Genomic DNA, 72,089 nt, shown 5'->3' with positions numbered 1-72,089 from the left:
TTTCCAAATTCTAAATGGTTTTAGTTTAATTTCAGAAATACATAAAAGTGATAACGCCGACACAAGAACATTTCGAAATTGGCTCATCTAGATTGATTAGGTGTGGCATTGCGATATGTTGTAGTATTAGTAGAGTTATATTAGTCCTAATTGTACGTTGAATTGGTCGATTTGCGCAATCGGTGGTCGTACGGACGATTGCTAATATAGAAGTGAACTTCCTTTATATCTGTTAGTGAACTTCCGATCGCGATATAAAAGTTTCAGGCATGTAATAAAATTATACTTCACAGGGCCGATGTCTGTCTGCATGTATAATTTCCACGTCCTACGCATGCGCTACCTTTCGAATACACGCGAGCGAACTTTGCCCGGACCAAAAGTGAACTTCGTGAAGACACCATTTTTCTCTGTTTTTTCAAGTATAACGTGAACTTCCAAAAAAAAAAAAATTCGAAAATTATGACCTTCCTAGTACATATGAGTGAATTTCGCTACATTAGCAAGTGAACTTTCAACGGACAAGCAATGGACACAAGTTTCTCAAGTATCCCGATCGTTGCATGGGTTCCGGGCTGGTTTGATTGGCTCGGTGGGGGCACTTATTCCTGTCAGTGCATTGAAGTATTGTAACCCACCTGCACCAACTTTAACCTGGCTCATACATTAACTCTCATACATTAACTTCTACTCGGTAGAACTAGAACGTAGCTAGTACATGGCTTGGCAGTAGAGCGCTGCCAAGTGAAGAGATCATACAACTACCAAAGTGAAATTTTATACCGAAATAAAAATACTAAACCCACGATGGACAAATAAAGTCAAACTTCACATTTTCATTTTCAAGTGCATTTTTTATCTTCTAATTTAACTCAAACAGTATCATAAACATAGTGAACTGCTCCAAAATTAAAACTGAACTTTCTCTGTTTAAAAATTCAACATATAAATGAAGAATGAACTCCTGGGTTAGAAAAAAATAAATTTCCATTTTTGTTGTCTATACAGAGCAAAAAAAGGAAAATATAAATGAAAGGGAAAAAACTTGCCAAACAACCCACGCCAGTTCTCCTGAACCGCAATTTCATGCCCCATGTCTACTAGATACAATACTCATTCAATATCCACTTGCATATATGATCAAACAATGATGCATGTGCCTACGCCCTGCATATGCACATGATTTCTTGTCTTGTTGACCGGGACAGATCATGCCTCCCTCCCTGCATTGACCTGATCAACCGACCTCTGTCGACTCTACATTGTATCACCTGGGAATCAATCCGGCAATAGTAACATACATGCACCTGGTGGCCAAGTGAGTACACTCACGTATCCATCACAAAGTCTACACCTGCAAAAGAACAACACAACCAAGTTAAAACAGCCAAAGTTGGATTCTTGTTCATGCCAAAATACATACTGTAGCTAGCTTAACTACGTCTGGATCGAGTAGTGCTAAGCACCTTTTGACTTGCCAATTTGAAACCAGAAGCTAGATAGGTACTCAAACTACTAGTTTTCTTAAGAAAAAGGAAATACCCAGGGCAAGTCCAGCTAGTACTCCTAGTTAGATGAATTGGACCAAGATAAAACAAAAGTTAGAAGTGGATCAAGATAACAAAAATGGTGGTGGGTTTCGCTTGACCTAGATCAGGTCGTGTCCCCGTCGAGTAACTTTTCGCCTTAGCTCTGCTTGACGAGAGACCCATGACGCTGGGCTAGAGCATGGTGATGCAGAGGCGCACATTAACCAAAGTTCAGAAATGCGATGAATCACAAAGACATTTGAAATTTTGAATCAATCAATTTGAGAGAGAGAGAGGGAGAGAGATTTAGCAAGGAACATACATTGTTACCTTATCAGTATCTCTCCTAGTTTTCCAGAAAATTTCCGATCGATGTACACCTCCATATTAGGAAGCTGCAAGTAGTAGTAAAGGTAGTGAGAAAATGAAATATGTAGACCCATCACAATATAACAACTTCACTTATGCAGATTCATGTAGGAGTATAATGGGGCAGGAGCAAATCGTTTTGTATAAGATAACTTAAGCATGATGAATTGATACTTTTATCGACAAAAGTGAACCCCCTTTGCTGTACCAAATGAACTTATCAGAGCAATTACAGTGAACTCCAGATTTTTTTTGAACTGCTCTTTTTACAGTGTGTTTTTAACTGAAACTATCAGACAAACTAAATGAACCCCTGAAAAATACAAAGTGAACCGCCCTTATGAATAATGTGAGCTTACATTGGTCACCTTACTTATATACAGTGAATTTCCTATTTTCACCAATGTGCACTTCCAGACAAATACATCCTATTAGTTTCTCTGCAAAATAGAATACAATTAACATCAGTTGGCAATCAACTAAGCATCACCAAGAAATTAGTACCATTACTCCAGAGATTAGCATGGTTAATAATAGCAGTAAGAAGCTACAGCATCTCCGCCACATGCACAACAAGTATAGGAAAACTGAAAGAAGTTATTGGAGGCCGCTTACCAGATTGTACTCATGTCCAATCGGTCCTGTAGCATACTTCAAGATGATAAAAGCATAGCACTCAAAATGAACTTCACTTATTTCTGTCAGAACTACAAAAAAGATGTGAGTGAACTGCTATCGGGTGAACTTCCTGTTTTAAGCATGGTTCACACAAAATTGCAGTGAAGCAATTTTTATATTTCGAGATACTAGAGAAATTAACATGGCGATCGAAGTGCGCGGATAGAAAAAAAAGTGATTTTAATCATGCTTATATGTGTAAAGCGAACATTCGAAAAAGTTATCTAAAGTGGATAGTACTGAACAAACAAGGCAATGAAACAAACACGTACCACACATTTAAATTAACACACGGAAGTAGTCGTTTGTTTCCCCTGACAAACACATGTATAACCCACTAAATAAACATGTGCGCTTTTAACTGTAAATGTCACAGGCTATGCAAATTACCGAAATATGGACAGTGAACTACCCATGCTAATAATGTTGAAACAATAGCGATATAGTATGTTCATGGGTATTGAAGCAAACTTTAGTAGTGCAAAATTCTAAATACCTGTACTGTCAACCCAGAAAAGAAAACAATTAAACTTCTGGGATTTTTAAAAGTGAACTTTGTGACAAGGAATAGTGAACTGCCACTGTACATACGGAAAAAAAAAATCTTGCTATTTTTTGCCTATAAAGAAGTGAGTGTCTTCCTCAGATGATTCGAATATTCAGATCTTAAACAGAAAAGTGAACCGTTCTGGAAGAGCGAACTGCCTAAAATGAACAAGATGAACTTCGCGACAAAACAAGATGAAGTCCCTGAGTTGGACATGTGAACTTGCATTTTAAATAGAAGCGAACTTCCCGACAAAACAAAAATTTGTGACTAAAAGAAAAGGAGAATTCCTTAAGTTGGACAAGCGGACTTGCATTTTAAATAAAAGCGAACCTCACAGTCTTGTGCTTATGTGTTTAACTGAAATCAATCTATGAAGTGATTTTTTCCAAAATAAAAATGAGTAAACTTCATATGTGAACTAGGTGAAATTGTTTCTTATGTCCTGCAATCGTCCAACATTTGCTCAAATACAAAGCTAGCAACAATCTTTATGAATAAAATCACAAAAGGCAGTAGTTAAGCAAGCAACAATCTTTATGAATAAAATCACAAAATGCGAACTTCAATGCGAGGAAGATGTGAACTTGCGAACAAAATTAAAAAGACAAACTCCCCAATAAAAAGAGGCAAACTTCAGGTATATGAAGTGAACTCCTTGATTTAAAAATACTTCAGTTCACAAATTATGGTTAAAGTGAACTTATTGTAGTTCACTTATTGAACTTCTGTTTCCAACATTTTAAAAGTGAACTTCATGACACAGAATAGTGAACTGCTAATTTAACTCTCAATAGAAAAAGGTTTAACTTCGCCTGTTGCACACCACTAAACCACCCCTGCACAACAAGGAACTGCTGACCATGCGTGGCAACGGAAGAACTTCTCAAACAGGAGGAAGTTAATTTCTACGATTAACATAGGTTTTTTTTATTTTTCTATGTATTGTTATCATACCAGAGGCCCATTAAACTGGACACGATTTGTTTTCCAGTGGCATTTTCAGCAACTAGGTCGCCGTGCACCACTACAGGTTGCAGCTAACTAAAAATAAAATGCGAACAAGTTTTCAATATGCTTTGTACATCTTGCCGAGAGACTGGAACATGAGCGGTGATGCATCTGAACTAGGAATAGCTACTGAAGCAATAGTTCACCTCAGCGGTTAGCAGCAGTACTGAACTTCTGATGCATTCGAAGTTAATTTCCAAGCTAAGTGCACTTCTTGAAAACAAAAAACCGAACTTCCCAAATATTGTTTATAGATTGTTGACTACGTATAGAAAGTTGAATTCACAATAACACAAAGTGAACTTTCCTATCTGTGTTTTTTTCACATCATCATTTTCATTAATACAGCAAGACATCACTTTTTTCTAGCTTTTTAATCTATGTTTCTGGTGTCAATGTAATGAACCAAACATAAAACAGATGCATTCCATATACCAATTTTTCAAACGAAATTCTCACTCAACTAGATTGCTCCATAATTGAAGTTGTGCCTCTAGTTTTGCTACATATGCACTTCGTGCAGCATATATAACAACCAGAAGTGAATCATTTGTGCGGGCGAAGACAAAAGAAATTTGTACAATACAAACTGAACTGCAACTTATTGACAAAAACATAGAGAAGTAAACTTCACTTTAACACCAACTCACTGTGATCCTTTAATTTGTTTCATAGGAGACTTGACTAACCTGCTTCACATCGCGGCACTGCCTTTAGCTGAGGACTCGACTGCCCGCCCGTATACTGCAGCTCTCCCGGCCACGAGCTTTTGTGCATAGCAAAGGAAAAAATAATTGCACACACCAGGTGCATCCAGAACAAGGCGATTAGACTCCGCTGACAATAAAACAAAGTGAACTTCCCAGTTAGGTACAGTAATTCTGAACCAGCATCGTTTGCGCGGGGCGGGAGGTTTCAGATAAAAATAAAACGAACTTCCACATATTACTGCTTTGAATTCCCAAGGTGTTCAAAATGAACTACCAACCCGTTCGAAGTGAACTTCAGGGGGCATTTTTAATTCCCAAGGTGTTTAGCTTTGCTCACAGAAGCTAAACAAGCAAACTTCTCAATATAGACAAGTGTACATACCGCGGACATTTGAAAACTGAACTGCTCAATATACACATGTGTATAGCAAACATTCGAAAATTTTAACTTCCGCCAGAAAAAAGAATCACGAGAAGAGCAAACTTATGTCGCGACAAGAGCAAACTTATGCCGCAGAACATTCAAAAACTGAACTGCTCAATATACACATGTGTATAGCGAACATTCGAAAAAGTTATCTAAAGCAAAGTTATATCGCGACATGACCATATGAACCAAACTTCAAGTGCGAAGATCTGAACTGTGTCCGAAAATAAACTGAACTACAGCCAGATAAGCACAAAAAATATAAAACATGCATAGCTATTGATGTCCAGGGCCATCAATGGTTCTTTTAAATTTTAATATATATGTATTAAGTGCATTGCCTCTAATAAGCATGCTAAATTCCTGTTCCTGAATATGTTGACTGCTTGTTCTGACAAAACCACATAGAAGTAAACTTCCAGGGAGCTAGAAGGAACTTCTCACATCGGTGAACCTCTGTAGTTAAAGAAGTGGACTTCTAATTTTCAAACCTTTTCCACGCTTTTATCAGGAAAGTACAGAAAGGCATGGTACGGATTGTAGAACATAATAGAAATTAACTCGGAAATAAACTTCTCTGTGTACATGTAGTGAACTTCTCTCAATGTTTCTTTGTCCAAGATCTTGATCGGTCTATATTTCACCAGTTTAGACAGATTGATAACACTGAAGCATCATGGTTTGCACAGTGCACTTCATTTTTTAGGATGAAATTAACTTGGAATGATCTTTGCCGATAATATGGGCCAGAACTTTGATTAAAAATTGAATGTTAAGATGGAAACAAATAACTTGTGCACTATCTAAACCAAACGAGTAACGATGGACATCCGCACGACAAGTGGTGAACTTCCACACGACAAGCGACATATAGAAGTTTTGAATATGAAAAATTAAGTAGGTTGTTATCGAGATGAGCAGGCCGACTTGGGTCTCAATTACCTTTTGAAGATTGGGTTCCTATATCTGAACTTCCTCACGAATTCTACCGGCCGGACAACAAAGACAGAGAAAGCTTAGTCTATGATACAAAAAGAGTATGTCAAGGAACTGCCATTACCTATTAACCATAATACTAGAATACAACTGCAATGTTTCATTCTTGTGTTTTATTCAAACTCCTCTGCTTTTCCAATCTTTTTTCAGAGTGGGCTGCAATGTTTCACATAGTGAACTTAAGGATTTTCCTTAGTGAACTTCCAAGTGTAAACAAAAAAAGCAACCGACAAATATGTGAACAAGCAAGGGCTTAAATTATTAGGCCCTAAGTCCAGTTGAATGAGACCTGCGCATCATGAAAGCATTTACGATCCAAAACACCCTAGACTCTCTGGTGCTCCATCACATTTTCTTGGAGGCTTTGGCTTTCAACATTTTCTGCGCCAAAAAGATTTTTCTCCCCTTAAGTTTAAGTTCAACGCCGTAGTTCCTATCAATCTAGGCTGCAAGTAGCTTTCGAAAAGCACTGAACTATTTGTCTTGTCAGGTATTATAGCTATAGTTGAAAGGCTTTTACTTGGATGTAACAGTAAAGTGTCCCTTGACTAACAAAATTCTGCAGGCAGCATAGCACAGTCCAACAGCAGCAAACCAAGACCTAGTCCACTAGCATTAGCCCTAAAGGAATCGATCTTGCTGTTTGCTAAGACTCACTAGCTGAACTCTGAAATGTAGTACCAGTATGTAAAAATAACAACAACAAAAAAAGACCACGCACAAGTAAATCACGCAGATCGTACAGCCCCATCCTAAATGAGAGGCGTGCACCCAACAGAGAAAAACTATACAGACTACAGAGGAACACGTCTTGCTGCTACTAGCCCTGCAGCACCTCCTCCGGAGACGAACTCCATTAGCAGAGCAGCAGATCACCGTAAATCAGCGGGGTAAAACGAAGAAGGCACGTTCCTCCAATCCATTTTGCACAGACACAACCCAGAGACTAGTAACCAACGGGACAAAAACAACACAAAAAACTATGGGTGTAGCAAAAGAGCAGGTGCGAGGCACGACAGAGGGATACGGGACCTTGGGAGAGGAGTCGGATGACGGCCTCGTCGGGGTCCATGCCGCAGTCCCGCAGCGCCGCGTAGATCTCCGCGTCGGGGCGGCTGACGATCTCCTTGAGCCCCTGCACTAGCTTCCGCGTGGTCGCCGGCACCGGCCCCGCCGCCACGGACGGGCCCCGCCCTCCCCCTCCGCCCCCGCCGCTCATCCTCAGCGCCCGCGGAACCGCCGCCAAATTAAGAAGTAGCTCCCTCCCACGAGGGGCGTGCGCAAGAGCTGTCGTGGGCCGCCTGGAATCTGGTCTTCCGTCGTGGGCGAGGGAAGCGGGGCGCCGACGGTCGCCGGAATCGGTTGGAGAGGGCAGCAGGGCGCCGCCGGTCTACGGGATTGGAGTCGAGGGCAACAGAGTGAGGGATCTGGATGTGGGCTTGACCGGTTCAGGGCGGGGGCGTGGACTGCCCAGGTGGAGTGGCCGGTTCGAGAGTAGAAAGCAAAGCGGGAATAGGGTCCGGTTCGGTAGTAGAAGCTAAGCGGGAATAGGGGGTTCGAGAATAGCTATTCTAGAACCTCTCTTAAGGGGGGTTCGAGAATAGTTGGGCTCTCTCTCTCTCTCTCTCTCTCTCTCTCTCTCTACCGGTGCTCAGAATATTATTCTGAGCACCGGCCGACCCTATAAGGAACGATCCAGAGAAAAGAAAATACCGCCCGATCCCACCAACCACCTACCGCCCGATCCCATCGTCCCTATCCTCTATCCTCATAGGCACTGCCCACCCCCGATCCCACCAACCACCTACCGCCGGCGTGCCCCTGCCCCCACCCCTCCCTCTGCCGGCGTTCGTGGTCTCTGCCGTGACCGCCGCCGCCAGAAGTAGCTTGCGCGCCGCCGCCGCAGGGAAGCCCGCAGCCCGCCGGAGAGACCGCGCCCCGTCGCTAGAACCTGCGCAGATAGCGCCGCCGCCGATCCCCCTCCTTGCTCCCTGGTCCCCGCCTCCAACGCCGCATCAGCGACCCCCCGCCTCCAGCTCGAAACGCCAAGGCCGGCCCCGCTCTCCACCTGAGCCAGCGCCGCCCCGGTGACTCTGCCACCAGCCCCGCGACTCCGATGGAATCCCGCCTCCAACGCTACACCGCGCGCTAGCCGGCCCCTGACCCCTCTGCGACAGCACCACTTTCTCCACCGACGCAACTGCCGTTGCCATTCTCCCCAGCTGGTCGGGGTGTGTGTGAATCGGGGGGATTCTGGCGAGCTCGCTGCACTGGCACGAGGCGAAGGAGGCCGCCCCGTTCATCCCCGACCTCACCCGATCCCCCTTCCCAATCTCCCGTCGCCGGACACACGCCGCCGCAGTCCGCACGCCGGCAGACACTCGTCGCCAGCCCCAGTCGACCACGGGAACACCGTCCCTCCGTGCCACAGATTCCGCGCCTCCCTCCAGCACCGCCGCCTTCAGCGAGAAACCGTCTCTCTCCACCCGCCTCTCTCCCAGAGTCCAACACCACTGGACTGTCGTGCTGCAGCCACTGATCTTCCTCACCGAGGCGCATGTACTTTGTCCTAGCATTTCTTATTTTTCGTGTTGCATAACGCAGATGCTTCTTAGTTGTGCGTTTTTCTTGGCTTTTGCTTGTGCGGATTTTGGAAATGAGTAGCATGGTAAACAGCGATGAATGAAAGTTGAACCAGGTAATCTTTGGTTGTGTTCTGTTTACATGTAATTGTAACTATTTGAACGGCCTATTTTTTTGTATATTCATCTTTTCCGTTTGTTCTTGGATTATCACTGATGAAGTCCTTAGAAGAAAAGGGGCTCCGGTGAGAGGCATTGGGCTATGTCCTACTTTTTCTTTATCTTTTCGCTTACAACAAGTTTTTCGATAGAATGTTAAAACACATCACATGGATTTTGGAAGTACACGTCGGACAGTAGACATTGTTGAAAACTGATTAAACAAATGTTTTTCAGCGTATTACTAAGGGCAGAACACATGTGAAGGTTTTAGAAATGTCGCAAAATAAAGGAAATAAATATGCGGGAAGTTCAACCAGCAAAGTTTGAGAACTACATACAAATAATTATTGGAAGAACAAATAAACATCGAGGCAGCTCATGGTAATATTTTGTGATGTATAGCTAGTTAATCCTTATAAAGTACTACCTCTGACCTGATTTAATCGACGCGGCCACTACGCTCTCTACGTACATATCTAAAACTAATCCCGCGTCGATTAAAGACGATCGGAGGGAGTACATGTTAGTAAATGAAAGCAAGTATAATAACCACAGTCCGAGAAGTACACACGCCGGACGACCATCCCCAACCCCAACTCCGCCTGGACGCCCCCTGCAACGCTGGTTGGAGGGCCACTGCACGACCACCGCCTCGAGGATCCGCACGCCGTCGCCTGGATGGTCCCCGCGCCGCCACCATGAGGGTCGCCGCGCCGCTGCCTGCAGGTCTCGCGTTCCGCCGCCTCCCGCCCTTCTTCCTCATGGTTGTCGGCCTCTCTTCTCCCCGTGGCCGGAGACCCTCCTGGTTCCTCCGTCGCCAGCAGGGACCCAGCCCGGTGCTCCGACCACCGGCGACCCTGCCCGGTGACCTCTCAGGTGTTCTCCGCCGCCAGCAGGGATGCGACCTTCCCAGGTCCCCTCCATCGCCGGGAGGGCTGCGACCTCCCCAGGTCTCCTCCACGTCGGCAAGAGTAGAAAAAACAAAATGAAGAAAAAACAAAAAATAAATATCGTCATCTGCAAGGAAGTACAAATAGTTGAGGCTGAGAAGTACAACCATTTGGTGCGAGCAGTGCACCCACTTTATATTGGAAGTAATAGAAAACCAATGGAGAAAAAAACAAAATAATCTAGTCATCCGGAGTGAAGGTCAAATACTTGTGGTTGAGAAGTACAACTATTTAGCGCGAGCAGTGCACCTACTTCATATTTGAAGTACTAGAAAACCAATGTAGAAAAAACAAAATAATCTTGGTATCCACGAGGAAGTTCAACTACTTGACGCTGAGAAGTACAAGTATTCGACACGAGCAGTACACCTGCTTAATATATGAAGTACAAGAAAACCGAGAAAATCCAAATGAATAAAAAAATATAATCCGGTCATCTGTGAGGAAGTTCAAATGCTAGACACAGATAAGTACAACCATTTAACACGAGCAGTACAAGCAGTCATTATAGGAAGTAAAAGAAAACCAACAAAATCCAAATCTAGAAAAAACATAAAAAATCCCGTCATCCGTGAGGAAGTTCAAATAGTTGATGCGGAGAAGTGCAACCATTCAACACGAGCAGTACACCCGCTTAATATAGGAAGTACAAGGAAACCGAAAAAATCCAAATGTACAAAAAACAAAAATAATCCCGTCACCCGCAAGGTAGTTCATATACTTGAAAACGAGAAGCACAACCATTCGGCACGAGCAGTACACCCACTTAATACAGAAAAGTACAAGAAACCCGACAAAGTCCAAATGTAGAAAAAACAAAATAATCCCGTCATCTGCAAGGAAGTACGTGTAGTGATTCCGAGAAGTACAGGTGGAGACAACAGGAAGTACAAACGGTAATTACACGAATTAAAAGTGTTCAAAGAAAAATACTCCCACCTAAGTTCACATAGGAAAAAACAATAATAATCCCATCACCCATAAAGAAGTTCATATACTTGACAATGAGAAGTACAACCATTCAACACGAGCAATACACCCACTTAATATAGGAAGTATAAGAAACCCGACAAAGTCCAAATGTAGAAAAAACAAAATAATCCCGTCATCAGCAAGGAAGTACGAGCAGTGATTCTGAGAAGTACAGGCGGAGACAACAGTAAGTACAAGCGGTAATTACATGAAGAAAATACCCCCACATAAGTTCACATAGCAACATCGTGAAGTTCAAATATTAATATCCGGGAAGTGCAGAATCTCTTAAAATAGAATATAGGGACAATCTACCATAATCATTTTGAAGCACACATGCTAGTTTTTGTAAAACACACTAGTATCAAAACATTTTCAGGAAGTACAACCACGAAGGCCAAGCAGTACAAGGACATGTCGTGGGAAGTTCAGATGCGCGTGGTTGTGCTGAGCATTTTGTGTGGCCATGGACCTCAAACGAACACCGTATGAGAAAATTATAGTCATTTTACTGAACACTTCCGTGAAACAACGCCGAGAAGTACAACCGCATTTCCCTAGAAGTGCAAGTTCGTGTCGAAGGAAGTTCAATGCTCTGTTTTTATGGGGTGGAAATCTATTGTTCAAATCTCATCGATTTGATCACCAACCACTTCAATCATTGTCACCAAAAGCTTTATATGGCAGAGTATATGTCTAATTTCATTACCTACGACATTTTACAACAAATAAATGGATCTAATCCACCAAATTCAAATTGGTATCCCACAAAATATACCGGAAACATGATTTCAAAACTTCTAAAATTACTTTCATACCGTTTGGATTTGGAAAAATGGTAGATACGAAAAAGATGCGCCATTTTGGCACCTTTCCAACCGTATATCATTTGCATTGTTTAAATATACCGCATGGAAATCGCGGGGAAAACCATTCGGTGCCCGTCACATAAAACGGGCGGACAGTAATTCAAGTTAATATCTCAAACTGTAAGGAATTAGAGAAAATAATTGGAATAAAAAAGTTGCGCCTAGTCCATAGCTTTCCAACGCCATATCATTTGCATCATTCCGATAAACGGTTGAAACAAATCATCCAAATTACCGTTCGCTCGTTTTTAAGTACGTTCGAATTTCGGTATTTTCAAAATTGTTCAAAAACTGTGAGGATTTTGAAAAAACGTGAAACATGAAAAAGTTGCGCAATTTCATTATCTATCCAACGGTATATCATTTGTACATTTTCGATAAGCGATTCGAAAATCAAACTAAAAGTTCGTTTTCTGGCCATATAGAAGCGTTTTCGTATTTTCAAAATTAAATTTAAACCGTGCATAATCTGTGAAAGTTGTGAACATGGAAAAGTTGCGGTTTTTCATTATCTATCTAACGGGATATCATTTGTACATTTACGCACAATGGTTGAGAAAATGGTAGTGTAATCAGTAGTTTTGAAGAAAATGGGAAGTTCAGGTAAGTTCCGACAGAAAGGTCAACCCTCTTTCCTAGGAAGTTCAACCTTGTGTCCAGAGAAGTTCAAGTCGGTGCTCAGAATATTATTCTGCAACCGGTTATATATATATATATATAGAGCCCAACTATTCTCGAACCCCCCTTAAGAGGGGTTCTAGAATAGTTATTCTCGAACCCCCTATTCCCGCTTACCTTCTTATCCCGACCCGCCCGAAACCCACCCGAACGAACCGACCGACCCAGCCAAAAAAACTACCTAGCCGAACTTCCTGCCTTATCCACCACCACGCTCGCCCCCCGCCCTTCCCCGCCTCCTGCTTCCTGCCCCAGCCACCCACCTAGCGAGCCGCCGGGAGGCCCCCCACCTCCTCCGCGCGCCGCCGGGAGAGCCTCCTCCGCGCCGCCGGGAGGTCCCCCACCTTCTCCGCGCGCCGCCGGGAGGGCCCCCACCTCCTCCACGCGCCGCCGGGAGGGCCCCGGCCTCCTCCTCGCGCCGCCGGGAGGGCCCCCACCTCCTCCTCGCGCCGCCGGGAGGGCCCCGGCCTCCTCCGCGCGCCGCCGGGAGGACTCCCACCTCCTCCACGCGCCGCCGGGAGGGCCCCGACCTCCTCCTCGCGCCGCCGGGAGGCCCCCCACCTCCTCCGCGCGCCACCGGGAGGGCACCCACCTCCTCCTCGCGCCGCCCCGCCCCCGCCCCATCTTCTTCCTTGGCCGGTGCCGCACCTCCCCGCCCCACCTTCTTCTTTCCCCGGCGCTGGGAAGCCCCGCCCCACCTTCTTCCTTCTTCGGCGCCCCGTCTCCCCGCCTCACCTTCTTCCTGTGCGAGTGCGTCATGGACGGTCGGCGGCGCTCTGCAGCTCGACCTCCAACCCGGACGATGGCGCATCGCCCCAGCACAACAACTCTTTCTCTCCCTAAAGCTCTCAGGTATATGACCAAGTTATCATGATCTTGCAGGGATGTGGTGTTTGATTTTTCCCTTGTATTGCATGGATAAAGACGTGTCGGTTCTTCTTGTATAAGTGTTCAGTAATACAAATAAAAATAGACGCTGATGCTTTGGAATCGTAGGAAAAAGTGGTACAGATTATTCTTATGGGCAAGTTCATTTTTATTTCCCGGGAATTTGTTTCGTCCAATTGGCGGTTTCAGCTAAAAATCACAAATTAAAAATTTGCAAGTTCACTTTTATAAATGTGGAGAAGTTCAGTTAGTCCAACACGGAGTATCACATCATTCTCATGTGGAAATGCATCTTTGTGTTTGTGAAATTTCAATTCTGTATAAGAAAGGATGTTCACTATTTCTGTGTAAATGGTTTTTTGTCGTAACAATTTGATTTGCAAAAAAGGATTCTGATTGTAAGCATAGTTTAATTTAGGCAGATTACTCGTTTGGCACTGGGAGCACACTTTTTTATTCTAGGTAGTTCACTCGCTCATGCAAAAAAAAAAGTTCGGATTGTTTACATGGCAAGTTCACTTTATATATTTTTCGGGAGTTCATTTGATTCAACTTTGTATGTATGTTTCTGAACTAAGGATTGATTAGTTTACTGTATTTTCCTAGGAAGTATACCTGCCATGGATTGATAATCTGCCATCCTTATGTGAGTATATTAATGTTTTTGTTAGACTTTGCCAAATCTTATTGGAGGATGGCATCCCTTTTAGAATGCAGACATTAGATTGTAAGAAAATTCCTGTCGAAATGGAGACCATATATTTTCAGACCTCCATCGAGCAGGCCAAGTTCACATATATTTTCAGGTAAAGTTCACTATCAAGGGAAAGGAGTTCAGTAGCAAAATACAGTAGCTTGCATTTTTTTCAAAAACTAAATATTAGATTCAATGGCATTTTAACTGTGCGGTTGTGTAATGTTTATTTATTCTATATTATGGAGGATTTAACTCTAAAGTTATTGCAGGCAGTGCACTTATCTAAAATCTGGTAGTTCATTGTATGAGAAAATAGAGGGAGGAAATATCCCTGAGAAGCCCATTTGATTGGAGAATCATTTCAAACTAGAAACAACTTTACGGTCATTCAAACTAGAAATATCCTTGTCCGCTTGTTCTTATATTTGGATACCTTTTCCGTTGAATTTATACTGCTGCTTGTCCCATACGACTGTGTGATTAATTTCTTCACTTTGTCTACTTTTCTTATATTTGGATCCACTTTTCTGTATAATTTATGCTGGTTGCATGCTATTCTACAGAGAACTAAATAGAAAGTATATGTATGGAAGTGCTGAAGTGCACATAGGAGAAAATAGGCAGTGCTCTTCATTTTGTAACTTTACCTTGTTCTATCAAAAAAGTTCATCATTTTGGTAGTTCGTTTGGTATTCACGGGGAGTTCATTCATTAGAGGAAGTTCAGTTTGGATTGAAAAAGACAGTTCGGTCAGGCGCACTTTGGCTGCCGCATTAGGGTGATTCATTTCTGAGCAAAATTGAAAAACATGGATGGTATACTATGTAGATTATTCACTATTTTATCTTCTGAAATTCACTATTTTATCGAGTAAAAGTTCACTTCGCCTATGAGGGGAAGTTCACCTATTTTTAATTATGCCATCATAGTCTTCTGTATATTATCAATTGTGTATTGCAAAATAATTAGCTTTCAGAGATGCAACTTATCTATGCCTTCATAGTTCACAAAAATAAAGTTCCGGTTGTACACTTATGTATTTAGGGCAGGTCAAAAGTCTGAACGATGTGCCAGTACTTGCTGATTGATCTTGCTGTTGTTTAACCCTTAGTTTTTTGGTTGATGTGCTGGTACTTCACAATTTCTAGTTAGGACGTTCAGATATTACACATGTGAAGTTCACTTTTATCCATTTCTAGTAATACTTTTATTCTTAATTATCAGGACTGTACTTCGTTTGTCGTAGAAGTTCGTTTTCTATTTTTCGTGTAGTTCAGTTTTTGCTTCTCCAAAAGTACTGTAGCTTCAGTTTGTTGATGTTTGTCACTAGTATGCTGTCTCTTCTGAACTCCGATATCGTTGCAACAATTTTTTCTACGAAACCAAGTGCAGCACTTCAATGATTCTCACTTACATATCTATGATGTATGTGTCACAGTGAAATTTAGTTTTACTTTTATTTTCAGGGGAGTTCACTTGGTACGAAGGCAAAGTTCAGTTTTTGTAGCGGAACAATTCATTTCATAAACAGCAAGCTATTTAGTAATGAGCTAGTTATTCATTTATCTGAACAGAAGATGCATGCAGCCAAGGTAATTTCAAACCACTTCCAGGGGCTAGTTTGACAGTCATAATCATCTAGCTTCTCTCTCTTGTGTCTATTATTTTCTGTATGCACTACCAACTTTTTTAATGTGCTTGAATGGCTTGATAATGTGGTACTTACCTTACTTGCATTTGTGCACTCGATTTATTCTGCTGTTGTGTGCACTCAATTTATTCTGCTGCTCTCTGTACAAACATCAATTTATGCCTTATATAAACATTGGAAGATTAGTTTTTTATGTTCTCTCTGTACAAAACGTGAACCCATTTATTATGCTACTGTGTGCACTCAATTTATTATATCAAACAAGTTCAATTTGTCCACAAGGAATTTGCATATGTTGGAAGTTAACTTTTCTTTGTTGGGGAATCCACTTGGGTGCGGGTAGTACACTTCTTACCTCCTATTTATGTTGTTATGAAAATGATATTGTGAACTGCCCGTGCTATGATGCTTCCTTCATGTATTATGTGGAGAAAGATAAGTGGAAGCTTTCTCCGTATGTAATGAAGTTGATGCTTACAGTGTGGTGCACGGTAAAGTTTTATCCGTACTAGGCTCAAAAGTAGCATACTGGAAGAGATTGGTAACTGCAGTCGAGAAGAAGTTGATGTGGTTTTATGCAGTTTCATCTTCCTGATTGTTTCATGCGGCAAGTAGTTCAATATTTTCTTGTCTGAAGTTCAGTTCAACGAGTTCTTTTTGTCTGCTTTGAGGTTTAAACAAACGAAGAAGGCGTGGAAGTTAACCTTTATTTTCCTGAGAAGTTCAGTTTGTCTCTTATGCTTGTGAATTTGAGTAGATATTGCACTCCAATGATATGATCGGTAAACATAAACTCTCAATGATATGCCAAAATCTGCATTTGGAGGTTTACTCAGTGTCCTTGAGAAGTTCATTATTGGCGTATTGGTAGTCATGTGTGTCGCTCTATCTAGGAACTTGATTGCAGTCTTGATTTGGTCGGGGAGAAGTTCGGATATTTACTAGAGGGAGTGCATCTACTCGCAGTTCACTTCGTGTAAAAATGTAAGTTCACTTTTATTTTTATTAAGGGGAGTTTGTTTTGTGCGTGTTGCTGTTATTAATGTGATTATAGGAAAAAATAGAAGTTCACTTTAACGATTGACAAGCTCACTTTTATATTTCAAGGAGTTTGGGAAGAACCAAACCGTTCTCTATTTGTTGTCCGGATGGTGGTGTCCATGAGAAGTTCAGATGCAGCAGCCCAGCATCCACGGTAATTGAGACCCAGGTTGGCCTGGTCCTATCAATAATAGGCTAGTTATTTTCTCATATTCAAAACTGCTCTAGGAAGTTCCCTGCATTTCCTTCTTGATGAGAAGAGATAGTACTGATGTGAATATGTAGATGTCCTCAAGCTAAATATTTACAAGGAAATTCATTGGTATTTCTACTTTAAAATGTCTTTTTTTTTCGGAAGTCCAATGTTCTTTTACAAGGAATTTCACTTCATCCTGCACCAGTGCCCTCGTCTCACACTAATGCGGGTGAGTGGGTAGATGTTCACACATAAATTTTGTGTAGTTCAGACATGGGAGCTAGGCAGCTCACTGTACAGATACGTCTGTTCAGGTGCTGCCTCAAAACACAATCACAAATGGATAGATGTATGTTTCGTGCTGCCCCAGGAAGTTCAGTTTTCCACCGTGCGCGGTTCACCAATGGAGCACTTTCTGTAGCAGTTAAGTTTCATTTTTTTTGGTGTGGTTCACTTGTTCCTTCAATCAATTTTGTTTTGCATATCTGATGAAGTTTCATTTGTTCGTTTGACATACATTCTTTTTCTAAGTTCTGATGTTGCCAACTTCTGAAGATGTTAGCTGTGAACTGCTTTGTGTTGTTGTCACCCGATCTCAACAATAAAATTGGTAAGATTCATACCATTACCTTTCCGATTAGTGACAACAACGAGATCCACTAGGATTATATTAATCTAACCTATGCTATGCTTGTGAGCATTAACCAGAATGGAAAACATACAGACCAGCAGGGGAGCCTAGTGCACTGCTTGATGAGTATGAACTGCTACCGAAGATGCATCTGAACTGCGCGCCTTGTGCTGATGTTTCTGACCTGATTGTTGTTGTGGTGAAAGCTCACCTTTCTTCTCAGAGAAATTCAGTATGTCCGAGCTAGATGTTCAGTAAAAAAATGACATGCATTTAAAACAATCATAGACTATACTGGTGGGAGTTCTCTTCTTTTTGTAGTGCATGTATCGGAATTTGGTGATGTGTATGTTGTAATCATGTCTGAAGTTCACCTCTTTTTTACTGGGAGCTATGTCCTACATTTTCTTGCTTGGTAGTTCACTTTACAACCGGTTCATGCTGGGGCAGAAAGGCTGCAGTTGCAGCAAGCACACGTCAGATTTGAGGAACGCCAGTGTGCTCGACGCCTGCCAGTGTTGTGTTATCTGCACTTCAGAAAGAGAGCACCAGTTTAGGAAGTTACTACTATTTGAAGTTTAGAGACAAAAACTATAGCTCATGATGCACTATATTTATTAATTGATTATGTGTGTTATTCTTCTCATAAATTTTGTCTTTTAGCTTTGTATTTTAGCGAAGTTTGGATGGTTGCAGGGCATGTATAAAATATAAAGAAGTTCACCTAGCTATTTCACGAAGCTTACTTATATTAGTTTGGAAGTTGGTTCATCTGATTTCAGTTGAAGCATATAAACAGAGAACTGTAAGAGTTCGCTTCTATTTAAAATAATGCAAGTCCGCTTGTCCAACTTGGGGATTTCATTTTTTTTTCGCAAAAACTTTTCTTTTGGCTGGAAGTTCGCGCCGCCTATACCTAAAGTTCACATTATCGGGGTAGCACACTTCTTTGAATAGCCAGCCGAAGTAAAGTACACGACCAAGAGGAGATTTGTGTTCTGGTCACCCTGAGCTCACCCAATACCATAAATAAATTTGCAAATTGAAAAAAATAGCTATTCAAGTAAAGGACGGAGAAAGTTCACCATGAACATAGGAGAAAGTTCACGATGAACATATTGGAAATTCGCTTTTGTTAAACTTCACTTTGTAGTGGCGTGAAAGTTCACTTTGAACATGTAGGAAGCACATTTTGAGCATGCATGAAACTTTTTTTATCCGCGATCGGAAGTTCACTAACAGATATAAGGGAAGTTCACTTCTATATCCGAGCACCTCATACACTCTGTTTTTCTGGACGGAAATCATACGCATAGAAATCGTCCGTACAACTACAGATTGCGCAAATCGACCAACTCAACGTACAATTAGCACTAATATAACTCTACTAATACTCCAACATATCGCAATGCCACACCTAATCAATCTAGATGAGCCAATTTCGAAATGTTCTTGTGTCGGCGTTATCTTCACTTTTATGTATTTCTGAAATTAAACTAAAACCATTTAGAATTTGAAAAAACATTTAACATGAAAAAGATTCTCCTAATCAATATCTTTTCAACGCAATATCATTTGGAACATTCCGATAAGTGGTTCGGAAATAAGCCCCAAAAACAGTTCGAAAAACCGAGAAGTTCGAAAAACGTAATCACGTATTTTCAAATCTGCTCTTAAACTATAACGAATTTAGAAAAGTGTTCTTCATGAAAAAGGTGCGCCTAGTCAGCACCTTTCTAACGGCATATCATACGCATCATTTCGATAAACGGTTTGAAAACTGGAACCCCAAAACTGTACAAAAATAGAGAAATCCGCGAAAACGTTGTTTTGTATATTTCAAATTAGTTTTAATAAATATAGAATTTGGGAAAACAATGAACACGAAAAAGTTGCGAAATTTCCGTGCGAATCCAACGGTATATTATACGCATCAATCCGGTAAGCGGTTTGAAAATCATCAGGAAAATACTGTCCGCACGAACATGCAATTCTGGTATTCCGTCGAGAAGTTCACTAGGAAACAAGTCGGAAGTTCGTAAAGGGTTCGAGAATAGTTATTCTCGAACCGGTTCGAGAATAGCAGACCTATATATATATATATATATATATATATATATATATATATATATATAGGATAAATACTTCCTACTCCCGGGTGTAACTACACCCACGTCTCATATACTACCATACGGAAGTATATAACATACTTTATTGGTTTGAGTATGTTCGTACACTATATCTCGAGATACTTCATACCAACTTTGGTGAAAAAAATTAAATACACCCATAGTTTGCACTATATATACAAAATACATGCACATTTATACGTAAATAAATAGTGTACGTAAAAAAATATACATACTACCTACAAAGTAGTATGTATACTACCAAAATATTCTTATATACTTCATACTACAAGTATATACTCTTCGGTATGATAGATACTACCTAGATTGTGTGAAACACACGTGGGAGTAACTACACCCGGGTGTAGTATGAATATGTCCTATATATATATATATATATATATATATATATATATATATATATATATATATATATATAGGACATATTCATACTACACCCGGTGTAGTTACACCCACGCGTAATTCTCACAATCTAGAGAGTATCTATCATACCGGAGAGTATGTACATTTAGTATGAAGTATATAAGATTATTTTGGAAATTATATATACTACTTTGTAGTCAGTATGTATATTTTTTACGTAGAATCATTTTTTATGTATACATATGCATGTATTTCGGATATATAGTGTAAACTATGGGTTCCCTTGTATTTTTTTCATTAAACTTGGTTTAGAGTATCTTAGATATAGTGTACGAACATACTCAAACCAATAAAATATGTTATATACTTCCGTATGGTAGTATATGAGACGTGGGTGTAGTTACACCCAGGAGTAGGAAGTATTTATCCTATATATATATATATATATATATATATATATATATATATATATATATATATGACATATTCATACTACACCCGGGTGTAGTTACACCCACGCGTGTTTCTCATAATCTAGAGAGTATCTATCATACCGGATAGTATGTACATGTAGTATGAAGTATATAAAATTATTTTGGAAGTATATATACTACTTTATGGCAGTATGTACATTTTTTTACGTAGACGCATTTTATACGTACTAGATGACCCGTTGCGCTATCGCGCAATGACGGAGGCTAACCATAGGGTTTCTCTTATTTTAGTACCGAAGGTTGGAGCAGAGCTCTTCCATCAAGTACAATAGTATCCGACGTGCGTGTTATCGCATTGCTCGACGACCCTTGTACTTTCATGTGGGTAATGCTCTCGATATCTCTTCCACTTTCCTTTGCGTAATCCACTTGCTATCACGGGAATATTATGGTTAAGTGGCTGCGATTTCTTATTTGATCACTTGCACATTTGTCTTTCATCGCAATGTTTAAGTGTACCTATGCACGGCGTTTTAATAACTTTCCAATAATACCCGTTGCGCTATCGCGCAAATGGCGGAGGCTAACCATAGGGTTTGACTTATTTTTGGTACCGAGGGTTGGAGCAGAGCTCTTGCATCGAGTACAATAGTATCCGACGGGGTGTGTTACCGCGTTGCTCATCGTAACCGTTGGTTTATTTCAATATCGGAGGCTCGGGAGCTTGTAGCTCTTTCGATGGCCGTCCCACGGTGAGCTATAGTAGTATTCAGAGTGTTTCGTTGGAGGAAACGCCTCGACGGCCCTTGTACTCTCATTTGGGTAATGCTCTCGATGTCTCTTCCACTTTCCTTTGGGAAATGCAGTTGCCATCACCGGAAGTGGCTGCGATTTCTTATTTCGTTACTTGCACATCTGTGTCTCATCGCAATGTTTAAGTGTACCTATGCACGGCGTTTTAATAAGTTTGAAATAATTTCTAGGAATAGACGCCGCTTTAATAAGTTGCCCAACTAATAAGTTGCCCACGTACTCTCGGGAAAAAAAATCGCTTACGCGCACGCAGTTTGGTGTCATTATTCGCTCCCTCTAGACAGATAACGGTTCCGAGTTCCTCAACAAGACTGTTGATAATCTCCTCACCACCCACGGCGCCGCCCTACGACTATTATGCCCATGCACTTCCCAGCATAACGGTAAAGCCGAGCGTGCCATTCCTACCATTAATGATATTATGCAGACCATTATGTTCCAGGCTCACATTCCAGCTCCTCTCTAGGCCGATGCTCTGGCTGCTTAATCGTTGTCCTAGTACAACCATAAAGTCCCAGGTTCCGTACACATGCCTCCACGGTCGTTCTCCCTCATACATTGATCTTCGTGTCTTCGGTTGTCTTTGTTATCCTAAAATCGCGTCCACCGCTCCACATAAGCTTAGTGCTCATTCCATGGCATGTGTCTTTCTTGGGTATCCCTCTAACCATCAGAGTTACCGTTGCTTTAACCCTGTCACTGGAAGAATACTCGTCCCGCGACATGTTGTCTTCGATGAGAAGGTTTTTCCTGTTCAGCATGCAGCTTCGTCATCCGCGCTTGCGCCTCCTGCACCGCGCGGACTCGACGACCTCTTCGGCACGCCGCCCGTGCCGCCAACGCGAGCTCTTGCACCGGCCCCGCGCACCCTAGCGCCGGCCCCAAGTGCGCCCGCCCCGGCCTCGAGCGCCCCCGCCTCGCCCAGCCGGGTCCTCTACCGCGACAGAGAATTCGGCGTTTTCTCTGCCGCGGCAGGCTGCCACGGCAGGAATTCCGGCAGTTTGTCTGCCGCGGCAGGCAGCCACAACAGGAACTCCTGCCGCACCTCGCGCTCGGCCCGCCGCCGCATGCCCTGCCCCTTCCCCTGCCACAGCTGCTGCTGCCGCCGCCTCGACGGCCTCCTTGAGGTAGGAGGTGAAGTCGACCTTCTTGACGTGGTTGAAGCACTCGTCGCGGGGCACGTAGAACTGCTGAAGCACGGGCCTTATCTCAATAGCCGTTCAGCATTACGATTGTTTGACATATGTACTTATCTGCAACAATATATTTTATTTTGTTTCCAACTAATAAGTCACTTGGCGCAACCGTCAATACTTAAGCCAGTTTTCCATGGTCTGCGGTTGCTATAATTTTGAGGAAAGAAAGTGAAATAAAAAATGAAAATGGGTTGAATAAGTTGTGTTTCTTTTTCTATACATGTTCTATATGACCAAATTAAAAGACTAACTCATTAATCTTGGTCAAAATATAAAAAAGGTAGTCTCAACATTTCAAAAAAAACGAAGAAAACACATGATGTTGTTTGAAAATCCTAAAAATAAATCAACATAAATAATAAAGGCCGTACCAATGCACGCACATTCAACTGAAGCAAAGACTTCAAAAATAAAACTAAGACTTAAATATTTTATCAAGACCAAAGAGTCGGGATACTATCCACATCTATCGTCTAAAATTTTACACACACTTTACTGTGGTTGAAATAAGCTAATTGCTAAGAGTCTACATGTTTCGTCTAAAATTTTACACACACTTTACTGTGGTTGAAATAAGCTAATTGCTAAGAGTCTACATGTTTTGTCTCTTATCTGAAAATTAAAAGGAATAAACACGTCACACAACTGTCTGTAGATGCATTGTGATGCCAAGCCTCCAGTCTGACTCTACTATTTCTTTGTGAGTTCATGCTGCTTATGTGCATACCACTCTCTATCCCCCACGCCGCAAATTAAATCATTGCAGGCCCGAACAGCCCCAGATCCTTCATGGTTCGCTCTTCGTCGACTTGGACAGCCGCTTGACCTTGTCGCTGCGGTCAAACCTGCACTGTAGGCTTCAAAAAAATCGGTTCATCAAGGGGTGAGGGGAAGACATCACATACCTAGGCCTGTAGCAAAAGGGCGCCACAAGCTCCAGCTTCTTCATGGATTCTTGGGAAGCAGGTCACCACCTCCCGGCCATCCTGCCCATCTGCCGTGTGTCGTTGAAGACCAGGAGGAGAGAGAGAGCAGGAGATCCGGATCTTGGTCCGCCACGCACTGCCACGCAGCCTCCTCCCACCCGACCTTGGCCAGGCGCGCCTCCTCCTTCGCGTCCGCCGCGGCCAGCACCGCCGCCGCTGCCTCGACCTCAACCTCCTGCTGCTTCACGAGGAGCTCCCCAACCGAGCAGACCTGCCACCACACACCGAAACGAGCGTCGTCGTGGCAGACGCTGATCTCCAATAACAACACGAGCTCGTACCTTTTGCTTGTCACTCGGCAGACACCACTGTCCATCAGGTGAGGTTGCTCTGAAAATCATCCACCGCCGTCCATTATTTTCTAACCATTTCTTCCTGCACAGTCCAAACATTTCTGACCATTTCTTCATTGCCCTGACAGCGCAAGCAACCACTCCAAATATCGATGATATGGATACGGGATAGGTAAAATACCTTGGTTGGATACCAGAGATTCTATTTCTATAAGGCCGTAGCATGTCCTATATCCTTTTCCTTCTATGCATACAAAGAAAAACCCATTAATCATCTGAACCACCCGCATCAAGCCCCGCATCGAATCTTTACAAAGAGGAAAAGTTCGTAGAGAAATCCTAAGAATAAAACAATCTAAAACTTCTAAAACTGAAGAATAACTATTTGGACCCCTTATGAAATTTGCCACTCATCACAAAAGCTCAGCCCCAACATGGCGTGTTAATTAGCGAGTTTCAGAAGAAAAATTGACCATGAGAACCTAAACATGGAGAAGTGATTTCCATGCCAATACCCAAATCAGTTCGAGAGAGAATCTCAGATAACAAGAGCTCCAGTTCCACACAATATCAGACAACCTATGTTGACACCATCAAACAATGTTATATCTTGCTCTCCAGTTTGCCTTTCAGATCCACTTCGTAAAAACAAGAACGAAACAAACTTGTGAGCACCGAGCGAGCATAAGGGAATGAAATTCAATAATCTAGCATATGCAAACATGTAACGTCATATGCTATACCCAGATGATTTTTTCCTTGATTTTCTCTTTTTGGTTTTTACAGCAGCAACATCAGCAGAACACTTCGAGGGGTCGTTAGCTGGCAGGTCATCCTCGCTTGATCTTCTAGACCCTTTTCGAGACTTCTTGACTTGATCACTGAAACATTGCAATTGATGAGGAAGAGAACATAGCAAAAGCTAAAATATTTTATTATTCAAAAAAAATTGCAATACATTAACTGTACCTTGCAGTGTTCTCATCACTTCTTTCAACTTTGGAGTACACAAGTGATGGGAAATCACCTGGACCAATTGAAGGTCGCCCGGTTTCTCTATCAACATAGTTGGTTTGGAAAATAGATTTCTTTACTTGATTGGCTGCTACAACTAAAGGTAATTCCTCTTGACACGGTCTTTTCCACCTCCTGCAATTACAGGCAGGATAACTATTAGCAATGAAGTATGTCCACGTCATGAAGCGATCATCGATTTGATATTTTCAGCAACACATCAGAATAAACTCATGTAACTCTGAAAAAATAGCTTTACCTCATGCACATATTATCAGTGCGGTGAGGAATCATGGCGCCGGCAATTTTTGACCAGCAGGCGCCAATCTCATGGACGGAAGCCAATAACTTGGAATCCTCTTCAGGTCGCCATTCCCCATGGTCTATATCTGGATCAAGAACATTACGCCACCTGCTTAATGAGAAAGAAAATGGAATCACCATCAAACCATAAAGATTGAACTCACATGGTAAAACTACTATGTTACCTTTCGCTGCATTGACTTTGTGTGCGGCCAGGAATGAACTGAGCAATCTTATTCCAGCTGCCAGACTTAAAAAGCTTGACAGATACAATGAGGCGCTTATCCTCGTCCTCGGACCATCTCCCCACCCTTGTCCTTTCAGTGCAATAATGTTTTCCTCCACCTAGGGAAGTTCGATGCAAGGGTATTTCAAATATATCCCAACCAACAAAAGTAAAAGGATTATCCACGTAAAATTAGTACGGAAGAAGATTATCTACCATTAGAAAAGGTAACCATGAAAAAGAGCGACAAATGTGCCATAACAGAAAGCGCAATCGCATAGGTTTGACAATAGGGTTAACCATAATAAAGTGACAAATGTGACATAATAGAAAGTGCAATCGCATAGGTTTGACAATAGGCATTCTGAAAGATAAATCCAAGAATATTATCTGTTCGAGCATTGATTGCCAATGCGACCATCCAGACTGGCTGATACAAGTTGCCAGTTACAACCAAAAGTTTGGACAGCAGCTAGAAGCTGAAGATCTTCCTCTTTTGTCCAGACCCTCTTCAATATGTGGGGATTAAGACTTCGTTGATAACGAGCAAGGCATTGGAAAGGAGTTCTCTCGCGTACCCAATGCAACGGCAATGTTAATCCGGTTATGCATTCCTTTTTCTTGGACAGTTAGTATAAGTCTTTTCTCCTCACATGCAGTCCAGCAAGTGTGATTAATCGCTGGATCATCAAGGTTTAGCCACCTGGATGAATAAAATTACAGTTTTTGTATTAGGGGTGACCAATTGAAAACACGGATACAAAGCATGTAACAGAAAACATAACAATATCAGGACAGATGGTAGATAATAGTAGTACTTAATGGAATGGGAATTGTAATGCCCGCTAGAAAAAATTATATATTTTCAGAGGGAAAGTACCTTGATTCACATTCAGCGCCAGATCGACCAGGCAGATACATAGCAGCAATGTAGTCCAATTTACTAATGGCAAGACTGTCCGGAGAATTTCAGGAGTCACCTCAAAATTACCAATTGTGTTTGTCAGTGCATACGCCATATTTACAAAGATCGAAGTCACCGATCGAACCGAAGAGTAACAAATGAAAAACTGAACTTCTCATATGTCACATATAGCAGCCAAAAGCGGAACACAAGCTCTAGGAGCATGGCACTCGGAAGGAGGTGTGCACTCGCTTGCGCGGCATGAACTTCGTAATCCCGTGGTTGAGCTTCTTTCCCGCTGCATAGCACAAACAAAAGATTAAATCTTAAACAATAGAGAGAATGGGAAGAACAACAAAATCTGAACCAAATGAAACGAGAACAGATGGTCCACAAACTCACGTCCACCACCATCGGCTGCCTTTGTCTTGACTCTTGAGTCTCAATAAATTTTCCTGTAAACAAAAAGTGAGTTGATAATCTCCTCGCAATGGAACAAAGAGCTAAATAAATTAGCATCAAAGTAAACTGCGTTTGGTTTAGTATTACATAAGAAAGTTGTTGAAAGATGGAGGGTCAAATCAAAGATATATAAATGAAAGACATAATATCAGATGAAGCTGACATGTGCATGGTTAGTCGTATTATTAGGCAATACCAGCAGCGGCAAGTGCATCCATATTACCACCAAAAAATATCAATTATTTTGACTGCAACGAAACTGATCAAAGCAAAATTACCATTTATTTCGACCCACAACAGACTACTCCTTCGGAATCACAAAAGGTCTGACTTGACTACATTTCAACAGTAAATTTTTAATTTGGGGACAAACTGCTCAAGCGTGATCTAAAATCAATGTGAGTACTTGTTTTTTGATGAGTAAAGCAACGCTGCTTGGGGGAACTTGCTCTGCTTACAGAATAGGGTTGGGGAAGAGGCGGCCAGGACGGCGATGGGTGAGGGCATGGCCGAGGGAGGGGAGGCCAGCACTGGTCAGCCTGTGCCCAGCACCTCCTTCACCCAACGCCACCCCAAGAGCCGCTCGCTGCTCCTCCACCTGCGTCCTAGCTCCGCCCCTCGCTTCTCCTCCTCCTCCGGCCCAGCGCCGTCCCTCGCTGCTCCTCCACCTCCGGCCCAGCGCCACCACAAGAACTACCTAGCGCAAGAGGAGTGACAAGGGCGAGCCCGGCGATGGCGAACGCCCAGCGGTGAGCGACTCCACGGCGGAGGACTGGCGTCTGGAGCCAGCGAAGGTGCGGGGCGGACGGTGCAGCTCCGGAACATTGTGTGATTCAGCCTCAGCTTATATAGTGATATGCCATCAAATAGAGGTAGAAGTAGATATCCAAGCCGAGTGATTCCAGATAAAGAACACAACCTATGCACTGCAGCCAGGGGATCAGATAATTTATAATTGGCACTAAACAATCTATGCACAATGCTCTAGAAACAATACCTCACTAATGACACGAGGTTTCCAGTTACATGAACACAAGAATCTCTAGCGTACAGGAAATCAAGATGTTAGTTACTAATTCCTATACCTAGCAGAACAGGAGAACCGAGAACGTGATGAATTTGGAAAGTGGTGCCGCAGTTTGGAAAACACTCGTTTTACTACGCAAATACCTCCCTCTAGTTTGCTATGCTTTTATATCTTCATATTTTCTCGCATATGCCTATTTAAATGAAGATTGAAAGTAGAGAGTAAATGAAAAGGAGAGGAATACCATACACAGTTTGGCACCGTTTAATTTAAACTATATGCTATGTATATATGTAGCATGCGGAGTCACCTTTAACCATTAATCACTGACAAAGTGCTTTTTCAAAATAATTAGTTATGCCCATTTCCAAAGCTCTGAAGACATGTCTGGTGTGGTGCGATAAAGAAATATCCATAATTATGTACATGCAAATTTGATGTCTTTATGGAGTATGGAAACAAAAATCCATTTATATCTTACTTTTTTTCTCGATCAATCTCGTCAAGTAAAACAACATACAATCGGGATATAGAAACAACCTTGCTCCTGAGATTAATTGACACCAAAAAATTATCTGTGGGTTAAATTATTAAGCACATGTACATAGCTAGCTGGTCCGGGAGGCAAGTGGCAAGCCGTAGCAATGAAACAATAATTTTGGCCAATCGTAACTTTGCACTCCAAACGGTTACAACCATCTAGTGAACTTGTTTACTCAAGAAGCAATAAAGAGACCATATTTTATGGTAAAAATATTAATGGGTTGTGCTAAAAGGAACAAATAAGTACCTTCGACAAGTAAAGCTTGTGGAACCTTTAACCATGAAAGAGCACATAATTCAGCATAGTAATCTAGAAAAATGTCTGACATTAGAGCAAGATAATTCAAACAACAACGAAAAAGAGAGATAGAAAAATATCAATTACCTCTACAAATATAGCTTTGAAAGGTAAGAAAATAATAATCAGCGCTGAACTAATAAAAGTATTGCACATGCTTTGCCTGGAATACCACTCAGTACATCCTCAATATCATATTCACGTCAGTACCATGAAGATGAGTTATACCATGGTAGACATTAGCACAATACACACCCAGGTGAGTGCTACATGGGCAATGTTCAACCAATAATCACCCGCAACCCTCCCCGGAAATAATATGATGTTGACACTGATCAATTTGTCGTGGTTGGACGGTAACGGAATCAAGCATGTGTAAAACAACGGTGTCATTAGTGCCCTAAAATGAAGGATAATAATATATTTATCATGAGAAAAAGAGTCACATCTCTGGTAATGTAAGTAGTTTATATAGAGGAAAATGGTACAAAGTTGAGACAACTCGACATTTTTACTATAGGCAGGAGTAAGTAAGTCAAGCGACTGGATTATGAGATGTACCTCACGGCAACAACAGATGAAATCCAGCTCATATAAGTTTTGCCGCATTTCCCAATACTCGTATTCCGAGAGACAACAACGCATCACCAAAAAGCCTTAAAAAACATGAATGGTAAGAACTAAAGCATAAACCAGACAAACCATTAGAATTAGCAGGAGTATTCAGCGCACCACCTGGCCAAAGTTGAATCGAGACCCAGCCAAATCTCAACATCAAACCAAATCTTGTGGGAGAAAAAAATAAAGACGGGACACATGTTAGAGATTAGGATGGAAAGCTGCCCAGAATAAATCAAGGCGGAGAAGGCTGCACTCGCATCTCGCATGTACAATAGAATCCGGAGACTGGTTCCACAACCATAAAATAATCTTGCCTCCTCTCGTTCTTTTGATCCTCTTCTCTCGCCAACTGCCAGCACTCCTCAACCAATACGTAATGCAAACTGCAAGAAAGGTGTTGGAATTCGATCAACCAATCTGGGAACAAACTGAGTAATTTAGAACCTAAAAAAAATTGATGTGAGGAGAAGGAACATTTCTAAACAAAGAAGAATGACCTAAATATTTCTCTATGTTTTTTGCTGTCACATATTTCTCTATGTCGAGACAGTCTAAATAGGCAACATGATAACACCATTAAAAGGGATGCTATAACAGTGACAAAATAGATTGCTTACTAAAATAGAATCCGGGAGACTGGTTCCACAACCATAAAATAATCTTGCCTCCTTTCGTTCTTTTGATCCTCTTCTCTCGCCAACTGCCAGGCACTCCTCAACCAATGCGCAATTCAAACTGCAAGAAAGGTATTGGAATTCGATCAACCAATCAGGAAACAAACTGAGTAATTTAGAAGGAACCTAAAAAAATAAATGTTTGATGCTGATGTGCGCTGCTAGACTGCAAGTCGTTTCAACCAATCACTCAACAATGGTTAAGTAATTGATGATTCCAAAAATGTGTGCACTATCATATCACCGTATTGGTTTCTCAAAATGCTTAATTACTCATATGGTAAAGTAATTGCAGATTCCTCAGTACTACTTTTTAACTGAAATACTCGATTACATGTACTGTAAGCCAATGGCACATGGTTGTGAAACCAGAAATATACCTATCTCATATGATGTACCTTCCTTTATCTAAACCAGAGGCTAAATAAACAGAAAATACTTTCACAAAGCAGCAGTACCATAATTTATGGTCAGCCTGCAGCCATACCACTTTCATCAGCTAGTCTCAAAAGAAGAAAATAAGAGAAACGGATCTACATGTATTAGAGGATCTACAATCTACATGCATGGAAGCCACCTTTCCGAATCACCAGAGAGGAGATTGACATTGCACGAAATCAAAAAGGAAAGGAGGATTTGCCATACCTGCAGATCCGTTCAAGATGGTGAGGTCGCCGGAGGTAGGACGGCCGAGGAGGACGGCGTCTCCCCGCTGCAGCCGACTTCGACCCAGCTCCTCCCGCAACGCGTGAGCCGCCGTCTTGGGAGCCCTCGCTCCGCCGCGAGTCGCCGCCGACCGAGGGGGAAGATGCGGACCACGCCGAGGAGGAACCCGGAGACCAGCACGGCGGCGTCCAGTGGTCTCGAGCGCGCTCGTCCCGCGCTCGAACGCCGCCACGCCCGCCTCCCCGTCCTGCCCATAGGCCGCGACGTAGGAGAGCGTCGCGCGAGGACCCCGGTGCGCTCCTTGCTCGCCGGAACGCCGGCACGGCCGCCTCCTCGCGCCGACATTGAAGAGGAGAGGACGAGGAGACAGCCAGACAGGTACCCTTCCTCCGCGCTGAGCTCCGTCTCCATGGCCGGGCCGAGCCGCCGCTGTCTCTAGAGGGATTGGGGAGGAGAGGAGTGGAGGCGAGCGCACGGGATTGGGGAGATTCTTCGATCTAGGTTTTCACCTCTCTGTCTGTGGAAATGAGAAGGGACCGAACGAGCGGACCTGCCTGCCTCTCACTGTCGGGCCCGGCACGTAGAAGGTCCCACCTGTCATGGAGTCTTTTCGAAGCCGAACGAGTGAGAAAAGTTTTGACTGATCGGACGGCTGAGATGAAAAGTGGGATGCAGATTTTACTGTTGCAACCTGATTGGACGACCCAGATTCGTTTGCCCCTTCAGACCCCCTGGTTGAGAGGGTAGTCTTTGAACATTTATAGAAGTAATACATATGCATGTATTTCAGATATATAGTGCAAACTATGGGTTCACTTGCATTTTTTTCACAAAACTTTATTTGGAGTATCTTAGATATAGTATACAAACATACTCAAACCGATAAAGTATCATAGATACTTCCGTATAGTAGTATATTAGACATGGGTGTAACTACACCCAGGGGTAGGAAGTATTTATCCTATATATATATATATATATATATATATATATATATATAGCAGAACTATTCTCGAACCCCCCTTAAGAAGGGTTCTAGAATAGCTATTCTCGAACCCTTTTCCCGCACAGCTTCTATCCCGAAAACTACCCATCTGAACGCCCGGTCGGGTCATCGCCCACGCGAAACCACCTCGGGCCCGAACCGCCACCACCCTGGCCCAAACGCCCCCCACGCACTTACCTTATCCCGCACGCCGCCACCAGGTCGTCGTCACCCGCGTCGCCGGTAGGCCACCGTGCCGCCTCCCCCACCTCCTTTTCGCCGCCGGAGGTCCCAAATCCTGCCTCACCTTCTTCCCCGGCGGATGCCTGCATCGACCTGCTCCACCCCGCACGGCGCCCCATGCCCTGCATCCGGCCGAGTGTCTCCTGGACCCGCCGCCGCGCGCCTCCTAGATCCCCGCCGCCGCGCGCCTCCCGTACCCCGCCGACGCGCGCCTCCCGTACCCCGCCGACGCGCGCCTCCTGTACCCCTCTGCCACGCGCCTCCTGTACCCGTCCACCGCGCGCCTCCTAGACCCCGCCGCCGGGCGCCTCCTAGATCCCGCCGCCGGGCGCCTCCTGGAGCAGCGGCGAAGACTTCCGTGAGGACCGGCGCAGACGGTGAGCGTCGCTACAAACTCCCTCGAGCACCAGGTTCGTGCAGTACATGGAAAACAGAGGTTAATTCTTGTTCAAATCTGGTGCATTAAATTGCTTGATGAATTTACTTTAGAAGCTACCTTTGTATCTTGAATCATTTAGCCGAGGCATGGGATAGTGATTGTTGCTCCTCCACTTGAAAATCAACTATACATTAGTAAAAGAAATCAGCACAGTGAGAAGTTCGCTTCTATTTTGTGGGCATTTGGATTCATCTGTATGTAGAAAGTCAATTGTGAACACTAATTGCGTGGCCTACTTGCTTGTGTTTTTCGCAGCACCGAGCAGTTCACTTTGTTAATTGTGAGTACTTCGATTAGGCCAAATAGGGAGTTCACATGTGTATCTTAGTTGTTCATTTCAGTTTGTAAACCCCCGGAACTTCAATATGAACGCGTCAATAGTTCACTTTGTCTCGCTGAAAGATCATCTTAATGTCAGGCACAATTCATATCTGAGTTAATTTATGTCATGCATACAATGGTGTTTCCTACTTTCCTTTTTTCAGTTTCATAGATAGCTAACTCTTATTGATGAATTGATTTGTTAATAACAAATTGCGTAAACATTACGAGAGATGAAATGGATTTAAAACTGATTCATTATGAGATGAAATATTGATGGACGAAATATGTGTGTAATTGACCATCATGTGGTCATCCTTATATGCTTTGCATTGCCAGATTGACTAGGATTAGCATGGATATGGAGAAAGACCTAAGCGTGCAATAATATTTTGAGAGTTCAGTATATATTTATGCTCAGTTGTCCTAGGTATTTGTTGTTCAATGTTACTAGGTGCTATTTCTGAATCGAAGTTCAGATTGAATTGTGTGGTAGTTCCCTTTCATATTGTTAGTCGCCAAGTACATTTTGTTAGACACGGATGTTTGTTTACTTTCATGGGGAAATTCAGGGATAACAGTTTTCGGTTTTTAGTTGAAAAGCATAAAAAATAAGAATATGTTCCAACAAAAAATGATATAAATGTGTGATGGCTGCGAGGTTCAATTCCGTTATCTGGATTTTACAGATTTTTCGTGTTGTAAGTTTTTCCGATGAAGTTCACAATTTACTTGTGTCGGTCATGAGTCCGTGAAAGCCTTTAGAAGTTCAATTTTCTGTTCACTGTTTTTAATGGGAAATTTTGAATTAAGCCTGAGAAAAATATGGCACATGTATGTGCTGATGCGTGTCTGACTATAAAAAGAGGTAGAAGTTCAGTTTGTTTATAAAGAAAGTTTATTGTAGAAGTTCACTACGTCTTGTGGCGATTTCTTTCTACTCGTGAAGACTTCGCCGGAAGTTCACCGTCGGCCCCATCTAGAAAATTAGCATCTCCATATGTACACATAAAATCAATTCACGTGCGGTTTATTTGCTGTTTGCTATTGAGAAGTTCATTAATATTTTTTTGGAAAGTTCACTCCTCCGGTTAGCTATTTGTATGGGTAATTGATATGTGTGTTGCACTATTTATTGTCAACGATATAGATGTAGGAAACTATAAGTTTGGATTTAATTGTGGAACAGTGCAACGGGGGAGAACAATATCTGGCAAATTATGTTCCAACTCTTTTTAATTTATTCATTACATAATTGGGGGAGTCCAGTGCACAGCCCTTGGGAAGTCCACACCAGGTGACCACCAAATGGTAGAGATAATATACTCGGAAAAAATGCAATTCACAATTTGTTGATCCACTGTTATATAGGTGCACATGGCTAGAAATTCACTTCATCTATGGGTGAAGTAAGCCTATTTTTTCTTGGGAGTTCGCTCCATCAACTATTTTGTGAACTGCAACGCTGATGCCTCGTATGTGAACTGTAGTATACATAGTTTATTTAGGCAAATTACTGCGTTTGGCACTGGGAGCACACTTTTTATTCTAGGTAGTTTATTTGTTCGGGCAGACAAAAGAAGTTCGGATTGTTTACATGGCAAGTTCACTTTATATATTTTTTGGGAGATTTGATTCACTTGTGTATGTATGTTTCTGATCTGACATTAGATAAGAAATATGTAATAGGCAAGCAGTTACATGCCATTCTTCTGGCGCTATTTGTCTTTTTTATACATAGGCAGGGGTGATTGAAGAAACCATTCAGCTTTAAAAATACAGGAAGTTCATCTCGAATTCACCAAAAGGTTCACCTTCTCTTTGTCACGCAATTCACTATGTCAATTATTTTTGCCTGCAAGTTCACATCATTTTCCTTTCGAGGTTCACTTTATCTCAATGTGAAAATTCGGTTTTATTTTGTGTGAAAGTTCATTATTCCTATTAACTTAGAAAAGCTAAACAATAGGAAGTCCACTTATTAAGCGACATATGATTATTTACCCAAGTCCACTATAAAAAAACTTTTGAGTTTGATGTGTAAAACAATTAAAGTTCACTTTTCGTTTTGTAGAGTTTGATGTGTTAAACCAAAGTAGGAGTTCACTATATTCAGTTTCTGAAGTTCCTTTTAGTTCTGAACTTTTATCTTATGTCGTCAGTTAACTGGTATAGAGTGTTTCGAGTTCTGTACCGAGTCTTACATTTTGTTTCCAGTTAGTGGCATGTTTAGGAACTTGGTTGTGTTGTCCGCAAGACAAGTACTAGTAGTATTATGATCTTATGTGTGGGGATATTGGATGCTAGTACTGTAGGTAGTTGATTTGCATGCACGGAATCAAAATTGGAAACTTCACATTCTCTATTACATACAGTACACTTCTTCGGTATTGGTCGTGCAGATTCGTTTGACAGGATGCAAAGAAGTACTTTTACACAGTACACTTCACTTTTCTCTTGAGATTCACTCCGTTTACTTTTATAAAAAGGAAGTCCACCTATTAAGGTAGAGTGGTTCGCTTAAAAGATAAATGATATTCCAATTCTAAAGGGAATACCACGAAAACAGATCTTGTTTTCTCCGGTTCTCTATTGGTCTTTCAAATTAGCCACACAGTTTGATGTATATTCCACTTTTTTAGTTTCATGTATATTTCATTTTTGTTGGACAGCTTCACTTTGCACATAAGTGGAAGCTCATGTACATCGTGAATGTCCATTTCATTCATCTATGAAACAAACTAAATGGTCATAGTGAGTTCATTTGGTGTAAAAAGGGAAGTTCACTCTGCAAATAAAATGAATTTCATTTGAACAAAATGCATGTTACTTGAAATGGAGGCGCTCGTAGCAATCTTGTTTTGCTATATAAAAGCATTATCTACTATTTCTTTTGCTCTTGACCATCTATCATTGTTTACTAGTATCCTTATGCTGCCTTTTTTCCGTATAGCGAGAGGAACACTACTTGATCGAGCCTCCTATGCTATATCTAAGACGTGGAATGATGCTTGTATCCAAGGACATAAACATGGTGCCAGCCTCGCCCTTCTTCCGGCTTCACGATCGGTCAAGAAGTTTGATTTGTCTATGCTTGAAGTTTGCTTCTTTTTTCGCGGTAGTCCGCCTCATCAATTATTTTACTCGCAAGCTCACATCGTACTTGTGTGGAAGTCCACCTTTTGTCTATATGAAAAGTTCAGTTTTATAGAACACTTGTCGTTACTCTATCGCTTCTCTATCCATGTGTATAATTTTTCACTCCTCTTATCTTGCTGTACTACCAGTACTTACGTTTTTATTTCTTTCTTCTATCTTGTGAGAAACATTTGATAAACTAATCATGTAGCCAGGTTGGAGGTACAAGGAAACATGAGCTGGTGGTGTTCCCCTTTATTTTGAATTACGGTTTTCTCTTGATCTAGATTCAGCCTGTTTGCATGTGCAAGTTAGTGTGATTATGGTTTCTGTTTGCTCTGAAGTTTCCTGGCCACATATGGCAGTTTAAAGATAAGTATTGTGGGTGATGCTCCTGATCTAGATGTGTAGACCATTGTTAATATATTCATGAAGTTCGGACTGATTAATTTTTGACAACCGCGATAACACATTTGTTTTGCAGGGAGTTCAGATTTTATATGTTGGCAAGTTCATGTCATTCAAGTCGAAGTTTACATGTTCTATCACAAGAGCTCTTTATATTTCCAGGGGTTCGGGAGCACCAGGCTATTCTGTGTTTTGTTGTCCGGCTGGTAGAATTCGTGAGAAGTTCAGATATAGGAACCCAATCTCCAAAAAGGTAATTGAGACCTAGGTCAGCTTGTTCCACTCGATGATTGCCTAGTTATCTTCTGAAATTCACTATTTTATCGGGTAAAAGTTCACTTCGCCTATGAGGGGAAGTTCACCTATTTTTAATTATGCCATCATGGTCTTCTGCATATTATCAATTGTGTATTGCAAAAGAATTAGCTTTCAGAGATGCAACTTATATATGCCTTCATAGTTCACAAAATAAAGTTCCGGTGGTACACTTATGTATTGAGGGCAGGTCAAAAGTCTGAACGATGTGTCGGTACTTGCTGATTGATCTTGCTTGTTGTTTAGCCCTTAATTATCCAACACTTCAGGATGAAAAACTGAACTACACTTTCTTGATTGATGTGCCAAGTACTTGAATTTCTAGTTAGGACGTTCACTTCGTACACATGTGAAGTTCACTTTTATCCAACGAAAATAGTAATACTTTTATTCTTAATTATCAGGACTGTACTTCGTTTGTCGTAGAAGTTAGTTTTCTATTGTTCGTGTAGTTCAGTTTTTGCTTCTCCGAAAGTACTACAGCTTCTTTTAGTTTATTTTAGTTCTGAACTTTTATCTTATGTTGTCAGTTAACTCTATAGAGTGTTTCAGTTCCGTACCAAGTCTTACATTTTGTTTTCAGTTAGTGGCATGTTTAGGAACTAGGTTGTGTTGTCTGCCAAGACAGTACTAGTAGTATTATGATCTTACGTGTGGGGATGTTGGATGCTAGTACAGTAGGTAGTTGATTTGCATGCTCTACAGGTTGCGAGTTATATATCCTCTGCAGCGCGTCGTCTGGTTAACCACCAGAGCAACCCAGTACACCTCAACCACCTCCACTTAAGCATATAGCATATAGAATGTAATTTCGCCATGCTTTGACACACTGCATTTCGGTCTGTGCATGCGTTGAATTGCCTGATTCACATTTAACATAGTATAAACTTTCTGCTTTCCCCACCCCCGAGTACACTTGCAAGTTGCAAGAGTGGTATTTTATTGACTGCCCATAAATCAACAATCCCAATCCCATTCCCATAATTCCCATTTGTTTAGCTCTCGTGCTTTGGGGTCATATTGCTTGCTATCTGTAAGCAACAAATCAATTAGGCAACACCATGCATGCAGGGTCTGATTAATTTTACTTATTGTGTGCTTGCTGGGTATTATCATGTTTTTCTCTATACAAAACATAGAAGTCCATTTAATCATGTCTGATAAGTTCAATATATCAGGCAAGTTCAATTCGTCTGCATAAGAATTTAAAACTTCTTGGAAGTTAACTTTTCTTTTCGGGGGAATCCACTGCGTCACTGGGAGGAGTCCGCTTCTGGCTAGTATGAAAAATAGTAGTTCACATTATTATGAGATGCCTCCGACTAGTATGAAAAATGGTAATTTACATTATTATCAGGGCCAGTTCACTTCCTATATTTGGGGAGTTCGTTTAGTCTGTCTGACTATTACAGTTTAAAGCACACAGGCGGCACTTTGCGACATACATCAGCGGCTGGAGGAGGACCTACCTCTCCGTCGTATAGCCTTATATTGGTACCGAGACCAGGTAGTTGAACTATCTCAACCTGAATTTAGACGATAGCAATGTGTAGTTCAATCTGTGTCAGCCATGAAGTTCAGATAGCAATGAATGTGATAGATGTTTTTACTTGCCTAAATACTACTAGATGGATGGATTATTCATGAATACTTCTCTAAATACTATTGTGCAGAATCTGGCGTTGTCGCTTGCTTGAGATAAGGTTGCGCGGGTCAACTAGCAAGGCGAGCGGACGAGCTGAAGCAAGGCAGCGAGCAGCGGCCATCAATTTCCGGACGTCAATCCAGCGGCAGGTGGAGCAGCTGTTGCCATACGTGCTAATCAGTGATGCTCCTTTTTTTTGAATGAAGCAGATCCTCTCACCGTCTCACAGGAGTAGCTTTCAAATTGATGCTCCTTTTTTCACGGGAGTAGCTTTCAACTTGTATGTTGGTGCTTCTAAACTGCTCCAGCTTGGCTACTTTTTTTTTGTAGTTTTGTGCCTTTACCAGCTACGTTTGTACTGTTGCAGCCAAAAAATGATTTTTGTGCAGTGCACAAAACAGATTAAATATTAGAATATGTAAAGTAAAGTACTGGCAATTTGAATGTGCTTGATGTTCAATGGGAAACTTACTTTTTGTGGGCATTCACTTTGGCAATGGTGCGAAGTTCACTTTGCACCATCTGGATGTTCAGTTCAAAATATGTCAGAAAATTCACCTCGCACAAGCCTGAAATTTATCTCTTCTAGGACTTCAGTTTGACCACAACGGAATTTCATTTTTCACTATGCAGAAGTTTACCTTAAAATCACTGGAAGTTTGTGCAAACCTGCAGGAAATTTACCATTTTGTGGGATGTAATTTTGACCACGATGGAAAGTTCACTTTGTACTATGCGGAAGTTCACCTCCAACATATCGGGAAGTTCACTTTTTTTCCGCGACCGGAAGTTCACTAACAGCTATCGCGAAGTTCACTTTCATATTCGAGCTGCTCACGCACTCCGTCTTTTCCTGGGCGGAAATCATACGGATAGAAATCGTTCGTACGACCATCAATTACAAAAATCGATCAAATCCACATACAATTAACACTAATATAACTCTAGTAATACCCCAACACACCATAATACCACACCTAATCAATCTAGATGAGCCAATTCGAAATGTTCTAGTGTCGGCGTTATCTTCGGCTTTGCGTATTTCTAAAATTAAACTTAAATCTTTTAGAATTTGAAAAAACATTAAACATGAAAAAGATGCGCCTAATCAATATCTTTTCAAATCAATATCATTTGGAACATTCCAACGTGGTCCGGAAATAAACCCCCAAAAAGTACGAAAAACCGAGAAATTCAAAACGCTGAATCAAGTATTTTCAAATCTGCTCTTAAACTGTAAAGAATTTGGAAAAGTGATCTTCATGAAAAAGATGCGCCTAGTCATCAGCTTTCCAACGGCATATCATACACATCAATCAAATAAACGGTTTGAAAATTAGACCCCCAAAACTGCACGGAAATTGAGAAATCCGTGAAAACGTTGTTTCGTATATTTAAAATTATTTCTAAACAGTAGAGAATTTGGGAAAACGATGAACACGAAAAAGTTTCAAAATTTCCGTGCGAATCCAACGGTATATTATACGCATCAATCCGATAAGCGGTTTGAAAATCATCATGAAAATACTGTCCGCACGAACATACAATTCTGGTATTCCGTCGAGAAGTTCACTAGGAAACACCCGGAACCGGTTCACTAGGAAACACCCGGAACCTATATATATATATATATATAGGTCTGCTATTCTCGAACCGGTTCGAGAATAACTATTCTCGAACCCTTTCTGAACTTCCAGGTGTTTTCCTAGTGAACTTCTCGACAGAATACTGCAATTGCATGTTCGTGCGGACAGTATTTTCATGATGATTTTCAAACCGCTTATCGGATTGATGCGTATAATATACCGTTGGATTCGTACGGAAATTTCGCAACTTTTTCATGTTCATTGTTTTCCCAAATTCTGTATTGTTTAAAAGTAATTTTAAATATACAAAACAACGTTTTCGCGGATTTCTCTATTTTCGTGCAGTTTTGGGGTTCTAGTTTTCAAACAGTTTATCGGATTGATGCGTATGATATACCATTGGAAAGCTATTGACTAGGCGCACCTTTTCATGTACAACATGTTTCCAAATTCTCTTTGGTTTAAGAGCAGATTTGAAAATACGCGATTCCGCTTTTTTAACTTCTCGGTTTTTCATACTGTTTTTTGGGTCTTATTTCCGAACCACTTGTCGGAATGTTTCAAATAATATTGCGTTGGAAAGATATTGACTAGGCGCACCTTTTTCATGTTGAAGGTTTTTTCATATTCTAAACGATTTAAATTTAATTTTCGAAATACGCAAAAACGAAGATAGCGCCGACACAAGAACATTTTGAAATTGGCTCATCTAGATTGATTACGTGTGTCATTGCAGGGTGTTAGAGTATTAATAGAGTTATATTAGTACTAATTGTATGTAGCACCGGTCAATTTGCGGAATAAGAGGTCATACGAACGATTTCTATACGTACGATTTCCGCCCAAAAAAAATAGAGTACATGGAGTTCTTGATTATGGAAGTGAACCTCCGGATATCTGTTAGTGAACTTCCGATCGTGGTATAGAAGTTACATAGATGCTCAAAATGAACTTCCGACATGTTCAAAGTGAACTTTCGTGCTCGGAACAAAGTGAAGTTTGACAAAAGCAAATTTCCGGCATGTTCATGGTGAACTTCCTCCGCTTACAAAGGTAAGATTGACAAAAATAAATTTCCAGCTTGTTTAAAGTGAACTATGGCTTGGTAGAAAATGAATTTCCACTTTTTCAGAGAAGTGTACAACGCATAAATATATTAACTTCCACTTTGGTAGAATTGTACAACCAAAAAAAAACTACAGGCGGAGTGAATTTCCTCTTGGAGACGAAGTGAACATATACAAGATAAAAATGTAAACAACTGTAGTTTCTGAACTTGAGATGCTACCAGATATTCAATGACTACAGATTACAATTCAGAATAACTCTGCCGAGGCATGTCTCTAAACTTCACACATGCTGGTCTCTTTCTGAACTCCACGACTCTATTTGTCTGAACTTCACGACCAACTGTGTGCCACAGAGTAGGTGTCGTGCACCTTTATAAGCTAGAGTGGAGAAATCACAGCAAGCCATTAACCTATTTTTATCCCTGCAATTTGCAATACATCGCCCCAAAACAAGCTAAGACAAGTATTAATTGCAGAACTAAGAATCGACGGTTCAGAGGACATGCATGTGAATTAGCGGCTAAACATCGGCGTACTGTAGTTTTACTCCCCGGCGGCACGCACAGGACTGTCAGGGTATGCGCGTGTGGACTTCCCGGCTACGCACAACGGACTGCCGAGGGAGGCACAATGAACTCTTGTGGTGCTCTACTTGCAGTTAGAGCTGTAGAACAATATCACATTGGAATCTGTAACAAGAATTACTTCTAATTAGCAATTGCTAGCACTGAAAAATAGTAAAAATGATAGATAAGAGACACGCGGCAATAATAAAAATGGCCATTCATCAGTTCTCAAAATACCACATGCATGGCTATATTATTTGTTTACAAAGAGGGATCAATACCAGACTTGAAAATAGAATAGGAACAGATGGTACTGCACTGCAAACTCCCCAAAATCACGCAGCAGACAGCCGAAGAGGCACAGTTAACATACCTGAAGATAGAACTTCACATGCTCGCTGCGGAGAGCGGCGTGAACTACCACAGCGGGGCATGTGAACTCCTGTGGCGGCGCTTGTCCCGTGTCGGCTGTGGCTATGCGGGAGAACCGGAGTTCATGGTGGCGCTGCCATGAGTACACGCATGAACTAGCAGCAGTTATTTTGCATAAAAAATGGTTGTCTATAGGTAATGAACTATACTAAAGGAACAAACTCGATAAGTTAGGATATTGGCATAGCTACTGAACCATCTAATGTTATTTATGCACCTGTAAAATGCATATCTTTCAGCTACCAAAAAAAGGTTGATAAATGCTACAGAAAATTAGCTAAGGCATCATCCGTTTCCTGATATTTCGAACTTCCTTTTTTTTTGTCAGGAATCATAACAAGTCAACTGCCACTCTACTTGACAAAAAATCATCCAGAATCAGCGTTTACTGTCTTTCATAAATTGGAGGTTGCAACATAAAAATACTTCACACTTCATATGTTTCAAATGGTGAATAAATCTAAATGAAATTCGGTTATATATATATTGTCTAGCATAATAATAGTTTGTAAGAGCGAGCTATTTTGCACAGATTATCACCGCTTCCAGAATAAATGAGATTTCCATTTTCATCAACAAATGCTACTGTGTTGACCTCGGACTGAAATATAAAATAATTCAGAGTGGAAGCAAGCAAGGATTCTATTATACTGAATTATTTTTACAATTTCTGAAACAAACTTCAGTTTTTATGCCTAGCGAACTTCATTTTATTTGCAAAGTGAACTTCACTTTTAGACCTAATGAACTCACGTGATCCTTAAGTTTGTTTCATAGATGAATAAAATGAAATTTCTCAATCTATATATAATGCACTTTCATCTATGAAACAAATAATGACTTTAGTTTGTTTCATGGATGAATAAAATGAACTTTTACACCTAATGAACTCACTGTGATCCTACGTTACTCTGAGACGGCGACGCCATCACGAGCATGCATCCTCTTGCAGTTCAGAACCCATCCCCATACAGGTTCAGATGTGAACTGCACAAGTGTCAGATGTGAACTGTATCACAATCACTAGATAGAGATGGCATCCTGGTCATGGTAAACCTACCAATAATTAATAAGCATAGAACAACTTTTTCAACAATGTTAGACTGTAAGTCATTATGCTTTTAAAAAGTGCCAATAAAATCCAACTTACTATGAAGAACTAGATAGTCAAATAACCAAGGCAATACGTGAAATAGGAAAACTGAACTTCTGAAGATATATGAATCTAACTCCACACAAAATAGAAGCGAACATATTAGACGAACTACTGAAAGAAAACATTAACATATCTGAATATTGTAGCTGTGTTGCATCAATCATAAAGATAAATATTATCATTCACTATATTAAAACAAATAAGTGTAACTATAATATTCGAATTGTTTACTTGCATATATGCAGTAAGATTAGATAATCAAATGTCTCAAAAGGGACATGCCATGGACATGTGTTCCAAATATGGAGATTGAATCTAGAGTTAACATCCGCTATAGTTGCATGCAAGTATGCCTGCATATAATTGAAAATAAAGTAACTAACTATCATCAAAAAAACAAAAGGTAATGATAAGGAAAAAAAAACACAAGGAATCTACTCCGAATCATCCAGTGAACTCGCACAAATGTAAAACAAGCAGTATTGATTCTTTGGAAAATGATACAGAAAACAAAGGCAGCTTCTAAGTAATAGTCTTAGAAGCTGAGATATTAAATGATAAAATACATCATCCTAGTTCTTATACAAAAGAAAAATGTCAAGTAATTTATGGACCAGAATTTTTAACAAGAGTGAACTTCTCTGCTATTCTAAAGCCAACTTTTTGTAAATTAGGAGTGTCAACTGTCAACATAGACAGGTATATTTCGGTGGAAAATTACTCCAGAAATATAGTTCTCCTAATAAGCATACAAGCATTTTTTTTATGAAGTGAACTTCGGCTTTTCAGTAAACAAACCTCTATAGCTTGACAAGTGGACTTTATTTTTCACATTAAATCAGACTTCTCTTGCAAGTCAAATTGAATTGTTTCGACCAAAATATGTATACTAAAAAGATAAACTTCCTTTCACGTAGACACATGTGCACTTCCAGGAAATTACAATGCGAACTTGCCGATAAAATGGACAAGGCTAAATCCCAGAGAAAAAAGAGGTGAACTTCAAGCATGATTGTAAAACAAACATCAACAAATTCATGAACTTCACATTCATGTCTATCTGAGCGTCACATTTATCCATTTGTGAACTTCAAAATTCAGTTAACAAAAAATTTCAAATCGGAAAGACCAATTTACCTAGCAGGAATATCTAAACTGAAGTAGCAGGGAGATGTGAAATTTACCAATTAGGAGATGTGAACTCCACATATTAGAAGAAGTGAACTTACCAATAGAGCTCGTTGGAGGAGTCGCAAGAGAGGTTTCACAAATGTAGTCTCATGATCTTGGCCAAATAGGGAGTTCACACTATTATCAGGAAAGTACAAAACGCGATGGTATGAATGGTAGAATGTAACATAAATTAACTAAGAAAGGAACTTCTCTGTGTACATGTAGTGAACTTACCTTAATGCTTACTTGCTTCCATGGCATGGCACATTGGTTGCATCCGAAAGGACAAGACTTTGAATCTAAATTAATAAATATTCAAAAGAGTGTTATGGTCATGACCTTGAACTGAATTTCAGAACAAACATTGGACATAACTTCAGAAGAATACAAAACTAAACCTCTGGAAAACACATGGTCATGACCTTGAACTGGATTTCAGAAGAAACACTAAATAGAACTTCGTCAGAATACAAAACTGAACCTCTGGAAAGCAGTACTCTTGTTTCTACATAGCAAACTCAGCAGCTTACTGAGTAAAGGTTTTACTAGCTATAAGCAGACTGGAGTTCTAACTTTTAATACAGAGAACCACGAAAGTATGAAGAGTGAACTACCATTTTCCCTGTTTTCACATGATCCGAAGCTGCCATTTTGTCGAACCTAATATGAACTTCAAAAGAGTCAAGAACTGAACCATAGAAAGGCACTAATATGAACTTCAAAAGATGTGTGACATACGGGGCCATGGCATGGTAGGTTGACAAAGGCATCAGCACCCAGGAGACGCCTTTCCGTTGCTTCCTCTTTGTCACTCAAACCATTGCCTCAAGGAAATGCTCCAGCTCAGGCTCCTCTAGACACGCCGGCTTTTAAAAATTCCAAACTTTTAAAATATCTCCATGCTTATTAATAAAAGTTAGCAGCTACCAACCAACCAGCAAATCAATATAATGTTTTCAAGTTTAAATAATAACTCCTACAGTTCACAGTGAACTTCTGTTCCCTGCTTTATTACAGCGAGGTTTTTTGGGGCGGACGAATTTAACTTCCTGATAAGAATTAATGAACTTACCGCACAGGGAAAAGTGAACTTTCAATGCTAATGTAAATCCTCGCTCTCAGAAATGACGTAGCCATCAGAGGTTCTAAAGGAGTACACGGGCAGCAAACCGACTGGCAGAAAATGGTTTGACAAATAAAATAGCACTTCAAGTTCAGACTAGATTTTTACATAAGAGAATTTTGGAACTGCTGTTTCATCTATTCCAATTACATAATTATTAAGCTTGTATCAGATCACTTAGGCATTATAACAAACACCTATAAGTCGTTGACACAAAGGATAAAGAATGCTTCGGATAAGTGCACGCTTGTGAAGCTTTCGAACTACTAGTTGTCACGCACGATATATTATTTCTTTCAAGCCTAACAAAATCAAGTGCACACTTGCGAAACTTTTTAGGTTTCAGCTAATTTTGAGATCAGTAATGCTCAATTTGTTGCAGAAAAAATGTAAACTTGTTCTACATTTTTTCTCTGATATTAATTTGTATAGAGGGCTCTGGCAACATATAGATCTTTCTTAGTGTTAAGAATGAGTATGCCAACATAAGAATAGGGAACTAGTACAGAATCATGAATGCAAGTGCATAGTTTACTAGATAATTGTCTTAAGTTTAGCATTGAAATCCCCATGAAGTATTACCAGATCATCATTCCCTATGAAAGAAATGAACTTTTTCATACACGCCAAGAGAACTTTTTTAACAAGGTGTCTACTCCTATAATAGCATATCCTCAAAGTAGATCGGAACTATTGCAATGTTCTGAATAAGGAGCAAGGAAGAAGTTCAGATAAGGGCACCGACCTCTACCCGGGCATCCCCTGTTGGTGCATTACTCGTGAGACGAGAGCACTAGTGCATGACACCGTGAACTTCCGAAAAGGACAACACAAACTCATAGCATGAGTAGAACTGGACTTCGGATTTAAAAGTTTCTGAACTTCTAAAATAAATCCATTCTTATCAATAAAAGTCAGCAGCTACCAACCAACCAGCAAATCAATTAGAACAAGAAAATACATAGCATTAAGTCTCCATCGATGCATTTCAAGGAGTTGACAAAACCTCGCCGAGAAGAAAATTGTAAAAATCTCCAGCGGTTCACAAATTCACAAACTGCTTCTAGGCAATTTTTACAAAGATTTTTAGTAAAGCAAAGACAGGCGGAGAAAATAGAAATTATAGATCAAAGAAAGAGGTAAAAATCAATTTCCAGCTAATATGTTGCACCTCCGGTGGGTTTTCACCTTGTAATTGACGAACTGAACTTCGTGACAATATAAGGTGAACTTTCACAGAGCGTAAAAGTGAACTTCGTGACAATATAAGGCATGTACCCGTACACGTTTACTTTTTAGATTAGCATGGAAAGGGACAACGAATGGAGAAACACTTTAAAATTAGATTCCTCCTGGCATAGGTATATGTTTGCAGCGTGTCCGATTATCTTATTACAAGATTATGCTAATTGGAAGCAACTAGAGAACCATATTTAAGGACTCTGAGATAGTAAAATACACAAGGCAACAACAGGTTATGTGCAGATAGTTATCGTTTGATGCCTGTGACTCATCATTATGAGCAATAAGATAGATAGTGTGACTAGGGTAATCAGATGACAAATTCCAGTAGTTCAAACAAAATACGAAGATAAGTAGGGTATTATCAAGATGAACAGGCCAGCCTGGGTCTCAACTACCTTGGATGCAGGGGGCTCCTGCATCTGAACTTCTCATGGACTCCACTGGACAGACAACAGAAAGAGGTTTTCAAAAAAAAGACAACAGAAAGAGAGCGGCCTGGTGCTTTCCTCGAGCTCCTAAAAATATATAGAGTGAACTTGTCAATAGAGAAATGTGAACTTCTATTATTTTTTCCCATCAGCCACACATCAGTAATAGCAGCACCCATGAAACGAACTCCACGACAAGTAAAAATGAACTTCAGAACATGTGTTACAGCCACCATTTGTGAAGTTTTCTTAAGCTTAATTTCTGAACTTTATTTTCAAGAATCACATGCAACACTACCAAAACAACCAGCCAAGCTAGAGTAATTCAAAGTTTCAAATTCAGCAGAATACTTGGATTTCTTGTGATCTTTATTAATTACAGAACTAGTATCCTAGTTGCAGCTTGCAGTTCACAATCGACATAAACAACAGTCGGCGGTTTCGGACTCAAGAAAATGAAATGAACTTCTAGAATGACAAATCAAACGCCTGGCATGTTCAGAGTGAAGTCGAAGCGAACAAACATTTTTAACATCCCGGATGCACGAAGCGAACTTCGCTGACACAGAGTAATGTACTGCTAGCAAATACTGATAAATGTGCATTTCCCTAGGCGAAAGTTTTCCATTCTATGTATTTTTTCAATACAACTCCTAACAAAAATACACGCAATCTGTAAGAAAAGAACTTGTGGACATGGACACTACTGGACACGTGCTTCTGTAAAATAAAAATCGAACTTACATGAATGAATAATGTGAACTCCCTGTTCATGTCCGTCGGTCGCCTCGATGCCACTACATCGGTGAAGTTCAGACCCCGCATCGAAGAGGTTAAGCGCAAGGGCTGAGCCGCGTGAAAATGTGAACTTCCACACAAAAAAGACGCGGCGAACTTCTGGAAAAAAAGGAAGCAAACTTCACAAATAAATCAACTACCTACGGTACTAGCATCCAACATCCCCACACATAAGATCATAATACTACTAGTACTGTCTTGGCAGACAACACAACTTAGTTCCTAAACATGCCACTAACTGAAAACAAAATGTAAGACCTGGTACGGAACTAAAACACTCTATACAGTTAACTGACGACATAAGATAAAAGTTCAGAACTAAAAGGAACTTCAGAAACTGAATATAGTGAACTCCTACTTTGGTTTAACACATCAAACTCTACAAAACGAAAAGTGAACTTTAATTGTTTTACACATCAAACACAAAAGTTTTTTTTTATAGTGGACTTGGGTAAATAATCATATGTCGCTTAATAAGTGGACTTCCTATTGTTTAGCTTTTCTAAGTTAATAGGAATAATGAACTTCCACACAAAATAAAACCGAATTTTCACATTGAGATAAAGTGAACCTCGAAAGGAAAATGATGTGAACTTGCAGGAAAAAATAATTGACAGAGTGAATTGCATGACAAAGAGAAGGTGAACCTTTTGGTGAATTCGAGATGAACTTCCTGTATTTTTTAAAGATGAATGGTTTCTTCAATCACCCCTGCCTATGTATAAAAAAGAAAAATAGCGCCAGAAGAATGGCTGCAGCTGCTTGCCTATTACATATTTTTTGTAGCTTTCTTGAGCAAGCAAACTTCAATTGTTTTATACATAAAATTCAAAATATTTTTATGGAGTGGGCTTTAGTTTTTCGATGAATGGAACTGCCGTAACTTAACAAGTTGAACTTTTTATACAACAGCATATTTTCTGCTATTTTTAATCATTTCTCCACACGTTGATGATGAAACAATATAAAGGTGGAACGCATTGCACATGAGGGCATCAATAGTAGAAGTTCAGCTCTGAACTAGTAGCACTTGTAAACTGAAATACATACCAGATGCACAGTGAACTGCATCACAACTACTTGATCAAGATGGCATAGTGGTCATGGTAACCTACCAATAATTAATAAGAATAGGATAAATTGTTCAAAATGTAAGACTGTAAGTCATTATGCTTTAAACAGGGCCAATAAGAACAAACTTGCTATGAAGAACTAGATAATCAAATAAAAGGTGAACTTTGCTCCGCTGTACCCAAGTGCACTACTTTTCTGTATCAGCAACACATCAAAATGAGCCTACCAGTCGCAGTTCGATGTCTACTTTCTGAACATAGTACATGTGAACTTGCAATGAAATCCCAGGAAATACTAAGTGAACTTGCTAATTTGAATAGTCTGAACTACATTAAACTTGGTGATAGAAAAATATGAAAAAAATCACCTCAACATCAACTCTGATTCAGTGGCTACTCTCGGTTCAGATGCATCCCCGCACATGTAATTTTAACAAGTGAGCTTCCAAAATAAATTGAGGTGAACTTCCAAACTTTTTTGCTCTTACCCCTTGAAGAAAATTTCTGCAATTTCTGATTTGCTAGTGGCTGCTAGCTAGATAGTCTGCCGAAAAAGCATCTAGATAGTCTGCCGAAAAAGTATCTGGGTAGGGAAAAATAAAAGGATTTAGCTATCTAGCAAGCTGCAATGGAGCCAAGCATGAATGTAGAGGCTGTTCTGATCGATCAGATGCATTTGCACCAGGCGATTCCCGCCCAAACTACCACGCGCTGAGGGTGTGACTAGCTAGCTCGTACTAGCATCCCTCCCCCGTCCAAGAATCCCTCCGCTGACACCGGCCCCTACCAACCCTAGCCGGTTCACCACCACCAAATCAACCGCCGGAGCGGGCGAGGGGGTGGGTGGAGAGAGATCCCCAGACAGCGAATCGTCGCCGGCGGCCGGTGGTGCGGCGGATTCCCCACCGAAGCTAGAGAAAAGGGGGAAAGGGATCGGAGGAGCAGGGCACAAACCTTCTTGGCGGCGAGGTAGTAGGGTAGCACCGATGCAGGAGCTCGATGGGTGGTGGTGTGAGCCTCCCGGCGTTGGGGATCGGGATCCAATCGTGGCTCGCAGGAAGATACGGTGCAGCCGTTGTGGGGAAGGAGATGGGGCAGAGCTATGGGCTGCTCTGTGGAAGGAGAGGGGCTCCCGCTGGAGATGGAGGCGGGGTCGGGATGCGAGCTTCCGCCGGGGAAGAAGGCGGAGCGGGATTTGGGGTCGGGCGGCGCAGTGGCCCCGCTGGGAAGAAGGTGAGGAAGAAATCGTGGGCGTTCTCGTCGGTCGGTGGATCGGGTAGCTAGATTCTGTTCGGTAGTAGAAACCAAGTCGGAATAGGGGGTTCGAGAATAGCTATTCTAGAACCCCTCTTAAGGGGGGTTCGAGAATAGTTGGGCATATATATATATATATCGACGCGGATTTTCTACCCGCGTAGCTAGCTGTGCATAGGGCAGCTGCCGTGGGATCGTGCGCAGTGATTCGTGCGTCCAAACGTCTGTCACCGTTAGCCCCGATCAGCTCTCATTTTTCTACGACATGATCATGCCGGTTTGCGCTGACAAAAAGTAGGCATGTGTGCTTGCTGTCGGATCGTGTGAGAGACCAAATCACGTGGCCTTCCGGGACCTCCTGACACCAACTTTTGAACACCGTAATTTTAGCACATATAGGCAACTGGATCCAACCTTCCTTTTGCATAGCACAACTATTATTTGCACAAATTATTTTGCCAAGTTTAGATAGTGCCAAGAAAAATTATTCTTGCCAACAGATTAGTGCCAAGAAAATTTATAGTTTTTGAAGAAGAATTATATTTTTACCACAACAGACTAGTGCAAGGAAAAAAAATTGTCACGCATATAATTGATCAAATTCAACTTGTTATTCAGGTCCTAATTAACAGCTCCATTGTTATCAGTAATGCATGATGAATAGCATATATTAAGAAATCACAATTTCCCCGCTCCAGGACAAATCTTTCAGCAGCACAAAAACAACTAATCTGGATGAACAAAGGTGCAAAAAGGTTGATTCAAAAAATTGCAGAGTAAATAAAACTTTGAATCCTATAACATTTATGCGGTCATTTGTCACCAAAGTTGTGAACATCCAACAAGAACTAAATTATGCGAAATAATCACGCGAGCATATTTCAAAATTTACATAAGAACCGAACGAAATGCTCTGTGGACAAAATTCTGCATACGATCACATCTTGCAAAAATCATGACCTCATTTATTGGTTTGAGCGACAAGGAAAATTGGAAGACGAAACCATCGCGGTGCAGATTGAAGAACAACCAAAGCACCATTTAAGATGAACCTGTTTGAAGCTGCTTCTAATGAAGCAGCGAGGCCCCCTATGCCAGCTGCTTCTGATGCACACGTCATGGTCGGCACTCGGCAGCATTGCAAGATGCTGGGAGATCCACGCGCCTATGTTGTGGTCGGCCTCCCGCAACCATACCTCAACTGCTCCGCACTGGGCCATCTCGGCTTCTCCCACCGGTTCCCGGCCACCGGCGTGGCGCCCATCGAGCTGGCGTTCTCCATGTACTCCCAGGCAAGCAGCCGTCGAGCTCCTGTGGCAAGCAGCGGAGGAGGTCGCGGGCACCGGATGCTTTGTCGACAGCTAGCTCTTCCTCTCCCCACAATTTCTCAGCTCGCCTATGGGCGTCGTGGTAATTGATTTCGTCAAAATCGAGCGCCGTTGGCCATGCCTGCCGATCCCGCGGGGCAGTTCGTGCGCGCGGTGGTGCGGGGGAAGGGGAGCCATGGCCTCGAGGCGCTGCTGCTGCACCCCGTTGACCCGGCCCGCCCGTCCTTCCGTCTCCCCTCCCAACCCCGGCATGAACCGGCCTCCCCTATCACCGCGCGGGCGTCAGAAGGCCGGCCTCCACGGAGAGATAGGTGAGAGAAATCCAAGAAATTCATAAGCTGGAAATCCAAGAAACAAAGAATAGGTGAGACAAAATCCAAGAAATCAAGATCGGGACTAAAGAATAAGTGAGAGAAATCCAAAAATCAGGATATGGGCACAAATCAGCTCGCCCCATCGGGAAGAGAAGCAGCTATCGCCCCTCTAGAAAAGCTCTGCAAATTTCCCTGGGCGCCGCCGCGGGCTCCTATTGATGAAGACCCTGCATCTAGGCCCCCGCTGTCGCCAGGTTCGAGGAGATGATGCGGAGGTCGCGAATCGCATTGGGCGGCGCTCTGTCGGTCTTGGCTGATCGGTTGCGACGCAGGATTTGGGGGCATGCCGGCCAGCGTCCAGCTCCGCGCGAAGTAGGCGAGTGCAGAGAGCCGCTGCCGGTCGATATGCCACTCCACCGCGGCCGCCGTGAACCAGGCGGGCACCACCACCCACGTGCGGCCAGAGATAGGGCATGGCGGAGCGCGTCGCGACCGGGGATGTGGCACGGGGCGCGGGGGTGGAGGGTCCGGCGACCGGATATGTGGGCTGGGTGGGGCGCGTCGGCGACCGATGCGATGTGATTTGGATAGCCGGTGCGGGGATTGGTTTTGGGAATCTGGGGCGGCGCAGGTGTGGATGTGGCCGTGTGGCAGAGAAGAGTCGTGCGGTTGGAGAATGGGAAGCTAACGGCGTTTATCTAGACATGATGCAAAACTGCTCTATAGGCTCATCCGACGGTAGACAAGGGGTGGGTAGCTAGCCCCCATGGTAGCTGACTATTTTCCATATATATATATATATATAGGACATATTCATACTACATCCGGGTGTAGTTACACCCACGCGTGTTTCTCATAATCTAGAGAGTATCTATCATACCAAACGGTATGTACATGTAGTATGAAGTATATAAAACTATTTTGGAAGTATATATACTACTTTGTAGGCAGTATGTACATTTTTTACGTAGACTCTTTTTTTACGTATACATATGCATGTATTTCGGATATATAGTGCAAACTATGGGTTCACTTGCATTTTTTTCACCAAACTTGGTTTGGAGTATCTTAGATATAGTATACGAATATATATATATATATATATATATATGGGAAATAGTGGGCTACCATGGTGCATAGCTATGCATACCAATCCAACCATTAGATCATCTATAGGGAGCACAAAGAGAGCACACGGTGTTAGTCCATCACACATGCATGGCATCCTCCTCCGTTATATTCAAATCACCGCCATCCGGTTGATTCGGGTTGGGAAATAGTCGGCATAGGCTGCCGTCGGCGTTTTCACTTCCCTTTTGATACCAAAACAACAACCCATTTGTAAAGAAAATTAAAATAGTACATCCAAATTTCGTACGCACCTGACCATAGAACGTTTCTACCACATTTTCGTACCAAAATGACAACCAAAATGAGACACAGATTCCGAACCAATTTTACAACGGAGTCACGGTACGCTCCACCGCAAAACAACAAGTTCGCCGCCGCCAGCAAAGTGGAAGGGCTTTTGCTAGTTGCCCGCCAAGTGCAACAACAAGCTCGTCGGCTTGGTCTCTCTCATGGGCGGCGTGACACCACCGACAACGTGGGGCACGGGACGCACACGGCGGGCATGGCGGGCACGGCGACGGGACACTTCGTGGACGACGGTTCGGCGTTTGGGCTGGGCAGGGGCACGGCCGCCGGGACCACACCGGGCGCGCACCTGGCCATGTACAAGGTGTGCGACGGGGAAGGGTGCTTCGAGTCGGACATCGCGGCGGGGATGGACGTGGCCATGAAGGACTGCGTCGACGTGCTCTCCCTCTCCACTGGGCGGGCCGTCCATGCCCTCGGACAAGGACCGATCGCGATCGGCGCGTTCGGGGTGATGTCCAAGGGCATCCTCGTGGTGTGCTCCGGCGGCAACGGCGGGCCGACGCCCTCCACGTTGTCCAACGAAGCGCCTTGGATACTTACAGTGGCGGTCGGGTCGGTGGACCGGAGCTACCGGGCCACCGTGCGGCTCGGCGACGGCGAGGCGTTCGACGGTGAGTCGCTCACGCAGGACAAGCGCTTCAGCGCCAAGGAGTACCCCCTCTACTACCCTCGGGACAGCAACTACTGCGACGTCTTCGACGTCAATATCACCGCCAAGGTGGTGCTTGTGCGACACCGAGACGCCGATGCCTCCTCCGAGCTCGATCGAGGCGGTCCGGGCGGCCGGTGGCGCCGGGGTGGTGTTCGTCAACGAGGCTGGCTTCGGGTACACCATCGTCGTGGAGAAGTACTTCAACCTCCCCATGTCGCGGTGACAGCCACCGACGGGGCCAAGATCATGGGCTACGCTAGGGCGGGGTTGCCGTCGGCGGCTGCGCCCTCAACGCAACCATCTCGTTCCCACGGCACGATGGTTCACGTGAAGCCGGCGCCGATCGTGGCCGCGTTCTCGTCGCGCGGGCCGAACGTGGCCAGCCCCGGCGTGCTCAAGCCGGACATCATGGCGCCGGGGCTCAATATCCTCGCCGCGTGGCCGACGATGGTGCACTGGAGACGGCGACACGGAGTCGTACAACAACAACGTCGCCTCGAGGCACGGCCATGGCCACGCCGCACGTCACGGGCATTGCCGCGCTCGTGAAGAAGGTGCACCCGGACTGGTCGCCGTCCGCGGTCAAGTCCGCCATCATGACCACGTCCAGCGTGGTCGACAACGCCGGCCACCCCATCATGGACGAGGAGCTCCGGAAGGCGAGGTCCTACTCCATCGGCGCCTGCCACGTGGACGGTGCCAAGGCCGTCGACCCCGGCCTCGTTACGACCTCGGCGAATACAGCGCCTACATCTGCGCGCTCCTCGGCGAGGCGGCCATGAAGACCATCACGGGGAACAGCAACCTGACGTGCGCCGCGGTGGGATCCATCCCGGAGGCGCAGCTCAACTACCCGGCGATAGTGGTGCCGCTCTCCGACAAGAAGTTCAAGGTGAAGCGGACGGTGACCAACGTCGGGCCGGCGAGATCCAGGTACACCACCCACGTTCACGTGCCCAAGTGGCTCAATGTTATGGTGGAGCCGGAGGAGCTCGAGTTCGAGGCGGCCATGAAAAGAAGACCTTCACCGTCACCGTGAGCAGGGAGGGCGACGGCGGGCAGCTGGCCGAGGGCAGCCTACACTGGAAGTCCGAGGATCATTCGGTGCGGAGCCCCATCATCGCCGACGCAAGGGTTGTCGCCAGATGATTGTGCCATCGACATACCTTACAAAGTAATAACCCATATGATATTCTTCCAAACTGACTACGTACTGCTCGTTGAGTTCCAGGTTGTAAACTTGCAACCACACAAGAATTGTTGTAGGACACAAATCAAACTAATAACCATATATCCCTTTACTCTGTTTGTTAATGCTCAACTTCAGGACGTACTTGTGGGCAATTATTCGAACGCTCGCTCCAAAAATCATCCAAATTTAGGAACAAGTTTTGCATACGGCAAGTAGCAACAGCTCTGTCCACACCGAAAACGCTTGGGCTCAAAACAATACCGAAATATCTCGTCGAAGGCATTCCTGGCAAAGTGAATAACTTATACTATTGCAAATCTTGAAGCACAATCAGAAGATATTTATCTCAGATCCGCGCCAAACTGAGAGCACCACTTCTTTTCTCGAATTATTGAGTCACTCATTGTGCCTCCTTGGGTGCTTCATGAATATTTCAACACAAAAACTCCGGATCGGAAGGTTTCATTGGGAAGGATGATCTCACTGTTACAAAATCAGCAAGACATGTTAGACAGTAGAATGACATTTTTAGTGTATTTACTATTTAGGCTATTTCTGAACAACGGAACCATACAAAACACACGAGAAGGATAACAGGGAATTCAGAATACATGCCTCGTGCAATCTTACAAGGTACACAAGTTAAAACTCCCAAATGCTTTTTTGGAAGCTTCACATGGGAGATATCCAGAATTACGGAGATAATTACACAGCCAACCAAGGCAACGTAAAACTCTCTACTGCCCATACATTTGTTTTTGTTCCTGAAGAAACTATATGGGAGGAGGGTGCCAACGTTAGATGCTATTAACTTGATGCAAGGCAAGAGTTTCTTCACAAAGTGTAAGGTGTAGACTGAGCCATGTGATCTTTTTTCAGACCATGTCCATCACTGACATAAAAGTAAATAGAACCGCCACAATCAATCATGATGACTGCCACAATCAATCTGCATGATGACCGTAGCCGACGTTAACTTGTCGTTTTGGAACCAAAACAACAACACTCACTCGTCATGGTAACCGTACCGATAGTATCTTGTCGATTTGGAAACAAAACAACAACCATCATTTGGCTCAGTTTCCACCGTGACCGATAGTAACTTGTCATTTTGGAGCAAAAACAACAACATGATACAGCTCGGTTTGAGCCGTGACCGATACTAACCTGTCGTTTTGGAAACAAAAAAGACACAACGGATCGGAGTGATGACCGTAGCCGACGTCTACTTGTCGTTTTGGAACAAAAACAACAAAAGTAGCTCGACATGGTAACCATGCGAGACAGTAAAATGTCGATTTGGTAAGAAAAATACAACTATCATTCGGATAGGTTTTGCACCGTGACCTATAGCACTCGTAAAAAATGAACCAAAATGACAACCTAAAGACGGAGCTGAGTTTGCCGGTCTGCTATTCCTCCCGAGGCACTTAGCTGTCTCATCATATAACATCCGTTACATGAGATGCCAGACTAACTTTTCATCTGCACCTCATTAGTTTTTAGCTCCCTCTATCCAACGGCTCCCGCCCTATGCACAGCTACCACCCATGGTAGAAAATCCGCGTCGATATATATATATACATATTCATACTACACCTGGGTGTAGTTACACCCACGTGTGTTTCTCATAATCTAGAGAGTATCTATCATATTATCCGGTATGTACATGTAGTATGAAGTATATAAAACTATTTTCGAAGTATATATACTACTTTGCAGGCAGTATGTACATTTTTTTACGTAGACTCATTTTATACGTATACATATGCATGTATTTCGGATATATAGTTCAAACTATGGGTTTACTTGCATTTTTTCACAAAACTTTATTTGGAGTATCTTAGATATGGTATACGAACATACTCAAACCGATAAAGTATCATAGATACTTCCGTATGGTAGTATATTAGACATGGGTGTAACTACACCCAGGGGTAGGAAGTATTTATTATCCTATATAGAACATATTCATACTACACCCGGGTGTAGCTACAACCACGCATGTTTCTCATTGTCTATAGAGTATCTATCATACCGAAGAGTATATACATGTAGTATGAAGTATATAAGACTATTTTGGTAGTATATATAATATTTTTTAGGTACTATGTACATTTTTGTACGTAGACTTATTTTTTTACGTATACATATGCATGTATTTCAGATATATAGTTCAAACTACATGCTCACTTGCATTTTTTCACCAAACTTGGTTTAGAATATCTTAGATATAGTGTAAGAACATATTCAAACCGATAAAATATCGTACATACTTCTATATGGTAGTATATTAGATATGGGTGTAACTACACCCAGGGGTAGGAAGTATTTATCCTATATATATATATATATATATATATATATATATATATATATATATATATATATATATATATATAGGATAAATACTTCCTACCCCTGGGTGTAGTTACACCCATATCTATATATATATATATATATATATAGGATAAATACTTCCTACCCCTGGGTGTAGTTACACCCATATCTAATATACTACCATACAAAAGTATATACGATACTTTATCAATTTGAGTATGTTCGTACACTATATCTAAGATACTCCAAACCAAGGTTGGTGAAAAAAATGCAATTGAACCCATAGTTTGCACTATATATCCGAAATACATGCATATGTATACGTAAAAAATGAGTCTACGTAAAAAAATGTACATACTGCATATAAAGTAGTATATATACTACCGAAATAATCTTATATACTTCATACTACATGTACATACTCTCCGGTATGATATATACTCTCTAGATTATGAGAAACACGTGTGGGTGTAACAACACCCGGGTGTAGTATGAATATGTCCAGCACTATTCTGCAACCAGTTGCAGAATAATATTCTGAGCACCGACTTGGACTTCTCTGGACACAAGGTTGAACTTCCTGGATGAGAGGGTTGACCTTTCTGTCGGAACTTACCTGAACTTCCCATTTTCTTCAGAGCTACTGATTATACTACGACTTTCTCAACCGTTGGTCGGAACTGTGCAAGTGATATACCGTTGGATAGATAATGAAAAACCGCAACTTTTTCATGTTCACAACTTTCGCAGATTATGCATGGTTTAAATTTAATTTTGAAAATACGAAAACGGTTCTATATGGCCAGAAAACGAACTTCTAGTTTGATTTTCGAATAGCTTATCGAAAATGTTCAAATGATATACCGTTGGATAGATAATCAAATTGCGCAACTTTTTCATGTTTTACGTTTTTTCAAAATCCTCACAGTTTTTGAACAATTTTGAAAATACCGAAATTCGGACGTACTTAAAAACGAGCGGACAGTAATTTGGATGTTTTGTTTCGACCGTTTGTCGGAATGATGCAAATGATATGGCGTTGGAAAGCTATGAACTAGGCGCAACTTTCGTATTCGAATTGATTTCTCTAATTCCATACAGTTTAAGAGAAAAACTCGAATTACTGTCCGCCCGTTTTATGTGACGGGCACGGAATGATTATCCACACGATTTTCATCCGGTATATTTAAACAATGCAAATGCTATACGGTTGGAAAGGTGTCAAAATGGCGCATCTTTTTTGTACCTACCATTTTATCCAAATCCGAACGGTTTAAAAGTAATTTTAGAAGTTTTGAAATCATTTTTTCGGTATATTTTGTGGGATAATGATTTGAAATTGATGGATTAGATCCATTTATTTCTTGTAAAATGTTGTAGGTAATGAAATTAGACATATACTCTATCATATAAAGCTTTTGGTGACAAATATTGAAGTGGTTGGTGATCAAATCGTTGAGATTTGGACAACAGATTTCCGCCCCGTAAAAACAGAGCACTGAACTTCCCTCGACATGAACTTGTACTTATCGGGAAATGCGGTTGTACTTCTTGGTGCGGTTTCATGAAAGTGTTCAGTAAAATAGAGCTATAATTTTGACCACACAAAATGTGCAGCACAGCTACGCGCATCTGAACTTCTCGTGACATGTCCTTGTACTTCTTGGCCTTCGTGGTTGTACTTCCGGAAATGTTTCGATACTAGTGTGTTTTACAATAATTAAACATGTGTTTCGGAATGACAGTTTTAGATTTCCCTAGACTCTATTTAAGAGATTTTGCACTTCTTTCTTTGTATAATTTGCAGTTCCTGTAATTACTGCTTGTACTTCCTGTAGTCTCCGCTTGTACTTCTCGGAATAACTCCTTGTACTTCCTCACGGATGACGGGATTACTTTGTTTTACTTACATTTGGATTTTGTCAGTTTCTTGTACTTCCTATATTAGGTGCTTGTACTGCTCGTGTCGAACGGTTGTACTTCTCGACATGAACTATCCTTGGGGGTGACGAGATTATTTCGTTTTTACTACATTTGGATTTTGTCGGTTTCCTTGTACTTCTTATAGTAAGTGCGTGTGCTGCTCGTTTCGAATAGTTGTACTTCTCATATGGTGTCCGTTTGAGGTCCACGACCACACAAAATGCTCAACACAACCACGCGCGTCTGAACTTCCCGTGACATGTCCTTGTACTTCTTGGCCTTTCGTGGTTGTACTTCCTGGAATTTTTTTGATACTAGTGTGTTTTACAAAAACTAGCATGTGTGCTTCGAAATGGTAATTGTAGATTGTCCCTATATTCTATTTAATAGATTATGCACTTCCCGGATCTTAATATTTGAACTTCACAACGTGCTATGTGAACTTATGTGGGGGTATTTTCTTCATGTAATTACCGCTTGTACTTCCTGTTATCTCCGCCTGTACTTCTCGGAATCACTACTCATACTTCCTTGCGGATGACGGGATTATTTTGTCTTTTCTACATTTGGCGTAGCCATACGATGCTCCCGATTTCCTCTCCATCTGGCGCTGCTAATCAAGAATTGGCGGCATACTCCTCTATCTTTGAGGCGCAGACCAACCGATTGTACTTTTCACCATTGTATATTTGTACTGCTCCACCGATGATCAAACAGTTCAAGTCAGGACAATCAACATACGGCTGAAAATCATCAAGATTTAGTAGAGTGTATATATACTTCCAGAAACATCAAGTGTGAACAAAATTGTTCTATTTTACATATACTTCCCTTGTCTCTGGCATGTATTCCCGTCAAGTGAAAATTGTATTCCGATTAACATAGGACTTCACACAAACATATATTGTGAAAGAAACAAAGAAAAAAAAATCAAAACCACCATAACTCTACTGAAAACTGAACTTTTTAACACTGTAATTCCACCATTGCTGCAAGTCAAAAAAAAAAAAAAACGCTAACCACTATTGTACGAGAGTTTTTCATTGTACTTATGCATATGCACTTATATATAATACCTCATTTTCTTCACAACAAGATGGTTTTGAAGTTTTCTGACATGCGGGAATATGAAGTTAAACTATCTGTGTGTATTTCACAATCCTTGCCAATTGAACGTCCCACATCTTTCCATTTTTCTCTCTACTGCATAGATAGATAGGTATGTGAAGCGCTGCAGCTCTCCTGACTATATGTACCACATCTCACAAATAAAGACGGGAACCATGCTCTAATAAGCTTTTACAAATAAACATGCAAACTAAACCATTGAAGTTGTGCCCTGTTGGAGTAGATCAAACATTCTTACAACAGAAGAACTAATCCTTAAACAATAATCCTTCTAAATTAATACTTCCCGTGGGTTTTCTCTATGTCTCTACGTCTAGATATCTGAATCAAGTATGTGTCTATTTCATTTCGGAAACAAAACAGCGATACTTGTATTCCCAGGCAAGCAGCATTAGCATGAACTTCGTGTTAACATACAGTGATTGGAGACAGCTGCCAATTATCATCTGTTCTAGGATTTGGAACAAAAACATGACGAGCTCCAGCTGTGGAGCAGCCGCTCACTGTAGGCCAACGTCGGGCAACAAGGACGCGAAGGACAGGAAACTATATTTCTTTGATACAAAGCCTGCACTTCACAATCCCTATGATTTATATTTGTTAGTTGTACTGCCGGTGTCTGTGAAGAACACATCAGTATGATCAGTTCTAAATCGAACTATTTTCATCCTGCGCTATCTTTTCTTCGTGGCTCTGTCTTGCTGTGCTTGCACTTCTCTTTTTCACTTGTTTGTACTGCCCGAACAGATAAATTGAGATGAATATTTTGAGATGAAGAGCAACACAGCTTGACTGGTGTGGCCATGTCGCCGACGGCAGCATCACGGGACGTCGGGAAGAAGAGGCCTCGCGTCGTGCAAGAAGGAACAGCAGCGCGCGGGAGCGAGCCGGATGGCTCACGGCGAGCGGAACCAAGGGTCGCAGGGTGCCCTCCGGCAGCAGAGTGCCACGGCCGCAGGGGCATACGGCGATCTTGAGGAGCCAGAGGGTGGCGCAGCAGTGTGGTCGAGGACGCAGGGCGGTGTGGCAGGGGGCGATGGTTGGTGGCGGGGCGGGATGCAGCGGCTTGGTGGGGCACGTGGTCGGCGGCGGCCGCGGCCCGGCGATCCGGTTCAGGTCGCGCCCCAGCTTGCAGAACCCTCTGAAGGCGGCGTTGTCGACGAACCTGATCTTGACGCCGATCGGCGGCGCCGCGAGCTCGCTCTTCATCTCGTTGAAAACGAACTGGTCGTGCTCCTTGGGGAACCGCACCCTTGCCGCCTGCCAGTACGCCATGGCACGCGCGTTCCTCGCCGTGGCCTTGAAGTAGATGAAGCCCGATGTGGGCGCACGGCCGGCGGCGGGCGGGCGGGGCGCAATGCGGCAGCTTGGCGGGGCGCGCGGCCGGCGGTGGGTGGGCGGGGCGCGTGGCCGGCGGCGGGTGGGCGGGCGCGCGCGGTCGCGGCGGTTGGGCGGGGCGTGATGCGGCGGGTGGGCGGGGCGCTCGGCCGGCGGCGGGTGGGCGGGCGCGATGCGGCGGCTTGGCGGGGGCGCGCGGCCGGCGGCGGTTGGGCGGGGCGTGATGCGGCGGGTGGGCGGGGCGTTCGGCCGGCGGCGGGTGGGCGGGGCGCTCGGCCAGCGGCGGGCCTAGCCGGCGGGATGTGCCCATCGAGGGAGGAATTAGGTGGGGGTGGTTGACCTATTTTCTCATCGAACCCGAACGTTTTTCGGCGTCGATCGCCTCTATACGGGCGGTCGGTGCTCGGAATAATATTCCGAGCACCGGTTGCAAAATAGTGCAACCCTATATATATATATATATATATATATATATATATATATATATATATATATATATAGGTCTGCTATTCTCGAACCGGTTCGAGAATAACTATTCTCGAACCCTTTCTGAACTTCCCGGTACATGGATCTGAACTTCTTCTTCCCATAATCTGAACTTCCCGACGGACTTCAATATTGTACAGGGCAAACTCCCGAAACTTGAGTCTAGTTTGAAGTGAACTTCAGGAAATATAGCGAACTTCCGTCGCATCTGAACTTCTCTGGAACCACTTGTGAACTTCACGATGTTTCCAAGTGAACTTCTCGACGGAATACCGGAATTGCATGTCCGTGCGGACACTATTTTCATGTTGATTTTCAAACCGCTTATCGGAATGATGCGTATAATACACCGTTGGATTCGTATAGAAATTTCGCAACTTTTTCATGTTCATTGTTTTCCCAAATTCTTTATTATTTAAAAGTAATTTTAAATATACAAAACAACGTTTTTGCGAGATTTATCTATTTTCGTGCGAGTTTTGGGGTTCTAGTTTTCAAACATTTTATCGGATTGATGCATATGATATACCATTGGAAAGCTATTGACTAGGCGCACCTTTTTCATGTACAACATGTTTCCAAATTCTCTGTGGTTTAAGAGCAGATTTGAAAATACGTGATTCCACTTTTTTAACTTCTCGATTTTTTGTACTGTTTTTTGGGTCTTATTTCCGAACCACTTGTCGGAATGTTCCAAATGATATTGCGTTGGAAAGATACGACTAGGCGCACCTTTTTCATGTTGAAGGTTATTCCAAATTCTAAACGGTTTAAGTTTAATTTTTGAAATACGCAAAAATGGAGATAACGCCGACACGAGAACATTTTGAAATTGGTTCATCTAGATTGATTACGTGTGGCATTGCGAGGTGTTAGAGTATTAATAGAGTTATATTAGTGCTAATTGTACGTAGCACCGGTCGATTTGCGGAATAAGAGGTCGTACGGATGATTTCTATACGTATGATTTCCGCCCAAAAATATAAAGTACATGGAGTTGCTTGATTATGGAAGTGAACCTCCGGATATCTGGTAGTGAACTTCTGACCGTGGTATAGAAGTTACATACATGCTCAAAATGAACTTTCAACATGTTCAAAGTGAAGTTTCGTGCTCGGAACAAAGTGAAGTTTGACAAAAGCAAATTTCTGACATGTTGTGAAGTTTGTCAAAAGCAAATTTCCAACATGTTCATGGTGAACTTCCTCCGCTTACAAAGTTAAGATTGACAAAAATAAATTTCCAGCTTGTTTAAAGTGAACTATTGCTTGGTAGAAAATGAACTTCCACTTTTTCGAGAGAAGTGTACAACACAAAAATATATTAACTTCCACTTTGGTAGAATTTTACAACCAAAATAAACTATATGCGGAGTGAATTTCCTCTTGGAGACGAAATGATCATATACAAGATAAAACTGTAAAGAGCTGTAGTTTCCTGAACTTGAGATGCTACCAGATATTCAATGACTACAGATTACAATTCAGAATAACTCCGTCAAGGCATGTCTCTAAACTTCACACATGCTGGTCTCTTTCTGAACTCCACGACTCTATTTGTCTGAACCACAACCAAGCGTGCGCCACAGAGTAGGTGTCGTGCACCTTTATAAGCTAGAGTGGAGAAATCACAGCAAGCCATTAACCTATTTTTATCCCTGCAATTTGCAATACATCACCCCAAAACAAGCTAAGACAAGTATTAATTGCAGAACTAAGAATCAACGGTTCAGAGGACACGCATGTGAATCAGCGGCTAAACAGCGGTGTATTGTAGTTTTACTCCCCGGAAGCACGCACATGACTGCCAGTGTATGCGCGCGTGGACTTCCCGGCTACGCACAACGGACTACTGAGGGAGGCACAATGAACTCTTGTGGTGCTCTACTTGCAGTTAGAGCGAGCACATTGGAATTTGTAGCAAGAATTACTTCTAATTAGCAATTGCTAGCACTGAAAAATAGTAAAAATGATAGATAAGAGACATGCGGCAATAATAAAAATGGCCATTCATCAATACTCAAAATACCACATGCATGGCTATATTATTTGTTTACAAAGAGGGGTCAATAATAGGAACAGATGGTACTGCACTGCAAACTCCCCAAAATAGCACAGCGGACAGCTGAAGAGGCACAGTTAACATACCTGAAGGTAGAACTGCACATGCTCGCTGCGGAGAGCGACGTGAACTACCGCGGCGGGGGCATGTGAACTCCTGTGGCGGCGCTTGTCCCGTGGCGGCTGTGGCTATGCGGGAGAGCCGGAGTTCATGGTGGCGCTTCCAGGAGTACACGCATGAACTAGCAGCAGTTATTTTGCATAAAAAATGGTGTAATGAACTGGACTAAAGGAACAAACTCGATAAATTGGGATATTGTCATAGCTACTGAACCATCTAATGTTATTTATGCACCTGTACAATGCAAATCTTTCAGCTACCAAAAAAAGGTTGATAAAATGCTACAGAAAATTAGCTAACACATCGTCCATTTCCTGATATTTCAAACTTCCTTTTTTGTCAGGAATCATGACATGTCAACTGCCACTCTATTTGACAAAAAAACATCCAGAATCAGCGTTTACTGTCTTTCAGAAGGTTGCAACATAAAAATACTTCACACTTCATATGTTTCAAATGGTGAATAAATCTAAATGAAATTCGGTCATATATATATATATTTTCTAGCATAATAATAGTTTGTAAGAGCAAGCTACTTCGCACAGATTATCACCGCTTCCAGAATAAATGAGATTTCCACTTTCATCAGCAAATGCTACTGTGTTGACCTCGGACTGAAATATAAAATAATTCAGAGTAGAAGCAAGCAAGGATTCTATTATACTGAACTCTTCATTAGGACTATAGAGAAATAATAGAAGTTCTTCTAATTTTCTCCTCGGATTATAAACTTTCAGAGACAAAAACAGAACCAACAATCACTTCTCACATCTACCAATTAACAAGAAAATCAAGTGAAACCAAACATATTTTCCTTAAATGATAATACCCTGCCACCATTCAGGATGCATTGACTGTTGGAGTTCTTTCTTGAGCGCATGAATTGAACATTTTTTGCCATAATAGTTTACTTCTGGTGATGTATGAATTGATCTTCTTCGATGAATAAAATCGAACTAGTCAAAACGCAACACACAGTTATGTTTGTCCTTCTAAATGAACCCTGTGACGAAATGAACTCCCCAAAAAAATGTAAGTGGACTTATCATGTTAGCAAAACTGAACTTCTGTTTGCTGGTCGATCGAGTTGTTCCGACAAAAAATCCGTTCGGTCGGTAGCGTTGAAGTTCATTGTAATATAAAAACCAAACTTTCACGAAGACATAGGTGAACTTCCCCGCAAGAAAATGAACGAGGCTAACTCCTGGAAAACAAAGTGAAGCCCCCAATAATTTGGAAAAGAAATTACTTTGTTTCCACACAAAGTGTTCACATGCCTAGCATTTTTTTTGTGAATTTCCCATCTAGACAGCTAGAGGAAAGCTAGCAACCAGAATTTAACTTCCGGCACAAAGAGAGTGAGCTTCCAGAAAAAGTTAAGATGAACTTCGCGATAAATTTGATTTTACATACTTACAAACGAACTTCCAAATAATAAACAGCGAATTTGCCCTCTTAAAAAAAGTGAACTTCTTTGTTGCATGTGTATCATTCGAACTAAAAAAGTATGTCTGAACTTTATTGCTCAACGGGCATTATGACAGACACGAGTGTGTTAACAAAATACAAAGAGTAAAGGAGGAGATATGCCCGCAAAAATTTCGGTGAGATAACATGGCATATCATGTTAGCACAAATTCATGTAGCTTCGGTTAAGTAATCAAGGGATTTCGTCGAGAAAGGCAAGTGGAGAAACAGACTCAACATAGTTATTTTCCAAATTTCACAATGGAAATGTAAGAGCTCATAAAAAGGAAATGACAAGTAATTCTGCAACCCCCTTCTATAATGGGAAAAACTTATACAAAAGCAACTAAAAGAATGGCAAAAGTTGGTCACGGTATTATGTAACATGCCGGTTTTCAATGGTAGGAAGCTGATGTATTTTTTTCCTACTGAACTCCTTTCCCCTGATAGTGAACTTTACCTGAAAACATATGTGAACTAGGCCTGCTCGATGGAGGTCTGGAGTGATCCTCGCTGGAGTTCGGAACGGAGCGCTCGGATCCTCGCTCCCGCTTCTGCACCGGCAAGCCCCGCAATAGTGCACTTATCTAAATTAATAAGTGTATAGTCGATGGTAATTGATATAACTTATTTACAAGAAAGGAGATTTAAGTAGCTCATTAGTATGAATGTGAACTGCAGTTTTTTTTGGCCTAATGGAACTGATCATAATTTTAAAAGTGAATCGCTCAGTGCTGAAAAAACACAAATACGTACGGCCAAGAATAAGATTGCATACATCATTACTATTTTTGCATAGCAAAAACAGTGCAGTAAGTAGGCCAACTTCGGGCATGAGAGACTCCTAACTGCCTAGGTCGAACTAAAGTGAAAACGAACTCCAAAAAAATTACAAGTGAACTCGCAATGGTGAACAATGTGAACTACCTTTTTTCCGTAGAAGGATCAACCTCTGTTTCTTTATATCAAATAGATAAAGAGAAAGAAAGGGACCGTCCAAAGAAGAAAAACTAAACTTTATGTGCAAAAGTTTTCATGACAGATAACACCGAACTGAACTTCAGAAGAGTGAAGAGTGAACTCCAGAACATAAGAGAATGAACACCCACACACACACACACACACACATACATGTAAGGTGAAATTACCGCCGAGCTCACATCGACCAGAAAATTGAGAAACTCTAGTTCCAGCCACCAGAATACGCACAAACGGTAGCAGCGCCTTGAGTCGAACGTAGTCTAGACAACATACCAGACGGGAACCTTCTCTAAAATGAAAAGGTGAACTTTGTATGTTAATAAACTGAACTTCTATTTTTTTTTGTCAGACCTGCCTCAAGATTTATACAAGTATTTGCGCCGGCTAGGTTCATTTTTGCTACGAAGGACAGAGAATTGCATAGATAAAGTGGACTTTTCTCGAGACGCCGAGTGAACTTTCTAAAAACAAACAAGTGAACTCCTCCGCAACAAACAACAAGTAAAGTTGAATTGATTTTCTATGCACTAATGGAGATGCCAATTTTTCTAGATTGGCTGACAATGAACTTCGGGCCACAAACTTTTACTATGCTGAACATAATAAACGCAGGACGTACTGACTCTTATAAAATCAAAAGTGAACTTTCCTTTCATAAACAAATTGAACGTCTAACGTTTCTTAAAGTCAGACACGCATGAATAGATGCATCAACACATACATGTACCTTATTTCTCTATCTCCCGACATGTTTGAGCAGTAGTTTTTAAAGTAAGTACCTAGTAGCAAAAAATACGAAGTATAGAAAGTGTGCTTGTGCAGTATTTCAGTTGTTCACGCACAAGTAACAACCACATAATGTTAATTTTAAGCAAATAAACAATATGAATTATCGAAACAAGTTGATGTCACAGAAGTAAATAAGCTACCAAACCTGCAAACTATTGCAGAATATTGGCTCTGGCAGCTGCAAGGAACTGATTGGAAAGTACATATATGCAAAAACAAAGCAGAACTAAGTAAAGCCATGATTTGTGTTGAGTATCACAGAGCAAATCGTAGAGAAAAAGATGGGTTTCTTTTTTCCATGGTGCCTGCAACGTGAGATGACCAGATTGGAGCTTGGGGTATTGGCACCGGACTACCTGCTGCCAGATCTACCGAGGCTTGGTTCTCTTCTACGATAAAAAAAAAAATTGAGGACAAACGGACAGTAAAACAGAGAAAGAACAGTTCGGTACCAGCAGCAGCACAACAGATCAAGTACCACCAGCAGGCTTATCAGTTCAACTCGATGGCCAGATCGTGGAGCACTAAGTTGGAGTCCAGACCGGCGCGAGCGCAAGTTTTGACCGGCGAGAGTGGAAGTCCAAGCACGGGGGAAAAAGCTCGGCTGGTGCGGCTCGGGAGTTTCAGAGCAACGCCTTGGGAAGCCGAGCTCGAGGGCGGCGACTGTCACCAGTGGGAACATCGCCGTCCCCGCCTCGCGGAGGTCCCCCATGGGCCGCCGCGTCAGGTGCTCGCAGAGATTTCCAGGGGGAGGCGTGGGTGTGCTGTCCTGGACGTGCGCTCATGGAGGGGCCGCGCGACTGGAGGGGTGGGAGCAGGGAGGCTCGCCGGTTGGGGGAAGGGGTGGCTATCCGGCGGGGAGAGCAGGGCGTCACGCCGTTGGGGAGGGCAGGGCGGCGCGCCGGCTTGGAGGGTAGGGGCGGCGCGCCGGCTTGGAGGGTAGGGGAGGCGCGCCGGCTTGGAGGGTAGGGGCGGCTCGTCGGTGGGGGACGCGGGGGCGGCGCGCGGGGGCAGATAGGGTGTTGCATCGGTGCGGTTCAGAAGCTCGTTAGGTGGGGCTTGGTGGTAGTAGGCGGTCCGGTACGGGACGTTTTTCCCATGGGTGGGTGGGGGTTCGAGAATAACTATTCTAGAACCACTTTTAAGGGGGGTTCGAGAATAGTTGGGCCCTATATATATATATATATATATATATATATATATATATATATATATATGCGCCTGGTTACTACAAGAACCAAGGTAAACTTTTGAATCATCGTGACCCTATTTTTCGCACATATACACAAATTTTCATTGCCATAAAGTTTGCAAACTAGTTTTTTTGGGTTTTCCACTCATAAATGTGTTTTTTCTTTTGATTTTTGCCCAAATTAGCAAAATTAAATTAAATGGATGTTTCTATGAAGTGGCTATCGCATGAAGTGTGCACACTACCACCAATCCAATTTTCACAGGTCTACAAAGATGGTAGCTACGATGGCAATTTCCAATGATCCATGTGTGCTACCATACTGAATTATCTTTGGGCTAAATCATTTTTATTTCAAATTTAATTGGGAGGAAGGGTAAATGAATTAAAATTCAAAAAAACAAGGTAACTTAAATACTTGGATGCCCCAAAGAAGCGTGGAAGCTCAAAAAAATGACAAAACATGTGCACGCGCTGCATCCAAGTAGAACACATAGGAATCACCGATAGTTTGACCTAAGTTTGAAATCAAACAGAAGGTGGTTAGAAAAATCGAAATTGGGAAAGAAAAGCATGAAATCATAAATTTTTGATGCACTCTAGCTATGAAAAGTATCAAACAATGCATACAAAATGATTTTTTAGAGGAATACTAGTTCAACTTATTTAATTTTATATTAGTAGCCCAAAATTGAACCCCGTAGTTGGATTTTTTTGAACTTGATCTGTAGTACTGGGCAAAACCCTAGTTTAACCTATTTAATCATAGATTCACAGGTCGATTTTTTTACTTTTTTATTATTACTATGCAGCACATGTGTGTTTGCCCGTCGAGTGGAACTCGGAGGAACAGGGATCACTCGGAAGGAGAGAACAAGGGAGAGCATTATGGTGTCTCCCCTTTTCAGGTGATGATGTTGACTGTTGTGCAGGGTTTATCAGTGCGCAGGAGGTGCGAGCGAGCGAGAGAGTGGAGCGAGCTGAGCAAGACGAGAATGAGAGAGATGTGTTTTTGTGAGAGGACAACCGAAAGATCCTGAAGGACCCAGAGACTTCAAATACGCATCCTGATGCGTCTTCTCTTGACAAAGAAGATGGCTGGGAGTTTGCGTACCTACCGCACGTGACTTGTGCTCACTGAAGTGTGGGACCTCACGCATGGGCACCGCATGTAAGTGATAGACCAGTTGGTGTAAAAACTCGGGTGATTATTATACTGCATTAGTACAAAGTTTCCTATGGATTCAAGGGTAGGAAAGCCAAGATAACTCATTTACATGACATTATTTTTTCCATGAAACCAAGTTAACTCATCTATCACTTGGTACATTTTGGAGTGACTAAGAAGGATCCAGGCTTACCTTTTTCATTTTCATGTTTTAAACATGTTTAAATCTTGGATAAACCTATGATTTGACCAAGATTCAAATGGGCATAAAAGTTCAAAAAAAATCAAAAAATGGAAAACCAAAGTATGTAGTCTCTTATGTCATTTAGTAAGCATTCAAGTTGATAAACAAGGTCTAGATAGATTCAAACCAGAAAAATCATGTATCTACCCCCTAACGCTAGACTCTGTCTTATGAAATCAAGGACGAAGAGAAGTGGTTTTGGGTTTCAAACATGGAAATTTCCAAAACCTCCCAGAAGCTTCATTTTGGAGTGACTAAGAAGGATCCAGGCTTACTTTTTCATTTTCATGTGTTAAACTTGTTTAAATCTTGCTCAAACCTAAGATTGACCAAGATTCACATGGGCATAATGTTGGAGATATGCCCGAGAGGCAACAATAAATTAGTTATTGTTATGTCTTAGTGTTCATGATAAATGTTTACACCCCATGCTATAATTGTATTAACCGGAAACATTAATACATCTGTGTTGTGTAAACAACCAGAGTCCCTAGTAAGCCTCTCGTTTAACTAGCTTGTTGATTAATAGATGATCATGGTTTCCTAATCATGAACATTGGATGTTATTAGTAACAAGATCATATCATTGGGTGAATGATGTGATGGACACACACCCATAGTAAGCATAGCATGAGATCAAGTCATCAAGTTCAACTTGCTATAAGCTTTCAGATACATAGTAACCTAGTCCTTTGACCATGAGATCATGTAAATCACTTATACCGGAAGGGTACTTTGATTACATTAAACGCCACTACATAAATGGGTGGTTATAAAGATGGGATTAAGTATTCGGAAAGTATGAGTTGATGCATATGGATCAAGAGTGGGATTTGTCCATCCCGATGACGGATAGATATACTCTGGGCCCTCTCGGTGGAATGACATCTAATTAGCTTGCAAGCATGTGACAAGGTCACAATAGATGACATACCATGGTAACGAGTAAAGAGTACTTGTCGGTAACGAGGTTGAACTAGGTATGGAGATATCGATGATCGAACCTCGGACAAGTAAAGTATCGCGTGACAAAGGGAATCGGTATCGTATGTTAATGGTTCAATCGATCACTAAGTTATCGCTGAATGTGTAGGAGCCATTATGGATCTCCAGGTGCCGCTATTGGTTATTGGTCGGAGAGGAGTCACGATCATGTCTGCATAGTTCACGAACCGTAGGGTGACGCGCTTAAGGTTCAATGTCGCATAAGTAGATTCGGAATATGAGATGGAGATCGAAGTTTGTTCGGAGTCTCTGATGGGATCCAGGACATCACGAGGAGGTCCGGAATGGTCCGGAGAATAAGATTCATATAAGGGAAGTTGATTTCTAGGTTTCGGAAAAGTTCGGGATTTTTCCGGTGGAAGACCGGGAAGGTTCTAGAAGGTTCCGGGGGGTCCACCATGGGGCCCTGATACGTCTCTGACGTATCGATAATTTCTTATGTTCCATGCCACATTATTGATGATATCTACATGTTTTATGCATACTTTATGTCATATTTATGCATTTTCCGGCACTAACCTATTAACGAGATGCCGAAGAGCCGCTGTCTGTTTTCTGCTGTTTTTGGTTTCAGAAATCCTAGTAAGGAAATATTCTCGGAATTGGACGAAATCAACGCCCAGGGTCCTATTTTTGCACGAAGCTTCCAGAAGATCGGAGGACTTACGAATTGGGGCCACGAGGTGGCGACACAACAGGGCGGCGCGGCCTGGGCCCTGGCCGCGTGGCCCTGGTGTGTGGGCCCCTCGTGACGCCCCTTTACCTGCCCTTCCGCCTACATATAGTCTTCATCGCGAAACCCCCAGTACCGAGATCCACGATACGGAAAACCTTCCAGAGGTGCCGCCGCCGCCAATCCCATCTCGGGGGATTCAGGAGATCGCCTCCGGCACCCTGCCGGAGAGGGGAATCATCTCCCGGAGGAATCTTCACCGCCATGGTCGCCTCCGGAGTGATGAGTGAGTA

The 72,089-nt window shown here is 42.1% G+C and overlaps 1 protein-coding gene, 1 long non-coding RNA gene and 2 pseudogenes across 10 annotated transcripts; 1 reads left to right on the top strand and 3 right to left on the bottom strand.

The window, feature by feature from the left end:
• Window positions 1-24,357: 24,357 nt before the first annotated feature.
• On the bottom strand, window positions 24,358-26,680 carry LOC124663670 (annotated as a pseudogene).
• A 14,094-nt stretch (window positions 26,681-40,774) lies between these two features.
• Window positions 40,775-45,384, bottom strand: LOC124659930. Of its 9 annotated transcripts, none has more exons than XR_006989753.1 (5): window positions 44,269-44,667; window positions 44,091-44,169; window positions 42,600-43,214; window positions 41,647-41,778; window positions 40,775-41,396 (listed from the first exon to the last, which is right to left on the bottom strand). It is a non-coding gene; the product is annotated as an uncharacterized LOC124659930 (long non-coding RNA). The 9 variants fall into 9 exon arrangements; XR_006989755.1 differs by having other exon boundaries at window positions 41,647-42,746; window positions 42,856-43,214; XR_006989749.1 differs by adding an exon at window positions 44,773-45,384 and having other exon boundaries at window positions 40,835-41,396; window positions 41,647-42,692; window positions 44,269-44,333.
• A 1,446-nt stretch (window positions 45,385-46,830) lies between these two features.
• LOC124663669 lies at window positions 46,831-51,075 on the bottom strand. Its single transcript, XM_047201341.1, has 4 exons — window positions 50,986-51,075; window positions 49,656-49,988; window positions 47,575-47,727; window positions 46,831-46,917 (listed from the first exon to the last, which is right to left on the bottom strand). The coding sequence occupies exons 1-4, from the start codon at window positions 51,073-51,075 to the stop codon at window positions 46,831-46,833; spliced, it is 663 nt and encodes a 220-aa protein (XP_047057297.1).
• Window positions 51,076-51,400: 325 nt separating this feature from the next.
• Window positions 51,401-54,838, top strand: LOC124663668 (annotated as a pseudogene).
• Window positions 54,839-72,089: the final 17,251 nt, after the last annotated feature.

Source organism: Lolium rigidum, chromosome 6 (assembly GCF_022539505.1).
Source record: "Lolium rigidum isolate FL_2022 chromosome 6, APGP_CSIRO_Lrig_0.1, whole genome shotgun sequence".
Classification (NCBI taxonomy): domain Eukaryota; kingdom Viridiplantae; phylum Streptophyta; class Magnoliopsida; order Poales; family Poaceae; genus Lolium; species Lolium rigidum.
Note: the sequence above shows the minus strand (reverse complement) of the source record. Positions and strands in the feature narration are given on the sequence as shown.

Bases quoted from the DNA above. Each gene is read 5' to 3' on its own strand.
- LOC124663669 (XM_047201341.1), bottom strand. From the start codon at position 51,075: ATGACGTGTGCATCAGAAGCAGCTGGCATAGGGGGCCTCGCTGCTTCA. The intron at 49,989-50,985 runs GTTGTTCTTCAA...ACTACCGAACAG, and splicing joins TCATCTTAAATGGTGCTTTG to AATCTAGCTACCCGATCCAC. The intron at 46,918-47,574 runs GTAAGTTCGATT...ATATATTTTTAG, and splicing joins AGTTCACATTATTCATTCAT to GAGCTCGAGGAAAGCACCAG.